This window comes from Stenella coeruleoalba (assembly GCF_951394435.1).
Source record: "Stenella coeruleoalba genome assembly, chromosome: 18".
NCBI classification, from domain to species: domain Eukaryota; kingdom Metazoa; phylum Chordata; class Mammalia; order Artiodactyla; family Delphinidae; genus Stenella; species Stenella coeruleoalba.
The window spans coordinates 72,194,935-72,267,023 of NC_137164.1; the positions used below are offsets into that span (position 1 = coordinate 72,194,935).

General features: G+C 39.7%; 1 long non-coding RNA gene across 1 annotated transcript; it reads right to left on the bottom strand.

Annotated features, from left to right (window-relative positions):
• Window positions 1-1,305: 1,305 nt before the first annotated feature.
• LOC307176707 lies at window positions 1,306-36,282 on the bottom strand. Its single transcript, XR_013824870.1, has 3 exons — window positions 35,963-36,282; window positions 26,187-26,220; window positions 1,306-4,010 (listed from the first exon to the last, which is right to left on the bottom strand). It is a non-coding gene; the product is annotated as an uncharacterized lncRNA (long non-coding RNA).
• Window positions 36,283-72,089: the final 35,807 nt, after the last annotated feature.

Below are 72,089 nucleotides of genomic sequence, written 5' to 3' on the forward strand. Positions count from 1 at the left end.
CTGCCACAAGTATCTGAATCGCCTTTGGCAGCATGAAAGCAGCCATAGAAAATATGGAAATGCATGGGCATAGCTGTAGATATTCCAATACATTCTATTTATTGACGATGAAATTTGCATTTTATATAATTTTCACATTCTGCAAAATACTCTTCTTTTTTTGAGGTTTTTAGATGTAAAGATGTAAGAACCATTCTTAGCGCATCACCCCCATCTCTAAGCATCCCCTTTCGGCAGAGAAACCGTATTCTTTTGCTTGTTCTCTTGGTGAGGTGGTCTTTGAGAACTGTCATCAATCCGTCCCCTTAAATGCAGAAGCATTCAAAGCGAATCTATGAACACTCACGAGCACGTTAATACACCTCTTAAATATGGCAGTGAGAATTGATTACCGTCCTCCCGGTATGGTCCTCTAGGGCTGGTCACTGTGGAATACAATGTTTCATTAACAGCCCAAAATAGTGTTTGCACTACTTATTGAATCATGTTTACAAATGATCAACAAAAAAAGTTTTAAACTTACAAAAAAATTTTTTCTTTCTTATTTTCCTGCTGGTTAGTATTCATGAGCCCCCCCAGAAGAGGAAAGCAAACCCACATACCCCATGTCCATATATATACTGCCCGCCAGGCTCCCAGAGTGCCTTAGCTTTCCCCAGTAGTTACAAGTAATAGATCTCTTGTAAAAGTCACTTTATTTAAGGCTGGCAACAAACCTGGGAGGTAAGGCATATTACCGCCTGGTTACAAGTGAAGAGGCTGGATCCTCTGTTTCCCTTCTTCCACCTTCACCCTGCTGCCAGCAAATTCAAAACCTGGACTCCAGATCATTCCATGACCAGTGGGTTCCTCAATCCCTGCTTTAGTGGTGCTCATTTACGACCCACAAAAAGACAGGAAAACAAATCACTGCTGCATGAAGCCGTACGTGCCCTCAGAGAGGGGGGCAGGAAGAGATGCCAAAGGAAAGGGGAGAATAATAAAGGAGGCAGAAGGAGAATGAGAACTCACGCTTGTCTCTTCTCTTTTCATGCCTACCACTCCTTCATGCCCTAATCAAAAAGGTTTCGGTATTTTTGTGGAAAGGGAGCTCGAAGACAGCCTCAGAAATGAGGGCAGTCAATGAGTCTGTTTCAGGGTTATCAAACCCCGAGGGTTTTTTAAACCAGAAAACCATGCACTGTGCTTAAGAACATGTCAACATAATCTAAGGACATGCCTCCACTGTACTGAGTCTAGAGTGTTTTTTTCCCTCATTTTTAATGACTTTTATTGTTTCCTTTCTAATTTTACATGTTCATTGCCGACACAACTAGACATACGTAAAAGCGTAAAGTAAAAAATAATAATCACCTAAAATCCCCAACCCCCAGAGATAACCACCGTTAGTGTTCTCATGCATTTCCTCCCAGTGCCTTTTTTTTTTTTAATAAAATTATAATTGACCTACTACAATATGTTAATTCCAGGCACACAACAGAGTGATTCAATATTTCTATACATTATTACAGAACGATCAGAAAATTAAATTTTCATGGCTCTAAACACTGGCATTTTAAAATACCATTTTAATTTTATCTGTTCATAGGTAAGAGATATTTCAAATACAAGAGTTTACATTGTAAAACCAGGAAGCTTTGATGGTTAATACCAGTTGATTGCCCTGGTGTATTATCATTTGTGGAAAAGTTAACTGTGATAATGTTACCATCTCTTGCCAGCCTGTCATTAGGAAGGGGGTTAGGAGAAAGATTTTTAGCCAATTATCATTCCAGCTGCTTGTCAATGTCAGTTGTACTAACACAGCTGAGCCTTAGCATTAAACCTAAGCTACAGTCAAATGATTATGTAATCTTTTCCTATTAATCAGACAATTGTTTCCCTCCCACACAATAATATGTGAATTCTGTTCATTGATTGAAAAAACAAAAAGATGGGGGTGTAACTCAACATAACATATGAAGGAGTATTGTTTCTCTCACTGAAATTAATCAGATGTATCAACATTTATATAAATGGCTTGTGTTAATGGAGAGAATGCAGAAAGACTCAAGGATAATCCAAAATGAATTTTCCAAATGAACAATCCAAAAAGGAATTTATATATTGTTTTATGATTTGACTGCAAAATTGCACAAGCTCAGAAGTGGCATTGCTACGCATGGGAAGAATCTTTCAAAGAGCTTTAAATTCACCACGCCCACTTGGTTTAGTTTCATCAGGGCAATTTGGATTTCCAGCAACCACAGTGCTATGTGATGTATAATCACTTTCCTTGCACTTGAACATGAACATCTGAAAATTTGAGAATCCATTTCAAAAATGTTGAAGCCACACTGTGAAGTTCTGACTCACGCTCCCAGTACCAACAAACCAGCCAACCAATGGCTGAAATGCTCAAGTCTCTGACAAAACCTGGGGCCAAAGACAACGTGGATTGAAACAAACTTCTCAGCTCTCAATTTGAGCCCTGAACACCTCTACCTGTATTCCCACCACACTTCTTGCTAAATTGTAGCCTCCTAGGTCCCCAGAGTGGGTGGGGTATATGCATTCCAGGTTGCAGGTATTGGATCCACAGAGTAGGAGAACAAAGTATCAGAGCATCTACTTACGCTTTTTAATCTACAAAAAAAAAATAAGTTTTATCTAAAGTGTATATCAACTCAGGTAGCCTTGCTCTCTTCATGCCTGTGAGTTAGAGTTTTGAGAGATCATATCAGCTAGTATTAATAAATTAACCCTTACAAATTAGACAACGTCTTAACAATAATGCTCCCAGGGCTTCCCTGGTGGCGTAGTGGTTAGGAATCTGCCTGCCAATGCAGGGGACACAGGTTAGAGCCCTAGTCCGGGAAGACCCCACATGCCGTGGAGCAACTAAGCCCGTGCGCCACAACTACTGAGCCTGCACTCTAGAGCCTGTGAGCCACAACTACTGAGCCCACGTGCCTAGAGCCTATGCTCCGCAACAAGAGAAGCCACCGCAATGAGAAGCCCACTCGCCGCAAAGAACAGTAGCCCCCCGCTCACCACAACTAGAGAAAGCCAGCGCACAGCAACAAAGACCCAACACAGCCAAAAATAAATAAATAAAATAAATTTTTTTAAAAATTACAAAAAAAAATAATGCTCCCAAAAAACCGCAAAACAAAACCAAAAAATCTCTGCAACCTCCAGATCTAAAGTAGTACTACTAATCCAAACATACATGAACAATAAGAAAATAGCAAAGCAGAAAGCCAGGCTGACGCTTCTCTTACTTTGACAGAAGCCACAGGCTTCGTCTGCTCCTTAGAAGTACTAGTGACTTTTCAATAATGTTTTCTTTTTAAAAGAAACTTCTTGTGGGGATATACTTTTGAAAATGAGATGTCTGATATATGTTTAGAGATGTAACCAAGTACATGATTATTTTGCTGGAAACAAAGTGTCACTTGTAAAGCTTTCATTTCTGTGTACTTAAAAACATTAAATATAGATTTTGTTTCCCCTCTAACCTGTTAAAAAAATAAATGACAAATTTTGAAATTGTTGAAAGTAAAAAAGTGCAAATCACAATACCTTTTGATGTGTTTGAAGAATAGCTGATCAACACCAGGAAAGATAGCGATTGGCAAGCCTCATTTCAGCAGAAACCTTGACGTTAGGTGAAGCCAACACTGCCTTTCTTCCTCCTAGCTCTCTCTGTGTGAGGTCCACTCAGGTCATCTCTGGTACTTTTTTTTTTTTTTGAACATAGATTAGAGTTTATTATCTTTATCCATTTCTTGCTCATGGCCAGTGAGTTAATTAACTTAATTGTATGCCTGGGGAAAGTTATTTCACTCTTCTACTTTGGTATTTTCTTTTTTTTTTTAGGTATTAATTTTTATTGGAGCATAGTTGCTTTACAAACCTCTCATACCTTTAAAGCCAAGGTGGGAGAAGTGTCAGGTGAGTGAAAAGGATTTACATACCAATCTGTCCATCATGTTCTTGACCAAATCACTCCCGCTGTTCCTAAAATCCTGTAAAGAGATGGATAGCCTATTGTCTGAATTTGAAAGGCATGCTGACAATACAAAGTAAATGGGTGCAGTTGTTATATCATTAGGGTTAAGAGTACAATGAACAGCTACTTGCAATACTAAATGTTGGAGCTGTGAATATAGGGTCATTTCACTCAGGACGGTACTTCCGGGAGACCAGAAGCAAGTATTGTTGGGGCAGGTCCCACCATTGCATCCTGAGCAGGGCAACAGAGATTGACTTCGTATATGCCCCTAAGTATCTGATCTCCTGCACATCTGAAATCATAAGGACAGTTTGTATTCATATACACACCAGAGTAGTGGGTGCTGGAAAATAAGTTTAAGGCAAAAGAACCAAAGAGAATGTATAACTTAAATTCAAAATTGCCATCATAAGAAAATATGCTGAATTTCTAAGCTTATTATAAATTGTCTGCAATTCTTTTAGGGTATTATCAGCAGCTAGCACTGGATGGTATAGGCTGAAATCAAAACTAGTCAGTAAATTCAATCTTTCATGCCACTGTCAGAAATATATTGAAATGTATTTATGTATATTTCAGAGATACATTTTTATATATATGAATAATACATAATAAATATATTGATATTCATTAATTTCAGTACATAGACAAAATGAATGTTAATTGCTTTATAATCAGACATCCTTGCAGGAATGCGAAGGCTGATAAGATAGCAAACATGGAGTGCTCTGTACTTCCCAAATCTCTCATTGACTAAAATGCACAACACCAGTGTATAAAGCACATTACCATCTTGCAGACAGTCATATTAACTCTGCTCATAAATGAAGACTAAAGCCACATACATTAGTCTACAAAAAAGGACAATTGTTTCATCCTGAAATATAAAAAAATATTTTATGCAATTTCTTTTTCAAATATAATTGTTATATAAATGTCTGGTCCTCATTTTCAAAGGATGTATGGTTTGGGGTGTTTCTCAACTGAATTCTAATGAATAATTTTTCTTCAAATGAGTGCTTTAGTGCTTTATATCCATCCTCATTTGAGATGTAGAACTCTCAGCTTTGACTGAGAACAGCAAAAGGAAAGGACGTGATGTACACAATTATTTTCCAAAACCTGCTCCTTCAATCCCATTTGTCATTGTTCGTGCAGCAAATGATTTACAGTTGGTGGAGTTGCCCATGCTAGGGCTACCAGCATCTTTTCCCAGCCACATCTTTCTTGTTCAGTTGCATATCTCTAGCACCCAGCAAGTGCCTGGCATCTTGGAGATGTCACAAAATAAATGTTTGTGAAATAAATGAATGTATAAATTTTAAAAATTGTTAAAAGCATTAACTAGTTCTAGGTAGGTCCTTCAATAGCAGAGACTTCAAGATCATCCTTTATTGAGGATGGGGATGGAGTGAAGGATTTTTGTTCCAACAGGTCTGGGAGCTGGGCAATAACTCAGAAGCAGCTATTGGTTAAAAGGACAGACACCACCAGCTTGACAAGAGAAACCTGGAATGTATGTGTAAACATACAATGATCCACCCACAAAACACAATTTTTCCTCTGTCAACAGCAGAAAGACAAAAGAGATCTTCCTTTAGATACCTTGTATACACATATCCACGTACATGTTACCATTGTACGTGTGTGTGCCGTGTGTGTCAGGGTGGTGCTACTTTCAAGACTGTCTCGGTATTTTTTTTTTTAAGGTTTTTTTTTTTAATGTGGACCATTTTTTAAAAAGTCTTTATTGAGTTTGTTACAATATTGCTTCTGTTTTATGTTTTGGTTTTCTGGCCCGGAGGCATGTGGGATCTTAGCTCTCTGATCAGGGATCGAACCCACAGCCCCTGCAATGGAAAGCGAAGTCTGAACGACTGGACCACCAGGGAAGTCCCAAGACGGTCTTGATATTAATTTTACTTATAAAATTATTAAGGAACCAAAATTAAAAATATAAAATCAAGAGAGCTGATGGATGAAAACAGCAGGGAAAGGGCGGGACATAATGAAATCATAAGCCTCAGTTCCTAATGATTTTCAAGGATATCTTTAAGACAAAAATTTTAGCATCTGGGATTGTCAACAAAGAGAATGCTAGTCTCGAAACCTCATAATACTTCCGGGTTCTCCAGCTACTTGGTGGAACTTGTACAAGTCTATCTCTATTTTCTAGGTTTCTTCGAAAAACAAGGTTGATTTCAGCATATGTAAATTCCAGAGTGTTCTGTTATTCTTGCTTTATTCTCCCCTTGGGCTCTATTATCTCAAGTTATAAGAAAATAGGCAGAGGTGTGTAGAGGGGAGAGATAAAAGTCGACAAAGTCTAGTTATACAGGATGTTATCCACAATAGAAACAGGGAAGGATGAGATTTTCAAACAACTTCCAACTTCTATATTTAGCGTTACTGCCTGAGAGCCAGCTCTAGTTGCAGCCACAAGGAAAAAAACTCAGGAGATCTTTTCCTTTGAACCTGTTTTACTGCATGAAAGGAGGAAATAAAGGAGTCAATGATGGTGAATTATGGCTGACAGAAAGGAGAGGAACTTTAAACCTGATAATAAACAAAAGGTCTCTTTCAAAAATGGATGTGTAAGATCTTCTGTTACAATAAGGAAGAAAAGAAGGCATAGAAAATAGGAGGGAAAAGTTTTCAGTATAAATGTAGAAGCTTTCAATAGAGGGGAAAAAGCGTAACTACCATTTCACCCAGAAGACACAGGCTAATACTGTTAGTTGTAGACAACAGAATACCCAGTTTTCTTACTAGTTCAGGCATAATGGAATTTATTAAAAAAAAATATTTCGATGCCTCGAAAAATCTCTGGGAGGATTAGGAAACTGGACTTGGCTGTAGTCACAGACACTGAGCCTGGACTGACCCTGGACTGCCGAGACGCCACTGTGCTGGGAGCTGCTGGTCGCCTCCTGTGCTGTTTGAGATGGTGCTGCAGAGGAACAGATACCTGATCACAAGCTTGAAGATGAAGCACCCGCCCAACGTGTGCACTGCTTTATAATTCTCACCTCCACACCCCAAACTCATCCAGCAGCATCTAGGTGCAGAAACTAGGTCAAATTCATGTTTTCAACGTTCCCTTCTCAGTCATACATGAAGGCAAGCTGGAGGGGGTTGAGTATATGCTGGGCGAGCCTGTTCTAGGGTCTTGGGATACTGGAGGGAATACGATGGAACACTACTACTTACCACCCATTTGACTGAGATCAGCATTAGGCTTTATAAAGGGTGCTGAGCATAAACTCCTCACTAGGAGACTTGGCTTCTAGGCTTTACTCCATCCTCAACTCCTGTGAAGTCACTTACTTCCTTGTGCTTTAATTTCCCCATCAACAAAATTCACAACTAATAAAATATGCCCAGTTTGGTTGGTCAAAGTACGCACAGGAAATAGAATTCACACAAGATCAGTGAAATGGCGATGTGGATAAGACACTATTTACAAATGTGTGGGCAGATGTAAGGGATGGTAAGAGTATTAACAGAAGGAAGTTGTTACCAACCCTGGGACTGAAAGGTTGAGCCAGGGAAATCCTACAGTGTGGCCCACTGATCCCTGGAGCTGTGGAGAATGGGTGGCGTGGCACCTGGAGCCTGGTTGGGGGGAGCAGCCATGCCCAGAGTGATGCCTAAGCCCCGTCTCTCCCCATCCACCTCAGACATCCTCCTGGGGATACCTGAAGACCAAACCTGGAAAGCCAGCTGCAAGAAAGCCTGGTGTAGGGCTTCCCTGGTGGCGCACTGGTTGAGAGTCCGCCTGCCGATGCAGGGGACACAGGTTCGTGCCCCGGTCTGGGAAGATCCCACATGCCCCGGAGCGGCTGGGCCCGTGAGCCATGGCCGCTGAGCCTGCGCGTCCGGAGCCTGTGCTCCGCAACGGGAGAGGCCGCAGCAGTGAGAGGCCCGCGTACCGCAAAAAAAAAAAAAAAAAAAGAAAGCCTGGTGTAGACTGAGCAGCCAGGAGAAAAACTACCCAGAATGGACTAGGGAGAAGACCAGTGGAAAATAACCAACACACCTAAATATTCTGTAGACATATTACAAGGATTCCGGGAGATGATGTACGCAGCCATGCTTCAGAAAGCATTTGAAGTGATTTTGTTGTTGTTGTTTGTTTTGTTTTGTTTTTTCTCATTTGTTAATTCACTTATATGTGCCTTGTTACTTAACATAGATCATGATTTCCTTTATGCATCATCAAATATGCATCTATGGCATCTTTTTTATTATTAATTTTTACTGGCATATAGTTGCTTTACAATGTTGTGTTAGTTTCTGCTGTACAGCAAAGTGAATCAGCTGTACGTATACATACATTCCCTCTTTTTTGGATTTCCTTCCCATTTAGGTCACCACAGAGCACTGAGTAGAGTTCCCTGTGCTATACAGTAGGTTCTCATTAGTTACCTATTTTATACATAGTAGTGAGTATGTGTGTCAATCCCAGTCTCCCAGTTCATCCCACCCTGCTTCGCCCCTTGGTGCCCATACATTTGCTCTCTACATCTGTGTCTCTATTCCTGCTTTGCAAAGTGTTGTTTTTAAAGTTGGGTAATATTTGTCTTATGGATACTTTCTCTTCTGGACGTGTTATTCTTCATTCTGCTCTTACCAAGGAATTTTTGGTTTTTCTAATTAGTTCATGAGACATGAGAAGTGGCTGGAATAAGTTCAAAGAAAGTAAATGAAGGAATGAGTTTGAGGAGGGTAAATAGTCCTGGCAGTAGCAGCCAGGGACAGGGTCTTAAGGGAAAAATTGTAAAACAAAGATTGTTGAGGCCAATTGGATAGAAGATGAAGGGCTATGGAATTTAGCCATGTGTTAGAAAAGATCATTGCAATAAATTGTCTTGATTCCCACTTTAAAGTAAATATTATTCTCTGGATTTAATGTAAATAATAGAGCAGTAATGGAACAGTAATGACAAGCAATACAATCAGGTCATCAGCTTATGCTCTCCCTATATTTCATATAAGGGCCATATTTCTTCACTGTGAAAAGAATAATATTTTAAATGAATAGCATTTCTTCATGAATTAAAAACAGAGGAAGATCTAGCTTCCTTAGTTTGGTTAATATAAATGTTACCAACTTCAAAAATGAGCTGCAGAAACATTTTTCTAAAGCTACAAAGATCCTGAACAAAATCCTTCAGAGAAGGAAGATCAGCAGATGCGAGTGGTGACAGAAATCACAATGACTGGAATTCTGGCTTAAAGAAGGCACATCTTTTGTTTCCTGAATGATGATACTGTTTTCCGTAATTATATTCTTCTACTGAAGCTGAGTTAAAAATGAAAATGAAGGATTGAAAACCACGTGGAAAGAAAAACCTAAGATCCACCATGTTTGTTCAGACTTTGGCTAGATATCATTTTAGAATCTGTAGTTGGAAATTTTAGACTAGAAATCAGACAGGAATAAGATACCCCATCATGTTTTAGTAGTTTCTATTGGCAGTGGGGTCTGAAACTTAAATAGAATCCTTTGTTACTGTGATACTTCTATGAGAAATAAAAGAGTGAAACTAAGCTTTACAAATCCTCGCTAAGTCTGCCTTTCCAAGACTGTTTCTTTGGGAGGGTGAGATAGCTCAGGGCATTGTCACAGCGGCCCCTTGGCTGTACTCAATGAGCACATAAACCTCAGCAGATAATGACCAAAAACACAGAGAGTGACTGAATGATGTCAAGAAGACACCAACTGGATATTAGCTGCCTCGCTAAATCTCAGTGCAACGAGGTAGATTTACTCAGCAACAGCGAACGAGAGCCACGGAAGAGATCCTGGTTAGCCAAAATGGACACTAAAGGTACAAGCTCTGCCTTCTACAGAAGTCTGAACTAGTCAAGTTAAAAATATGGTTCACTAGTGTACGAGAGCTAAAGTAGGCGTTTCGTTTGGGAGTAACAGATACACACTACTGTATATAAAATAGGTAAACAACACGGACCTACCGTATAGCGCAGGGAACTCAACTCACTATCTTATAATAACCTATAATGGAAAAGAATCTGTAAAAGAATATATGTGTATGTGTGTGTGTGTATATATATATATATATATATATATATATACACACATATATATATATATACACATATATATATATACACACATACACATATATATATAAAACTGGATCACTTTGCTGTCCACTTGAAACCAACACAACATTGTAAATTAACTATACTTCAATAAAAATAAATAAATAAGCATTTAAAAAAAAATTAAATCTTGTATCTATCACGACATATGTTTTCCCAAAACCCACTAGCCCCATATTCTCTTCTGTAGATCTAAAGTCAATTTCCCACCAAGCTGCAGATCTGTTTCAGGTCAGCTTTATGAATGGACGCCTTTTATGCAGAATGAAATATGAATACTCATTGTATTACACTCTGAAGGTAAAAGCTGTGGCTAGATTGACAAAATAATTATGTAAATAGTGGCAGACAACTGAGGAAGACTAATGGCTGAAAAAGCTGAATAACATTAAAAAGTTAATATATTTAATGTTAACCTTTGTAGCTTTCGGTAATAATTCGAGTATAGGAAAATTGTTGTACAAAGCATAGTAATATTAAAGCAAAGAGAAGAACGTCATGATAATAAATGAATCCCTCAGTTTTCCGGGAAACTAGCAGGATATTATTATTCTACTTTAACACTAAAAGCTAAACCCAAGATTTTATTAATATTGAGTGCCATTCTTCTTTGTCATTTTGGACTTACCTGGAAAATGGAGACTGTTTCTTTCTAATTATCTATTTCAATCAAAAACCTAAAACATCTCAACACTAAAGCTTAAAAACAAAAATTGTGGGCTTCCCTGGTGGCGCAGTGGTTGAGAGTCCGCCTGCTGATGGCAGGGCACGCGGGTTCTTGCCCCAGTCCGGGAAGATCCCACATGGGCTAGGACCGTAAGCCATGGCCGCTGAGCCTGCGCGTCCGGAGCCTGTGCTCCGCAACGGGGGAGGCCACAGCAGTGAGAGGCCCACGTACCAAAAAAAAAAAAAAAAAAAATTGCTACCATATAGAAGAGAAATAATATTTTAAAAATCAAAATGCAGGAGGCTTAGCTGGGTTTTTCTATTAACACACAGTTAGTAATGTATTAAAACTTCGCAGGAATGAATATCATATAATTATGAATAAATTATATTTCCTCCCCCCAAAATGTCAGGGACCAATTAGAGCACAGAGACAGAATGAGATGAAAGGGGCTGAGGTTAGATGATGGTCTTTCTTTTAATTTCACAGGTGAAAGATGGTTTGGGGAGAGAGGAACAGATGTAAGGAACTCAGTTAAGGAAAGTAACAAACTCCAGAAAAATTCTGGGTTATTTGAACAACCAGCTCAATGTTGATGTACTATACTTCAATAAAATAAGGGTTTGGTTGGGAACAAGTGTTTGGTTTCTCGTTGGGTTCCTTCAGGGGAGACATGAGATCACCTCACAGTGAAAATAAATTTTTTTGAAAAGGTGTTTAGGGGGGAGCAGTTTGTTTTCATATGGGAAGATATTAAATACTTGGGAGTCTAAGAATGGGCCTCCTGACACTTCTTTCCCTTTTTGCATTTGTCTCATCTACTGACAAAAGTTGATGCAGAAGCACTGCTCACATTCAGACGGGAATGTTGTAGCGTTGTGTTTTTCTATTCCATCAATAAGACAATAAAGACAGCAGTCACTGGACAAACCCACTCATCGCTAAAATTATCTTAAGACAGTAAGATTTTTGGAATTTCCATAAATTGCCAAGCATTTGATTAAAATCAAGCAGTTGCCTGTGACTCAAATAGACTAAAAATGTATATCTCACTTTCCACGGTAAATGATAAAATATTTGTGGGATTAAAGAAATAGATTTGTTTTAGGCTTTGTCTATTAGAGGTTAAAGCAAATGGGAATTCATCTCTATACCAACAAAATACGTGGAATTGAATGGAGTCCATGGGCTTCTGGATTTTTGAGAGACACGTTGTCTCTCTTTAAGAACATCAGAAATAAACAAATAATGGAAAAAAGTAGACATTTGAGAGCATACTTGACTTGCTTACTATGGAGGATTCTGGGCAAGTAAAACACGAATGCCACGCCTCTGTAATGACACTAGGAAACTGGAAACATATGACTTACTGCTACAATCTCTCCATCCAGGAGCCACATTAGAATGCAGGCTCTAGGAGGGGCATATTCCTTTATTATTCCCCAAACACATTATTCTGCTCAGTTCTAGTCTGCTAGTTTGAATGCATATTGCTCCCTGGAAAGAACTTACAATTCCCTTTACAATGCATTTACAGTTGATTAAAGAATGGATTTGCAATTCAGAGTCTATAATTAGAGCAAAGGGTCTCTATAATTTTAGGTACCCTCATTCAGTAATGGTGATGTTATGGAGATTAGCCTCTATTATAAGGACCCATGGCTATTGAAATGATTACTAGAAAGCATGTGTTGAGGTTTAGTAGCTCATTCTTCTACCACAGGAAGCCTATTATATACAGGGTGTTATACAAGGCTACCAGACAGGAAAAATGAGATTAACAATTAACACCTTGCTCAAAGGATTAGTATATCTCTTGTGCTGTGATGATTTGGATTCTAATTAAAATTCTCAGAGATGTGGTGTGTGTGTGTGTATGTGTGTGTGCCCTCACATGTGTACGTGTCCTTTTTCAGGTATCTGCTGCTTGCCTGGAGGGTTTCTTTGTTTGTTTTTTATTTAGTTATTTAGTTTTGGCTACATTGGGTCTTCGTTGCTGTGTGCAGGCTTTCTCTAGTTGCGGCAAGCAGGGGCTACTCTTCCTTGTGGTGCACGGGCTTCTCATTGCGGTGGCTTCTCTTGCGGTGGAGCACAGGCTCTAGGCACATAGGCGTCAGTAGTTGTGGCATGCGGGCTCAGTAGTTGCGGCTGGCGGGCTCTAAAGCGCAGGCTCAGTAGTTGTGGCGCATGGGGCTTAGTTGCTCCGTGGCATGTGGGATCTCCCGGCCCAGGGCTCGAACCCGTGTCCCCTGCATTGGCAGGTGGATTCTTAACCACTGCACCACCAGGGAAGCCCAAGAATTCTCTTTTATTGCTTGGAGTTTTTTAAAAAATGTGTTGGTTAGACTATCACCTAATCCGGTAGGAAACCTTTTTGTTAGAAGGGGTTTCTCATTGATCTTGAACCAGAAACCATATAGTGTCTTCTAAGGAAAATCTCAATATTAATGTACTTAGCTTTCCTATATACCTGTTTGTTTTTTCATGTCTGATGCAATTTTACTGTTGATTGATGCAATCATTTCTATGGGATTCTGCAATTGAGCAGACTTACTAGAATTTTCTGTAGACAGAAAACAGAGTCTACAGTTGTTTCCAAAGGCACAATCTGTCCACTCTGGAATTAGGGTCTGTGAAACCAGCACAGGGGTGTGGTTAAAAAATGCACATTTTCTATTTATATTCTAAAAATTCACTCTTTTCTAATTTCGGTGTATGATTTTTACAGTGCATGTATAATTGATATAGTAGCACATGTTATTATATAATTTATAAATAACTTGCATATATTAAATGTGTGCAGGGTTTCTTTTAACTGAAAGGAGTTTGCAAACAAACATGTGAACTTACTAAGATACTCCAAAGTACTCATGCTCTCATTACTTTGCCTTTTTTGAATTCAAATTGGTGGGAAAATAAGGAAATTGAAAGTCATTTTCTCCTCAAATTCCTAGTAATTCTTGGTTTAACTGACTTAGAATTATTCAGGTGACGGTTAAGCAATTTCTTTGCTGGGGTGATAATAGTAATGAGAAAAAAAATGTTATAAATAGTGTACATTAGATGATTAACTGCAGTGTTTCGGGGGACTGGAGAAAATTATAGGTGGAATGAAGCTTTACTTTAGGCTTCATTAAAACTGCTAATAACAGAATATTTAATATAATCTCAGTTAATGAGAAATGGGTGAGGTCCCCAGCCAGAAGAGACAAGAAAAAATCTTCTTCAACATGGAGAAAAGTCAAACAGCTTCTATCTGAGACAAGGGTTTAGCCATCGTGGTACTTCTTGACTTAGCTCAGTGTCTGGGGCATGGTCTGTGCTCAGAAAGTGTGTGTTGAATAAATGAATGAACAAATTTATGATATCACTGCGAACAATTCAAATATTTAAACACTTATCAGGATTAGTAATAAAACTCAATGATTTTTTTAAGTTGAAGAAGATATAAAAGATGCTGAAGAATAAAACAGGAAGTTCAAGAATCTGAAAAAGACGACTTATATACGTGCGTGTGTGTGTATAAGTGAATCACTGTGCTGTACACCTGAAACTAACATGATATTGTAAATCAACTATACTTCAATTAAAAAAAAAAATCGAAAAACGAGAAGCTCCCAAATATAGAGTAGAAAAAATGTAGACAATGAGTTACATACTGGGCGGGGTAACTTCACAGTTCGGCCAGTCCTGAGCAGGACTGGACAAGCTTCCACATCACTGCATGCTATGTACCCTTTAGCACATACATACTTGAAAGAGCCATCTCTGCCTAGAATTTTAAGAGGTTTTTTTTTTTTATAGCAAAGGTAAATATTTGAATAATGACAAAGAAATAACAGAAATCTGTTATTTTTCACTTCTGTGAATTACCATAGATATTCTGCATGACATTTTGTTTAGGAATTTTACAAAATATATGTTTCAATGGTATTGCAGGTAAACAAATGACTTTTTTTTTTTTTTTTTTTGCAGTACGCGGGCCTCTCACTGCTGTGGCCTCTCCTGCTGCGGAGCACAGGCTCCGGACGCGCAGGCTCAGCGGCCATGGCTCACGGGCCCAGCCGCTCCGCGGCATGTGGGATCCTCCCGGACCGGGGCACGAACCCGTGTTCCCTGCATCGGCAGGCGGACTCTCAACCACTGCGCCACCAGGGAAGCCCACGAATTACTATTTGATGGGGGAAACATGAACAAAAATAATTAAAATGGTTTATTCGTGATAAAACAGATTGCATAATTAGGCAAGAATATGGATAAAGTTAACATCTCTAATGACAGTAAGGTGGGAAAGATCATTTTAAACAATATCTTTAACTGATGGAAGAAAGAGAATTCCAAAGTTATTATTGTTATTGTAGGAAAGAGAAGAACTATAGGTTGATCTCTAGAGGTTTAGAAAAAAGGAAAGAATGAAGATCTTAAGCAGAAGAGTATAAGTTGGTCCCACAGGAATAATAATTAGATATTTTAATTCTAGGTAAAAGAATATTAATAAAAAATAATTAAATAGGATAAAATTATTATGTAAAAAAGGATGTTTACCTTACTAAAGAAATGCTATTTAATACAATATTATATTGAAGATGAAATTACTCCACTTGTTCTATTTTATATTAAAGCTTTCAGTTTTACATAATGTGTAATTAAACCATGAACTAATACAACGGAGGTCATAGGAAAATTTGAACTGATAAAAGTCTAGATGTGTAATTTTAAAAATATTAGAAAACTGGACAAGTTGAGTCTAGAGAGCATAAGTAAAGAAAAGCTGAGGTGACTATCTGAAAAAAGCTTTTACAAACATGATGTGGTAAATAAGTCAGATCGATTATTCCTCTTGAAGGACAAAACCAGTCACAGGATTGAAAGGAAGCAGGAATAATATCCTTTAAATGCACCATCATGTTCCTCTGATACGAACGTGTGAATGAGAATGGATCTCTGGATGGCTTTAAGATGACACTGGCATTCTGAACATTCAAAAATAAGGAGGAATAACTTTTAAAAATGCATTTGATTTTTCCAAGCTTCTATAATATTTTAGATTATGCTGCAGAAAACAAAAGTAGTTTGCCAATTTCATAAGATTAAAAAAAGAGAAAACTTCCATTTTAAAATGATTTTTAATTTTTTTAACATAGATTTTTTTTTATTGAAGTACAGATGATTTACAATATTGTGTTAGTTTCAGGTGTACAGCAAAGTGATTCAGTTATACACACATATATATCTATTTTTTCAGATTGTTTTCCCTTATAGGTTATTACAAGACACTGAATATAGTTCCCTGTGCTATACAGTTAAGTCCTTGTTGGTTATTTTTTTATACAGTAGTGTGTATCTGTTAATCCCAAACTCCTAACTTATCCTTCCACCTTTGGTAACCATGAGTTTGTTTTCTATGTCTTACAAGTTGTTAAATTCGGAAACCATGTTTGCTTTTTAAGGTAATTTTATTATAAAATGAATAAATAACTAAAATAGAAAACTTAGTAAAGAAACAATAGAAAATATTTTTTTAAATATATAAAAACACTTCTAACTTTACCACTAAGAAATCTATGAAATTTTACATCTCCTTTTTGCCCTTTTTCTTTGAAAATATATTATACATAAAAAGAAATGTTTTCTTTTTCTCTTTTTCACTTTAAGCATTGGTTCTCAAACCAAAGCCATTTTGCCCCACTCTGGGCATTTGGCAATGTCTGGAGACTGGTGATGTTACTGGTCTCTAATGGTAGAAACCAGGAATGCTATCAAACACCCTACAATACACAGAACAGTTCCCCACAAAGAGTAATTCTTTGCCCAAAATGTCAATAGTGCTGACATGAGAAGTACTTGAAATAATAATATAAGCATTTTCTTATTATTTAAATTATTTTAAAATATTTCAATAGTTTCAAATGATAGCATCACACGATTTACTGTAAAATTCTTCACTTTCCACATTTGTTAAAAAGAATAATGTTTTAAAATTTTAGTTTTCCCAAATATTTGTCAAATATCAAATTTGATTTTAAAATGCATGAAGAAAACTTGATTAAATTTCTTTCACCTTCTCTTAAGTCTAATGTCTGGGATGAGTTCATGTTGTTATTATTACAATGTAACATGAGGTTTGTTTCCCAAACACTGGAAGAGAATTTCAGAGCATTACAATCCTCTTCACTCTTTATTAACTTCCAAAAATACCCACTTACATCAAGGGCTTGATATTCCTAATACACTCTGCTGACTAAAAAATTAATAGATCCTAATGTTGTTCTTTTTAGTAAGTGAAAAAAAATTACTGATCATATACTCTCAAATCAAGCCAAATTACAGCCATTTGATCAAGACTGAGCTAGTTGCTGCTTTGCTCTTTCTTTTTCGAAGCAATATAACATAAAGTATAAACAACTCAAACTCTAAGTAATTCACTAATTAAGGAAGCAAACCGCATATTGAAGATGATTGAGGATTTATTTCAGATATTCTCACAATATCTAAAACCACTAATTTTCTCCCATACCTATCCATTTTCCTAAATGTACAATTTATCAGTAGGTTTATACCACTGTTTGTACATGCCGTGAATGGTAGAACATCCATAACTTAGAAAAACAATCTTCCTAATTGTGTAAAGGCCAGTGTGAACAGCTCTTTTGTAGGGAATGCAACACAGGTTTCTTTGTGAAGTTTTGGGAGCTTTCTTGGTATTTTCTAATGATGTCACATTGATAACATTTATCAAGCCCTACTCCTTGAGCCTCTTGTTGTCTTTTTGCACAGTAGCTAAAATCAGAAATTTTGATGAGGAAACGTAAAGGAGAAATAAGACTTATTCTCCATCCCCAAGTAATTACCATCCAAGTGGATCCCCCAGTTGAAGTTACCACTGTCTCCGGAATTCTCAGGTGCTCCCAAGAGCTATTCAAAGCCCTGTAAGGACAAGTCGACAGTGCTGGAAAGAAACTCCTTGTCAGTTGCAGGAGGTGGAGGAGAAGAGGCAACAGGTAAGTTCTAAGAAAGATATTATCTCTGGCTAAATGTTCTTATCACCTTCTCTGAGTTCAAAACATTGACTGCAAGGAATGAGTTCACTGCCACCTTTCTTTTTTCCTGTTTCACAGATTTTTATCTATCTGAAGATAAGAGCTGTGCTCAGCCTTCCTCATGTACATGATAAGATAAAATGTTGTTACCACAATGGAATATTATTCTGCCATAAAAAAGAATGAAATAATGCCATTGCAGCAACATGGATGGACTTAGAGATGATCATACTAAGTGAAGTAAGTCAGCCAGGGAAAGACAAATATCACGTGGTATTGTTTATATGTGGAATCTAAAATATGATACAAAAGAATATATTTACAAAACAGAAACAGACCCACAGACATAGAAAACAAACTTATGGTTGCCAAAGGAGAAAAGGGGGAGGGATAAATTAGGAGTTTGGGATTAAAATATACACGCTACTTTCTATAAAATAGGTAACCAACAAGGACCTATTGTATAGCACAGGGAACTACACTCAATACTCTTTAATGGCCTATATGGGAAAATAATCTAAAAAAGGGTGGATATATGTATAACACTTTGGAGTATATATAGCAGAAACTAACACAACATTGTAAATCAACTATACTCCAATAAAAATTTTTAAGAAAAGATAAAATGTTGTAAGAAGCAACTCTGTACCATACCCTCCATAGGTAATAATTTTCTGTTGTTTCTGTGTGTGTCTGTGTGTGTAAAATGTCGGTACATATCCAGCCCTATTAGTGATTTCCTTTTGTTAGTGTTTGCTGCTTCTGTTCATTACTTCTGGACCTCACAGTCTCATTGATATTTTTGAAAACAGCCTATTTCTTTTGGCAGTAGGCCAGCTACAGTCTTCCATTCTCTACGTGTCCATTTAGGTTATGAAGGTATCTTTCTTTTTTCTTAATAATATTTTTTATTGAAGTATAGTTGATTTACAATATCATGTTAGTTTCAGGTATACAGCACAGTGATTCAGTTATACGTATGTGTGTGTGTATATATATATTCTTTTTCAGATTCTTTTCCCATATAGGTTACTACAAAATATCAAATATAGTTCCCTGTACTATACAGTAAGTCCTTGCTGGTTATCTATTTTATGTATTCTAGAGTGTATATATTAGTCCCAATCTCCTAATTTATCCCTCCCTCCCCCGCATTCCCCTTTGGTAACAATAAGTTTGTTTTCTATGTATGTGAGTCTCTTTCTGTTTTGTAAATAATTTCATTTGTATCTTTGTCAGAATGTCCATCCTCAAAAAGTCTACAAATAATAAAATCTGGAGAGGGTGTGGAGAAAAGGAAACCCACCTATGCCGTCGGTGGGAATGTAAATTGGTACATCCACTATGGAGAACAGTATGGAGGTTCCTCAAAAAACTAAAAATAGAATTGTCATATTATCCTGCAATCCCACTCCTGGGCATGTATCCAGAGAAAACTATAATTCAAAAAGATACAGGCACCCCAAAGTTCATAGCAGTACTATTTACAATAGCCAAGACATGGAAGCAACCTAGATGTCCATCAACAGATGAATGGGTAAAGAAGATGTGGTATATATATATATATACAACAGAGTACTACTCAGCCGTAAAAAAGAATGAAATAGTGCCATTTGCAGCAACATGAATGGACCTAGAGATTCTCATACTAAGTGAAGTAAGCGAGACAGAGAAAGCCAAATATCATATGATATCACTTATATGTAGGATGTAAAATATCATATAAATGACTTTAACTACAAAACAGAAACAGGCTCACAGGCATAGAGAACAGACTGGTGGTTGCCAAGGGGTAGGGGGTAGGGAGAGGAATGGAGTGGGAGGTTGGGATTAGCAGATGCAAACTATTATATACAGAATGGATAAACAACAAGGTCCCACTATATAGCAGAGGGAGCTATATTTAATATCCTGTGATAAACCATAAAAGAATGTGTAAAAATGTATATATATCTATGTGTAACTGAATCACTTTGCTGTACACTGGAAACTAACACAACATTGTAAATCAACCATACTTTAATAAAATAATTTTTTTTAATCGTTTTAATACCAAATTGTGGTGTTGACAGTTGGTTTGAGCTTGGATTTATTGAACACAATCTACAAAATACCTACTACCCATTAGTTATTGTCCCAGGAATGGGGTTTCGTTGTCTATGAATGTGTATCCATCTCTCAGCTTTCTGGTGGTCCAGTGGTTAAGACTTTGCCTTCCAATGCAGGGGATGCGGGTTCGATCCCTGGTCGGGGAGCTAAGATCCCACATGCCTCACAGCCAAAAAACCAAAACATAAAGCAGAAGCAATATTGTAACAAATTCAATAAAGACTTCATAAATGGTCCGTATGAGCTTTACCTCTGAAGGTCACTTATTCAGCTAGCTGTTGATTCTTCCCACATTGGGATGCCAGACTTAGAAAGACAAAAACATTGGGTGCCCAGATAAACAATAAGGTCCTACTGTACAGCACCAGGAACTATATTTAATATCCTGTGATAAACTATAATGGAAAAAAAATATATGTATAACTTAATCACTTTGCTGTATAGCAGAAATTAACACATTATAAATCAACTATACTTCAATAAAATTAAAATATTAAAAAAACTGGGTGCTCAGTTAAATTTGATGTTCTGATAGATATCTAATAATGTTCTGGTATAAGTATGTCTCAAATATTGCAAGAGAAATACTTTATTTAAAAAAATTATTCGTTATTCATCAGAATTTCAAATTCGAGTGGGCCATCTTGTATCCGGAAATCCTATGCCATGTGAACTATGTTCCACTAACCCTACGCTAACACACATTATAACCCTTTTGGCAGAGTGGCTTCTCTTAGGGACACCAGACTGAAAATAGATGTTCCCAGCAGGATGAATCGTGAGGCATGATCTTTCCCACGAAATACCATTAAACATGCCACCTGGCTGCAGTGGCTCATTTGTAAAACTTTGAACATTTTCACAACTATTGGTTTTCGCGTGAGCTTTGTTGTAAGGGAGCCATACAGAAGGTACGTGGGCGTCTACACCAAAGACCCCCAGCTCAGCTTGTGGATCCTGAAAGACTTCTTGGGGCAAGTCATGCTGAAACATTGATTTCCATTTCCTTCCTAGTTCCCCTGACTACCACAAAAGGTGGTGTTTCTTAACCTTGTTTTTGTACTGGAGTTATTTGAGGAATTTCACAAATCTCAATATCCAGGTTATATCTCAGCCCAATTATGACATAATCTCTAGGAGTGGGTCTGCAGCACTTTTGAAGCTCCCCGGGTCATTGCCATAGGCAGCCAAGGTTGAGCAATGGCGCTCTACCAACCCAACAAACTGCACTCCATACACTGACAAAACATGAGGGTAGCTCTTGCTTCAACGGCCCCCTCCCCAGTTAGCGATTCACTGTAATTTCTTCCACTCTTTATTTCTTCCCAATCTGCTTCTTCTATAACTTTGTTCTCTTTGGATTCTTGACTTTATTTTTACAATTGGCATTTGAATGTGATTGCTCCAGGTTTTTACTCCCTGGAATCAAAACGATCAAGGGCTTGGCTCAAGTTTACCCCTAAGGCTTTCCCTCTCCGAATACCTTGATGTTTCCTCCTAGTCAACCCATCAAGACCCCTCTGCTAGTAGGTAGCTAGGGTCATGCCACCACATAAGCAGCCTACCCAGGCTCTGTGCACAAAGGGATTTTTTCATTTCTGTCCTACAGGTTGGTAATATCCATTCTGTGATTGCTTCCCGAGCACTGATAAATATTCTTTCTGACTAATCACAGGGAAGATTTAAGCCCTATGCCTCCCTCTAAGGACTGCAGATCCAAGAATCCCTGGTTCGGGGGTACTCAAATTAAGCAATTAAAGCTACAAATGAAGTCAAATTTTTCATATATTATTTCCAGAAGAGAAAATTATGTTGAAAGAGATAAGTTATTGCTGTAAACAGCTTTCAGGTGGATGACAAAAGAAAAAAAAAAGAGAGAGAGAGAACAAAAGAAAGGGTAAAATTTCAGGCGGGTTGTCTTTTTAACACCTGATTTTGGATAACTCAAAAAACACGTCTCTCTTTAATGAATTTCACTGTATGAATGAATTTTACCGAATGAATTTTTTTTAAATGCAGTGACTAATGCTCACATTTCTGAGAATTATTCTTGGCACTGAAGCTATTTAGATACCCCCTTTACGCCAAGAGAAACACTTACTGTCATAGGCCTTCCTAAATACTGTACACAGAAACACTAAAAGGCATATCATGGTTTTGCACATAAATGCTACCTTGTTTTAAAAATCTAAACGGTCGGGCTTCCCTGGTGGCGCAGTGGTTGGGAGTCCGCCTGCCGATGCAGGGGACACGGGTTCGTGCCCCGGTCCAGGAGGATCCCACAGGCCGCGGAGCGGCTGGGCCCGTGAGCCGTGGCCGCTGGGCCTGTGCGTCCGGAGCCTGTGCTCCGCAACAGGAGAGGCCACAGCAGTGAAAGGCCCGCGTACCTCAAAAAACAAACAAAATCTAAAAGATCTCTTATGAATTACATTGAAATTTATTTCTCCATGGCTTTACATCAAAAAAGTTTCCCCATAGTTAAGAAATAATAATCCTTTTCTCCTGTATATCACTGTTTCTCCAAAGAAACTACACAAATTAAAAAAATCCACTGCCAGTCACTTTACACACATGTATGAAAAGAAAGCAGAATGAATACAAGCTAGAAGCATGTCCATATCCTGAAATGCCAGTAATCTAAGAATGGAGTGACTTTTGACTTTATCTTCACCTGTATGGCTAAGAAAACGTAATATTATATGTATGTTTAAACAAAACTTTCTCTATGGTGGATCATACACATATATATATTCAAGGTTTAACTCAAGGTGTTGACATCCTCCTTTACACCACTTGATACTGTCTGGATCGTCGTTTCCTCAGAGATTATTTCAGCAATAACTAGCAAGATAACTTGGCTCGGGGCACTTATCAAGGCATAAGTGTTTTAGATCCGGTTCCAACAAGGGCACTTACGCTTAAGACAAGTTATCAGTTTCCTGATCTTATTTTCTCAAAGGGATGTCCTACCCCAAGTAAAGTATAGAACCTGTCTGCTAGTTTGTGCCCTTAACTGAAGATCCATTCCTTACTGCTTACTGTGCAATATGTCAGAGGTCCACCCGGGACAATGACAGAGGCAAACACGAGTCTGCCCATCCAGCCAAGTCAACAGAATCGACTCTGGAAATAAAGAGACTTCCGACCTTGGCTTATCGGCTGCATGCTCACTCTTTTATCCCACAAGAATTGACTGAACATCTACAGTATGTTAGTACCTGTACCATGGGCTGGGTACACTCCTCTGCCAGTTTAAGGCTTCCAGGTTAGCATCCTGCTGTGTCAATGTCCACTAAGTGATGAATCAAAGGTTGGTTTTTAAAATCTCAGATATCCATGTACTTTGTTTAAAAGAACAAACATAATGTCAGTTACCAAGAAGCTCCCTAATACCTTAGGATATATATACTTAAAAAATTTTTAGAAACATGTAAGTTTAATTAAAGACTGCAGGTATTTAAATGGTCCCTGAAAAAACTGATTCTCTTACAAGAAAAATGAGCATCTACTGGGACTGTAAAATTCACCACACATTCTACACTTTCCCACTGGAGAGGGAAAAAAATTTAACTAATGGACATTCTCAAACAAATATGGCTGGATTGACAGGAAATGGCGGCTTCAGTCAAACCCTACCCCACATAGCAGTGTGACCACTGCTTAGCTGGTCACGAACGATAGAAACCAGCTCTGACTGCAAGGGTCTTCAGTCGAATTCTGGGAATTGGCACATGAAAGAGTCTAGAGTGTTAGGGTGATGGCATTATTTGAGGACAGTGAGAATTTGATCCTTCTTCTGAAAGTGACCTTCAATTTAAGTGGGTTACACCCGATTCCTCTTAAAAGATAAATCTGCATATGTTTGATTAGAATGCATAGAGATGTCAAAATGTCCTGGATTGGGAAGAAGGAATTCTGGATGATGCTTACTCTTCAGACAGGCCTCACACAAGCAGAAACTTTGTAGATAATCAGGGGAATGTCAGCCAGGATTGGCTTTGAGCCCTGGATCATTGTCACTCTGACCAGAAAGGATTTTCCATACTGATGCTGCCATAGTGCCCAGTCTGAGCGAATGCATAAAATCTCTCTCTTAAAATTCAAAGCTAATTTGGATGAGGTAACACTATCTTGGCAAAATGGAAATGGCAAGCAGGACCACCATATTTTTCCTGGAGTAAAAGAAGCAGGTGAACCCAAACAGGGGAGACTGTCGAGAATGGCAGAGCAAATGGAAACTACCAGGGGAGAAGACACAGGAAAGACCAAGATTCCGAAGACAATTCATGCACATCGACAGCTGTGTCTACGGCTGGGGAAGAACTTCACTTGGCATCTTTCTCAGGAATTGAAAGTCATCCCAAGGCGATACGAGGTGTTACCCTGAGTTAAATTGGTTTTTCTTTTCTTGAAAATTAAATTCAGTAAATACTGCCAGTATTGAAAATTAAATTCAGTAAATACCATGCTGTCTCTTTTAATCATTTACTCCATGGCTTGAGCCAAAGACGAGGTCCCACTTAACCATTGTTCGTAACTTTAAAAAGAGCGGCATTTGTTTATAAAACCAAAAGGTCAAGAGCTTAGCGGAGAGTTCTGAGGTGACACTCTCAAGGTGACAAGAAGTACCTCAGGCAAACCCTGGATTTTGCTCCTAGGGGTTCCTTCTTTGTCTGAGTTTCTCACATTGCAGTTACCCTGCTATCACCAGCCATTTTTTTCTCATCGTGAAATGCCTCTGCCCCTTTAAAACTGGTATCTAAAATTGGACCCAGAAATTTCTTAGGACTGCAAGAATGGCTGGCATTTTCAAAACTATCTTTATTAAATAACAAGAGCATAGAAAAAGGAGAAGAAACCTGTGGAAGATTTCCTGAGTACCAACTCTGAATCGTACAGTAATTGTCCTTCATTTCCAAACGGATGATACAGTTTCCCTAGATACATACCATCTTTAGAAGCTTCTGGACCTTGCATCGCCTGCTCTCTCCAGCAGACAAAAGCTATCTTTCTCTCCTTCTTCAAACAACCTGCTCTGGCCTCAAGCAATTCCCAAATTCTTAATATTTGACTGTAAGACACAAGCGTGATCCTATGGGGAATATTACAGGCTATGCAAGTGCCCATGTGAACTTCTGGAATCTACGTGAATGGCTTCCCCAAAAGCTATATTTAAGGAAGCTGAGCATCTAGTGTTCACGAGGGGGAAGGGAGGGGCTGTATTCCTTGGAATCCCTTCAGATAAAGACAGATATTTATACACTGCCCTGGCTTTGCTGCTGAGGTCACAGCCCAAGCAATTTTTCATCTTTTCTGGGTTTCCTGCTGTAGAATAGACAATTAGCACAAAGGGATTGGATCCCTTATGACAATCTGAATCAGTAAAAATAAACAAGCTGGCTATGTTTAGGCTTTGAATTTAAATGAGAATTAAATCCTTTATTACTTCATAATACTATTAATAACTGCTCGATAACTACCTTTTGTTCAGGAAAAAACCCTGATTATAGATGCTTCCATGGCACCTGAAGTGTCTAAAACCAACTCCACCAATTTAACAATAGAAAAAAAAAACATATTTTCATCTACTCCAAAGGCGATTTACTTTGAAAAAAACTTTACAGAAATAGGTTTTTTTTTTTTTTTATAGAAAACTAAAAATGGCTAAAAACAGATTTACAACCATTAGCAAAGGGAATCCCTGTTGGCCGGTGATGTCACACTTCAACACACAACAGTATATACAGTTAAGGAATCACATGCCATCACGTTTCCTGTTTCAGTCGCTAGCGTTACATGAGGATACGGGAACAGTCTGCATTTCCTTTCATTATTTGCTTTATGTTCTGTGAACTTCCCCTCTTATTGTAGTATTTGCAGGGGGAAACAATGGTGTACATGAAAGCTTAGCATATTCTTCTCTTTTACCTTATTCATCGCCTTTACACGGCACAGGCCTTTTGCAGATTAAATTTCAAGAGTTGGTCTCAGTCCAAAGGGAAACTGCCTTGGAGAAGTTGAAGAAAATGTAACAAGATGTATTTGATTTAGACGATTTTTTAAAAACCCCTTGTCGATTTAAAAACAATCGAAACATAAATACTCTGGGACATTAGTAATTTAGAAATGAGTACATGTATTTTCATCAAATTATGAGAATTATAATTTAAATAGTGTCAAGACAAGAAAAAAATGTTTCCAAATTTTGTGATTTTTCAACTGTAAGCAAAACAAAAAGAGTTACCTTTTCCCTAGGCAGCACTCTGTTCTTTCAGAATCTATGAAAGGAAATTAAAGAACAAAATTAATGTTAAGAAGATCTAATAAGGTTTTCTTTTATAAACGGTAGATAAGTCAATATGTATCATATATTTTAATAGTAATGATTTTATCAATCATTGGCTAATTTTAGAAGCAAAGATAAAGAAAATTTTGGAAAAACTATGATAAAATAATACCAAAAAAACTATGATAATACTACGATAAAATAAAACTACGATAAATGTAAAAGAAGTACAGAAGATTGAATGACAAGACAGATTTACAGTTTACACTGACCAATAGTACAACACCCATGCGGGCAGCCAGGTTGGCAGGCACTGACATTATTTAAAAGAATACATTTTCTCTTATTGAATTTAGAAGAGCAAAAATTGAAACTTTTTCCCCCACAAAGTCTGTTTTTCTCCATACTCCTCTTTATTAAAAAAAAAAAAAAAAAAGGCCAGATAGTGCCTGCTCAAAAGAAAACGTGAATGGGAAACTCATATTCTGAATTCTTATTTTAATAAAATGTATATGTGAGACTAGTTGGTTCATGCAAGAGATGTTACTAAGCCTGTCCTTAGACTAATTTGTGCTCCTTTTATAAATGAAGTTGATTATCTGGAAAAGTTGTTTATTTTATATTTGCCCTCTTATTAGAGTGTTTTCTGGAAAACACAGTGGTATACATGAAAGCACATCATATCACACTCTGCTTTTTACACTTATTCATAACATTTCCACAAAAAGCTGTCTTTTAGATTAACTTTCTAGGCTTGATTTCAACCCAAAGCTGAATTATTGCAGAGAAGCAACATTCTTTCCAAGCTCAATTGCTCACTTTAGCAGGTGGATAAGGACAAGAAAGTTTCAGCGCCTATTATACATCTTCCAACCAGCCTCTTGGATTAGATTTAAGCCTCAACGAGATGAGGGCTGAATGCCAACAGCTCCAGGGGACATTATCAGGAGATAGTGGGGTCTCATGGACCAAACAGTCCTGCTCTGAAAAATAAAGTGTAGCACTATGTTGGTAAGAAGACCCATCACCTTATTTCTGTGTAAAGCTCTTGGACATTAACTGATTCTGACAAGTTGGGATAGATTACATTGTGTTGTGATAACAACCCCAAACAACAACCATCCCCAAATAACCCCAAAAGCTTTTTGTGGTTACTGCTTATTGGTTTGACTGGCTCTCGGTCAATAAGGCAAAGAAATATAGCCATCCCCTTAATGAGGTAATAAGTATTTTTAAACAATAATACAGTCTGCCACGTGGATATTGCCGAAATAAACAATGGTGAGAATCTTTCCAATGGTATCAAAGGGAACACAAAGTACCACTCTTAGAAGCCACTCACAAAAGACTAAATATTGTATCATTCCATTTATATGAAAAGTCCAGAGTAAGCACTTATATACAGACAGAAAGTAGATTAGTTGTCACCCAGGGCTGCAGAGGAGAAGGAGAACGGAGAATAGTTGGTATGTGTATAGGGTTTCTTTAAGGGATGATAAAAATACACTAAAATTGGGGCTTCCCTGGTGGCGCAGTGGTTGAGAGTCCGCCTGCCGATGCAGGGGACGTGGGTTCGTGCCCCGGTCTGGGAAGATCCCACATGCCGCAGAGCGGCTGGGCCCGTGAGCCATGGCCGCTGAGCCTGTGCGTCCGGAGCCTGTGCTCCGCAACGGGAGAGGCCACAAAGTGAGAGGCCCGCGTACCGCAAAAAAAAAAAAAAAAAAACCACTAAAATTAATACACACCATTAGTGAATATACTAGAAAACATTGAAGGGTAGGCTTAAAATTGGTGAATTGTACGTAGTGTGAATTACATCTCAATAAGAGAGTTTTACACACACGCATGCACATACATATGCACACACAAAGAACAAAAGCAAATTTACTATTCCAAACTCAGTTAAATACAAGTTCCTTAACTGGGAGTGAAAGTTTTCTCAGATAGGGGCATTTTGTAGATGTGAGTTATTCACTGTGTTACCATCTAGCACAGAAAAATCAGTTGGAAGAAAAACAATGAAGGAAAACACAACAGTGTCAGGAGGCTTGGTTTACATTCGTGTTGAGCTATCAGTTCCACTTGGGCAAGTTGTCTAACATCTCTGGACTCCTACGACCTCACATGTAATATGGGGCGTTCGGACCAGAAAACCTCTGAGGTTCCCTTTCTCCAAAATTCTATGCACTTTTTCATTGAATAGCTGGATTGACACTTTCATTACCAGAATAATATCTCTCTGTTCAGCATGTCTCCTACAATATTTTTCCATTTAATACCAAACTATCTGAAGACTTCTTCCTGAACTGATATAGATGTGGTCTTGCTTCTAAATCAGGACAAACAGTGAGCTGTTATTTGAATGTCCATTGTGGTTATTTGCTACCTGCCAATTTTCTTGAGATGGAGAGTCTAGTGAGAAGGAAAACACTGAGGAGACAAACTGTACAAGAGGGCTTCATTTTACAGCCACAGAGGTGTTAATTTTGAACTTAACTCTGGTTTTGGGAAATCAGTCCCAATGCTGATGACATGTGCACAGATTTTAGAGTGTCAGAATACCAGCTGGCCAATAGCACAGATATTCATTATTCACACTCTTCTTAACACATAATGCATTTCCAAACATAAAATAGCAACTTCCAACCATGCAGAATAAAGTTGTGGTTTCTATGCATTACTAAGAAATTGAATACTGTGTCGGTGGAGAAGAGAATGGACTTCAGATAGAGGATACGTTAAATTGTGCGTAGATGTCCATAATATTGAGTCTGAGGGAGGGACGGAGCAAACTGTTTAAAACCTTTTCACTCCGGCAAAGGTCAGTGCCTCCATAAAGTGGGAGAAGATGTATTTCAAACACTTGATGACTCATAGATGAGTCCATTATGATGTGAGTTATCGATGCTTATGGTGGAAAGTCTGGAAACTGAATTCCTGAGTTTCACATACAACCACAAAAACTTACACTAAACATTCTTGCATATTGGTTTAAAACAAGTTTATTTTAGAATTATGTCTAAACTCTTCACATTTCTTTTCTTTTCCAATTATTGAATAACAACAAGAATAGCTCATAGCATAAGAATCCTTCTTTGCCCAGAGTTTCACAGGGATTATGTTTGTTTGACCTGTGAAGCATGTATTACTTCTGAAGTACAGCTCCTTTCTGAACTATCTGAATCTATGACCTGCAAGGGAGAGGTCAGGCTGTCATAAACCCTTAGAGAGAGAAATACTCTGAAGTTCTCTAGGGGGGGTGACAATAAAGAAGTCCTTTCTAGGGAATGTGTTGTCCTTTGGGAGCCCAGGACACTTGAAGACATCACGCTATGAGTTCTTTCTGACCCATCCTCCACTCTGAATAAGTACACACAAATCTAACCAAGTCACAACATAAGCCCACAGAAGGCTTGGGTGGGGAAATGGCACAAGAGGAACTCTGACGATTTAGGCAAGAAAAATAGGAGGACAGACCCACATTCTTCTTTAGACAATGTTTATGAGCTGATTGCAAAAGGCTTTCCTTCTCCACCAGGCAAAGTGCTTGGCTGAAATTTTCTCTCTCTCTCCCTTCTTTCCTCCCTCCCTCCCTCCATCCCTCCCACCCTGCCTCCATCCATTCCTCCCTCCCTCCCACCCTCCCTCTCTCCGTCTCTCCCTTCATCCCTCCCTCTCTCTCCCCTCCCTCCCTCCCTCCCTCCCTCGACTTCCTTCCTTCCTGCCTTCTTTCCTCTCTCTCATTTCTACCTTTTGTACCAATATGCAGAAAAATCAACCTACTCCTAAAGAACATTACAAATATTTGAAGACAAACATCGTATCTATTATGGATTGAATTGTGTCCCCACAAAATTTATATGTTAAAGTCCTAACACCCAGTGCCTCAGAATGTGACCTTTTTGTAAATAGTGTGGTTCCAGACGTAACTAGTTGAGGTTACACTGAGGTAAGGCGGATTCCTAATCCAACATGCTGGTGTCTTTATAAGAAGAATGCCATGTGATGAGAAAGCTACACGTACTGGGGGAAGGTGATGGGAAAGCACAGGAAGCAAACATCTAGAAGGAATCCCCAAGATGGCCAGCAAACCACCAGAAGAAGGTATGGGAGAGGAGGCATGGGACAGCCTCTCCTTCACAGCCCTCAGAAGGAAGCTATCCTGCTGACACCCTGACCTTGACCTCTGGCCTCCAGAATCATGAGGCACTAAGTTTCTGTTGTGTAAGCCACCCAGTCTGTGGTGGGTGACTTACAATATCCACTGTAAGTTTCTCCACTAAGAACAGTTCTTAGTGGGAATACACCTTGATATGTGACTGCCTCGTGATCTTGGAAGCATTTCAAAACCACTCTCTAAGTCAGTTGAAACTAAACTCTCAAAGGTCATAAACGACAGTTAATTTTCTAAATGTGGTCCTTTCCTCATTCTGCATCTTTTACAGCACTGTGGACCTTCTCTTGATTGTTAAAAATTCAATAAAGTTCAATTTGCTTTTTCACTTCGGGCTTCCTTTTCTTAGTCACTAAAGGATGTTATGCTCATTTTTAAAAGCCCCATTTGTCCTAACTTTAGGACTCGAACATCTTAGTGTGATGGAGTGATTCAAAATGCTTCCCTCTCAAACCCTAAGCCAACCAGCAGATATTTCAGGATCTTCCTCTCAGGGCTGTCGTGATCATCGTCAGCGGTACCGGAGCTTCCCCGAGCTTTTGCTATATGCAACGCGCTACAGGCGCAGCACAGCTCGCTTCTTTTACGTGCACATTATTACCCTGCCGCTGTGAGGGTCTGTTTTGGGCGTCAACCTGACTGCTGTATGGGGTCCCAGACATCTGTCAAACATGATTTTCCATGTGTCTGTGAGAGTATTTCTGGATGAGATGAACATTGGAATCAGTAGACTAAGGCAGATTACCCCCTTCAATGTGAATGGTCCTCAGCCAGTCAGGTGAACACTGAAGAGAAAAAAAGGCGAACCCCCTTCCTGATAAAAGGGAATTTCCTCCTGCCTGACCATCTTGAAATGGGATATTGGTCCTTTCCTGCCTTCAGACTTGAACTGAAACCTTAGCTTTTCTTGGGTCATAAGCTTGATGGCTTTTGGACTGGAACTTACACCATCAGGTTTCCAAGATTTGAGGCCCTTGGATTCAGATTGGAAGTAGACATGTGTGTGAGTGAGTGTGTGTGTGTGTGTGTGTGTGTACACATACATATACAGTAATAGGTCTCCTATAGCGTTATGTTATATACATTATATATATACATCCTTTTGGTTCTATTTCTCTGGAGAACCCTGACTAATACAACCACATAACACTATGGGAGATATACTATTCTATTTACAATCTTCAGGTGAAAACACTGAATTGGTCCAGTAACCTGTCCAAGGATGACTTAGAAACAGGCTAAACCAAGATTCAAGTGCAGGTCTGTGTGACACTATATCTTTACCCTTATATAGCCTTTTTTCCTTTACCTGAACACACCGAAAACGTGATTGCTCTTTCTGTTAGGAGTAGCATGGACTTTCCCCATAAATAGGCTCCGGTCCCTAGAAAGACCTTTATCTCCTCTATCTCTCTAACATAAGTGCATCTTCCAATTCATTCATGTGTCTCCCTTCATTGAAGAGTCTCTGGATTCATCATAGCTGCAAAAAGCAGGCAAATCAGACTGCGTGCTTTATTCCTTTTTATCCTTCCACTGGGGGTTGCCTAAGGAGCACATTGGTTGCATCATTCCACAGCTCAAAGGTCCTAAGGGGACCCCCACTGCCTTACCCAGGGCTGGGGCAGGGCTCATATTCTGATTTGCGCCCCTCTGATGGGTCAGGGCACATCCCTTACCAGTGCTTAAGTATTTTAAGTATCACTGGAGTGCATCAACATCCACCTTCGGGAGCTTTTTCAATCTAAACTTATACTCCAGCTAAAATTCCCATGCAGCAATTGGGCAACTGTCTTCCGAAAATGATTCCCCGGTACATTTTCTCTACTGGAATTTGCTGATCGAGGACATGATTTCAAGATGCTATGTAGTCACCATCTCAGCTCTGGTCTACTCTTCCAACCTTTCTGCTCTCTATTTTGCTACAGAAATTCTCCCCTCCGGTCAGACCAGCCTCCACTCTCTGAGCACACTCTGATTTCCACTCTCTATACATTTCCAGGTGCCAAACACGCAACTGGAGGGGCCTCTGGGGATGTACTTATCGAAATTCAATCCATTCTCAATGTCCAGCTCAAAGCCGACTTCCTCAATGAATCTTACTAGACTATTGGTACCGAATGCTACCCTTCTCCTCAACTCTAATTGTTCCACTGCTCGAGGGGCGGGCCGGCTGTGCCCTGGGGTAGAATTCCACATGGATGAGGCCGAGGTTGAAAGGCAGGTAAATGCCACATAGGAAAGAGACTGGGACAGGATTGGAGATGGCTGGGAAGAGACATCTGCACCAGGATCAAGTGGCTGGTGCAGAGTTTATTTTTATTTTTTATACATTTATTTATTTATTTATTGGCTGCGTTAGGTCTTCGTTGCTGCGCACGGGCTTTCTCTAATTGCTTTGACAGGGGGCTACTCTTCACTGTAGTGCGCAGGCTTCTCATTGCGGTGGCTTCTCTTGCTGCAGAGCACGGGCTCTAGGCGGGTGGGCTTCAGTAGTTGTGGCTCACGGCCTTAGTTGCTCCGCGGCATGTGGGATCTTCCCGGACCGGGGCACGAACCCGTGTCCCCTGTATCGGCAGGCGGACTCTCAACCACTGCGCCACCAGGGAAGCCCCAGGCCATCTATGTGGCTGAGTGAGGGTCACCTTCCCCAATGCTCATAGTACTTATGGTACTTATTGTCTGAACTGGACATGTACACTCTGTTATTTGGAGCTGTGAATCATGTACCTATACCTTTCCTTTCTTTTTTTATTTGAAGTATACTTGATTTATAATGTGTTAGTTTCAGGTGTCCAGCAAAGTGATTCGTTTATACATATCCATACTCTTTTTCAGATTCTTTTCCATTATAGGTTATTACAAGATATTGAATATGTTTCCCTGTGCTATACAGTAGGTCCTTGTTGTTTATCTATTTTATATATAATAGTGTGTACCTGTTAATCCCAATCTCCTAATTTGTCCCTCCCCCCTTCCCCTTTGGTCACCATAAGTTAGTTTTCTATGTCTGTGGCTCTACTTCTGTTTTGTAAATAAGTGCATTTGTATCATTCCTATGTCTTTTCACCTCAACTACCCTGCACACCACCTGGGTAATGCAACACGACCTAGTAACCTTTATGTTTCTCAAGTGACCTTGTATATGGAGATATTCAATACATGTTTATCAATAAAAATGCCGAGGACAGTTATCCAAGTTAAGAAAGCTAGTGCAGCCCGTAAGCTTGCTCAAGGCCTCGAGGTAAGAGGGAGACAGGCCCTTAGTTTGTACATTTGATGCTACTTCAGTATTTTCACAACTATGAGCATCTGTCCCATGCTTCCTCCTCTGCCAGTGGCAGAGGTTCTAGAATCCTCTCTGCATCTAGAAACTACAGAAATGTTTTGCTTTCTTTCCCCATTAAAAAATAAATGACACAAATTTCCCTTTGCAGTTGCATAATATACTTTCCCCAAATCATACAGATCACTTAATCCAATGTCTGAGTTCATCTTGTTTTTCATGAGAAACGTCTCATGAAGTAATTTGACAGTTTATGACTAGGTACAAACATTTAATGTCACTTTTTGCCCGATTCTGAATGCCAAGTTGAAATTTCAAATTTAATGACGGACTTTAATTAGAACAATCTCGGTTTCACATAGTTTAAATTAAAGTGAAGTGGAGGAAGCACACCAGCTAAATTATTTTTGCTATTTCACATAGAAAATATTTTCCTAAAATCATTTTCTTGTGCAGACATTTAGATTGCCTGCCTTTAAAACATTTCAAGGTTGTGTTTCTTGTAACCCAGTTTTCTCGTAACAAATCACCTTTATCACTGGTTTGCAAGGAGTTCAAGGCCTTGAGACTTAGCACTTTTATGCTCAGGAGCTGTTTTTTTCTGGGACTCTCAGCCCTCCAGGGCTTAAGGCAGCACTGACCTGTTCTGACTCATTTTCACTCCTGTCTCTCCTGAATCTCGCTTGCCAACCCCAAGACTGTGCCAAACCTCAGTGAGTCTTGGGCCAAAGCATAAACTTCATCCCTTTTATGCTGAAACCACCATCTTCCCACATATTACCTGCTTAGATGGAAAAAATTAGGGTTCACCTTACAAACCCCGATTGCAGGCTCCAATAACCTGCGATCAGAAATTACAAGATAATTATACCCGGCACCCCTTTGAAAAGTCCCACTGAGGGGAGAACAACTGAGAATGATTTCCCAGTTTTGTTCATGCAGAAGAACCATTTAATGGAGCACCATGGAGCTATATGCCGGTGCTCAAGCTAGCAATGGACCGAAGGAAAACAAATTACTGCCTTAAGCTTGGGTTTGAAAAGCTGTTTAGAAAAGAATTTTCTTGGCCACAGTCTTTTAATTCCGTGACGATGCACAAGTCCAACAGAAAAAGCTAGATTTCCCCCTTAGTATCTTCCTCAGTCTTGGTTGCCTTTCAGGGACCTTCCACCTATAGCTGTGATCATCACTGCAGAGGCGGAGTTTTTTTGTCTCCCGCGTAACCGCTGCACTGTGCTGCCTGAAGCCTGGCGCCCAGAAAATTTTGGCAGATCTTTCAGTGATGTCTTTATAAAATAAATAAGCATTTATTGGAACAGTCTATTCGTGGCAAACATGATATCGCTGGTGTAAAGAGACAATACTGGTTTCCAAATCTTTGATGATCACATATTTTGGGAACTGTTTGTTTTTTGTTTGTCACCAGCATTTAAAAAAATAAAATCCAGAAGCTCTTTCCTCCATGTATCTAGCAATAAACATATTCACAAATGTCTACCACCCAAGACAAAGCCATGGACTCATAAGTCCTCATGAGAGAACTGGAGTAAGTATAAATGGGTAGAAATAACAGTCATGGAATGTAACCTCTTTAAAAGTGGAGAAATGGAGTCCTTTCTGTCCTCAGGAAGGAGCCGTTGACTTAGAATTGTGGATAAATTGCCGTAGGGGAAGATGGCGGAAGAGTAAGACGCGGAGATCAACTTCCTCCCCACAGATACACCAGAAATACATCTACACGTGGAACAACTCCTACAGAACACCTACTGAACGCTGGCAGAAGACCTCAGACCTCCCAACAGGCAAGAAACCGCCCCCCCCCCCCCCCCGTACCTGGGTAGGGCAAAAGAAAACAGAATAAACAGAGACAAAAGGATAGGGACGGTACCTGCACCAGCGGGAGGGAGCCGTGAAGGATGAAAGGTTTCACACACTAGAAGCCCCTTCACGGGCGGAGACTGTGGGTGGCGGAAGTGGGGAAGCTTCAGAGCCGCGGAGGAGAGCACAGCAACAGGGGTGCGGAAGGCAAAGCGGAGAGATTCCCACACAGAGGATCGGTGCCGACCGGCACTCACCAGCCCGAGAGGCTTGTCTGCTCCCCCGCCGGGGCGGGCGGCGCTGGGAGCTGAGCCTCGGGCTTCGGTCGGAGGCAGGGAGAGGACTGGGATTGGCGGCGTGAACACAGCCTGCAGGGCGTTACTGCGCCACGGCTAGCCGGGAGGGAGTCCGGGAAAAAGTCTGGACCTGCCGAAGAGGCAAGAGACTTTTTCTTACCTCTTTGTTTCCTGGTGCGCGAGGAGAGGGGATTGAGAGCGCTGCTTAAAGGAGCTCCAGAGACGGGCGCGAGCCGCGGCTAAAAGCACGGACCCCAGAGACGGGGATGAGACGCTAAGGCTGCTGCTGCTGCCACCAAGAAGCCTGTGTGCGAGCACAGGTCACTATCCACACCCCGCTTCCGGGGAGCCTGTGCAGCCCGCCACTGCCAGGGTCCCGGGATCGAGGGACAACTTCCCCGGGAGAACGCACGGCGCGCCTCAGGCTGGCGCAACGTCACGCCGGCGCGACGTCACGCCGGCCTCTGCCGCCGCAGGCCCGCCCCGCACTCCGTGCCCCTCCCTCCCCGAAGCAGGGGCTCCTTTAACCCCGTCCTGTCCGAGCGAAGAACAGACGCCCTCCTGCGACCTACACGCAGAGGCGGGGTCAAATCCAAAGTTGAGCCCCTAGGAGCTGTGAGAACAAAGAAGAGAAAGGGAAATCTCTCCCAGCAGCCTCAGAAGCAGCGGATTAAAGCTCCACAATCAACTTGATGTACCTGCATCTGTGGAATACCTCAATAGACAACGAATCATTCCCAAATTGAGGAGGTGGACTTGGAGAACAAGATTTATGATTTTTTTCCCCTTTTCCTCTTTTTGTGAGTGTGTATGTGTATGCTTCTGTGTGAGATTTTGTCTGTAAAGCTTTGCTTCCACCATTTGTCCTAGGGTTCTATCCGTCTGTTTTTTGTTTTTTTTATTTTTTTCTTAATAATTATTTTTTAATTTAATAACTTTATTATATTTTATTTTATTTTACTTTATCTTCTTTCTTTTTTGCTTCCTTCCCTCCTTCCTTCCTTCCTTCCTTCCATCGTCACTCCCTCCCTCCCTCCCTCCCTCCTTTCTTTCTTTCTTTCCTTCTTTCCTTCTTTCTTTCTTCCTTCCTTCCTTCCTTTCCTCCTTCCTTCCTTTCTTTCTTTCTTTCTTTCTTTCTTACTTTCTTCCTACTTCTACTAATTCTTTCTCTCTACTTTTTCTCCCTTTTATTCTGAGCCTTGTGGATGAAAGTCTCTTGGTGCTGCAGCCAGGAGTCAGAACTGTGCCTCTGAGGTGGGAGAGCCAAATTCAGGGCACTGGTCAACAAGAGACCTCCCAGCTCCACGTAATATCAAACGGCGAAAATCTCCCAGAGATCTCCATCTCAACACCAGAACCCAGCTTCACTCAACGACCAGCAAAATACAGTGCTGGACAACGTATGCCAAACACCTAGCAAAACAGGAACACAACCCCACCCATTAGCAGAGAGGCTGCCTAAAATCATAATAAGTCCACAGACACCTCAAAACACACCACCAGACATAGACCTGCCCACCAGAAAGACAAGATCCAGCCTGATCCTCCAAAACAGAGGCACCAGTCCCCTCCACCAGGAAGCCTACACAACCCACTGAACCAACCTTAGCCACTGGGGACAGACATCAAAATCAATAGGAACTACGAACCTGCAGCCTGCAAAAAGGAAACCCCAAACACAGTAAGATAAGCAAAATGAGAAGATAGAAAAACACACAGCAGATGAAGGAGCAAGATAAAAATGCACCAGACCTAACAAATAAAGAGGAAACAGGCAGTCTACCTGAAAAAGAATTCAGAATAATGATAGTAAAGATGATCCAAAATCTTGGAAATAGAATAGACAACATGCAAGAAACATTTAACAAGGACCTAGAAGAACTAAAGATGAAACAAACAATGATGAACAACACAATAAATGAAATGAAAAATACTCTAGATGGGATCAATAGCAGAATAACTGAGGCAGAAGAACGGATAAGTGACCTGGAAGATAAAATAGTGGAAATAACTACTGCAGAGCAGAAAAAAGAATGAAAAGAACAGAGGACAGTCTCAGAGACCTCTGGGACAACATTAAACGCACCAACATTCGAATCATAGGGGTTCTAGAAGAAGAAGAGAAAAAGAAAGGGACTGAGAAAATATTTGAAGAGATTATAGTTGAAAAATTCCCTAATATGGGAAAGGAAATAGTTAATCAAGTCCAGGAAGCACAGAGAGTCCCATACAGGATAAATCCAAGGAGAAATACGCCAAGACACATATTAATCAAACTGTCAAAAATTAAATACAAAGAAAGCATATTAAAAGCAGCAAGGGAAAAACAAGAACTAACACACAAGGGAATCCCCATAAGGTTAACAGCTGATCTCTCAGCAGAAACTCTGCAAGCCAGGAGGGACTGGCAGGACATACTGAAAGTGATGAAGGAGAAAAACCTGCAACCAAGATTACTCTACCCAGCAAGGATCTCATTCAGATTTGATGGAGAAATTAAAACCTTTACAGACAAGCAAAAGCTGAGAGAGTTCAGCACTACCAAACCACCTTTACAACAAATGCTAAAGGAACTTCTCTAGGCAAGAAACACAAGAGAAGGAAAAGACCTACAATAATAAACCCAAAACAATTTAGAAAATGGGAATAGAAACATACATATCGATAATTACCTTAAATGTAAATGGACTAAATGCTCCCACCCAAAGACACAGATTGGCTGAATGGATACAAAAACAAGACTCATATATATGCTGTCTACAAGAGACCCACTTCAGACCTAGAGACACATACAGACTGAAAGTAAGAGGATGTAAAAAGATATTCCATGCAAATGGAAACCAAAAGAAAGCTGGAGTAGCAATTCTCATATCAGACAAAATAGACTTTAAAATAAAGTCTATTAGAAGAGACAAAGAAGGACACTACATAGTGATCAAGGGATCAATCCAAAAAGAAGATATACCAATTGTAAATACTTATGCACCCAACATAGGAGCACCTCAATACATAAGGCAAATACTAACAGCCATAAAAGGGAAAATGGACAGTAACACATTCATAGTAGGGGACTTTAACACCCCACTTTCACCAATGGACAAATCATCCAAAATGAAAATAAATAAGGAAACACAAGCTTTAAATGATACATTAAACAAGATGGACTTAATTGATATTATAGGACACTCCATCCGAAAACAACAGAATACACATTTTTCTCAAGTGCTCATGGAACAGTCTCCAGGATAGATCATATCTTGGGTCACAAATCAAGCCTTGGTAAACTTAAGAAAATTGAAATTGTATCAAGTATCTTTTCCGACCACAACTCCATGAGACTAGATATCAATTACAGGAAAAGATCTGTAAAAAATACAAACACATGGAGGCTAAACAATACACTCCTTAATAACAAAGTGATCACTGAAGAAATCAAAAAGGAAATAAAAACATACCTAGAAACAGGAATGTACAGTGGAGAAAGGACAGCCTCTTCAATAAGCGGTGCTGGGAAAACTGGACAGGTACATGTAAAAGTATGAGATTAGATCACTCCCTAACACCATACACAAAAATAAGCTCAAAATGGATTAAAGACCTAAATGTAAGGCCAGACACTATCAAACTCTTAGAGGAAAACACAGGCAGAACACTCTATGACATAAATCACAGCAAGATCCTTTTTGACCCACCTCCTAGAGAAATGGAAATAAAAACAAAAATAAACAAATGAGACCTAATGAAACTTCAAAGCTTTTGCACAGCAAAGGAAACCATAAACAAGACCAAAAGACAACCCTCAGAATGGGGGAAAATTTTGAAAATGAAGCAACTGACAAAGGATTAATCTCCAAAATTTACAAGCAGCCCATTCACTCAATAACAAAAAAACAAACAAACCAATCCAAAAATGGGCAGAAGACCTAAATAAACATTTCTCCAAAAAAGATATACAGACTGCCAACAAACACATGAAAAAATGCTCAACATCATTAATCATTAGGGAAGGGCAAATCAAAACTACGATGAGATATCATCTCACACCAGTCAGAATGGCCATCATCAAAAAATCTAGAAACAATAAATGCTGGAGAGGGTGTGGAGAAAAGGGAACTCTCTTGCACTGCTGGTGGGAATGTGAATTGGTACAGCCACTATGGAGAACAGTATGGAGGTTCCTTAAAGAACTACAAATAGAACTACCATATGACCCAGCAGTCCCACTACCTGGCATATACCCTGAGAATACCATAATTCAAAAAGAGTCATGTACCAAAATGTTCATTGCAGCTCTATTTACAATAGCCCGGAGATGGAAACAACCTAAGTGCCCATCATCGGATGAATGGATAAAGAAGATGTGGCACATTATATACAATGGAATATTACTCAGCCATAAAAAGAAATGAAATTGAGCTATTTGTAATGAGGTGGATAGACCTAGAGTCTGTCATACAAAGTGAAGTAAGTCAGAAAGGGAAAGACAAATACTGTATGCTAACACATATATATGGAATTTAAGAAAAAAGAATGTCATGAAGAACCTAGAGGTAAGACAGGAATAAAGACAGAGACCTACTGGAGAACAGACTTGAGGATATGGGGAGGGGGAAGGGTGAGCTGTGACAAAGCGAGAGAGAGGCATGGATATATATACACTACCAAACTTAAGGTAGATAGCTAGTGGGAAGCAGCGGCATAACACAGGGATATCAGCTCGGTGCTTTGTGACCGCCTGGAGGGGTGGGATAGGGAGGGTGGGAGGGAGGGAGACGCAAAAGGGAAGAGATATGGGAACATATGTATATGTATAACTGATTCACTTTGTTATAAAGCAGAAACTAACACACCATTGTAAATCAATTATATCCCAATAAAGATGTTAAAAAAAAAAGAATTGTGCATAAAACTAACACTACTTGTTTTAAAACTTAAATTTGAGAGCCATTTGAGAGCCCATTTAATTCTCTGGTATGTATTGGAAAAGTCTGGAAATATAATGTCACTGAGACAGCATTAGACAGTAAGTATTAGTCCCAAGGAGAGAAGAAGAGGAGGGAGAGGAAGAGGGAGAGGGAGGGGAGGAAATGAGGAGCGAGAGGGAGGGGAGGAAAAGACAGTCTAAAATTACAGCATCGTCGGCCATTTTGTGTAGGAGCAAAGAGCTTCACCAAGTCATACCAGCACTGGAAGAGTATGATAAAATACTTGATGTTTATAAAGTAACCTTTGTCTATCAAAATATGTATCACAGTAACAAGTCAGTGAAATAAATAATCCACTTAGGAAGATGACCATCAATTTTCTTACATAGGTTTGACACTTCAGGGGAGACCACTTGGCAATAGTATCTTCGAATTAAGAAAATGAAATTGATGATACTGCATAACTGAGATCTCATTTACCATCGTCATGATTCAATAAAACGCTACTATTATTTTCTCACAGATCAAGTCACTCTTTAGAACTCTCATCCTTGCTGCTCCAGTCGAGAGTGGTAACAGAAGACATCTGAAATCTCCACATTTTAACATATATTCATATCGATAATAGAAATATGCATATAATGTATATTTGCCATTGTTCCAAGCACTTTTCTTACATGAACTCATTTAACCTTCAAAATAACCTTATGCATTAGGTCCTATCGTTTGCCTCATTTTAAAATGAGAAAAGAATGCACAGAGAGATTAAATAATTTTTCCAAAGTCACACAGTTGACCCTATAATACAGTGTTTTGAAGTTTCTGATAATTCTCTAGTCTTCAATGGAAATTCAGTACCAGGTTTTTTGCTTTAAACCCTACGCGAATTTAAACCTAAATGTTTATAATGTGTGGCTTAGTTGGCGACTGCCTCTTGAATTGTTTAAATATGCGTTTGTTTCCTCTGAAGACAGAAATTATTCTACTCATCGATTTGTTGTGTCTTTCAAGGGAGAGTGGTAAACAATAAGACCTATCAGAAAAGAACAATCAATTAGGACATAGTAAACAATTTTTGCAAGTGATCGTTGTGCACTGCACAACAGTACTGTGTACTGCACTTGAACTTCTTTTATCGTATCCCCACCTGGTGGTCACCTACCCACTGCGAACTCGCATTGGGTCTACATTCCAACAAAATGCCTGTATCCATCTTGATTTCTAGAAGAGTCCTAATTTACCAAAATTACAAATGCAAATGTCTCTTACTTGAGGAACACTGGTCCTATAGATTTACAAGAAGTGCTAGTGTGCGCTTCCAAGCTCAAGACATCAAACCTACTTAGAAATGGCCAACGTCTTGCTAAATTTCCCTTTATTAACATGTCATCCATGCCCAGTAAGTTTACTTGTCATCGAACAAACGAAAAAATTATTTGTTTCAGGAGCAGTTACCTTCAATAGTTTGCCAAAGCCTGTATCCGAATTTATTATTCCAGCAAATGGTGGGATGAATCTGCGTTCATAAGCGAGAATGGGTATTTCAGAACTTCATGAACTGCTCTCTCCCGTCGTCTAAAATGACTGTTGCCATGTGAGTGGATACTCTCTGGCAGAGCTGTATAGAAAGCAGCCGCAACATCTAGCAATGTGACCAGTGCGCACACACACACACACACACAACATGCACACACGTAATTATCATAGATGTACAGTCTGGAGAGCTTGCCATTGTTTAAAACATGTCTAAAGCCCTTTTTAAATAAGGTTGTCTTCTATGTCTGTGTTATGTTTACCGAAGGGGAGAGAGGGAGGAGGGAAAAATTAGGAGTTTAGGATTAACATATACATGCTACTATATACAAAATAGATAACTAACAAAGGCCTACTGTATAGCACAGGGACCTATATTCAGCATCTTGTAATAACCTATAAGAGTAAATCATTTGAAAAAATAGATATATACGTGTGTATAACTGAATCACTTTGCTGGACACCTGAAACTAACACAACATTGCAAATCAACTATACTCCAATAAAAATAAATAAATAGATAAATAAATAAATAAAAATAAGGTTGTCTATGTAGTGATGAAATTGTATAATTTCTTCAAAACAATGTCTACCTTAAAAATTTGAAAAAACAAAACCAGTTGACATTAAAGAATAAAAATCTTGGGTGTAATAGTTCTGCTTGACAGAAGTTGACTTTGCATCAGACTCCACTGCAAATAATTTCCTTAAGAAATAGCTTAAAATGTTTAAATTAAACTATTTCAGTAAGAATACCTATCACATGAGTTCTATCTCTAGAATTAGAAAACCTAATTTACAGATTAAATGATTTATAGTTCATAATAATCCAATTTATAGTCTATAGATAGAATGGTGCTCCCAGTTTTTAATAGATAGATGTATAAGAGTTTTAAACCAATTTGAAAAATAGGCTTTTGATACTCTATCTTTAAATAACTCTAAAAAAGAGAAAATTACTGCTCTTAGGCCAGGTCCAACTGGGCAGCATGTGAAATGCAATGAACAATTCATAATTATCCTGTGGATTTAAGACGTGGAACTGGGCAGTCAAGGTAATTCAAACCCTAGTCACCTGCATGTTCCTCAACCAACTGGTTAATTAAAAGAGGAACTATGATGGGCAAAAGGAGATAAAACAGTGACTCTCGGTTTCATGAGGGGATGGGAAAGCAGGGGTTAGAAGCATACATACAGTGTTTTTCCTCCTAGATGTGCAAAAACACAAGTCAACCTTCAGCCTGTATCTGTGAGCAACCTCCTGCCTCCAGAAAAAAACAAAAGTAAATATGGGCATGGATAACAAGATATTTCAGGAATACATTGTTCAAACCTGTCTGTTCACCGGCTGTGAGGCCACTGGTTACCTTCTAGATGTGCTTGATAACGCTTATGTCAATAACGCTTTGACCAAGAGAAAAAAAATATCCTACTACTGATTTACGAGAACTGCCTTCACAAAATGATTAGGGCTTCTCAGTTCCTTAGGCTGACCTAATCTTCTAATTGTATTTATAAAGGAAGACAGTGAGATCTGGCCATGAGGGGGTGGGAGATTGGATATCCTCAGGGAAGGAAGGCGATGGGTGACATTTGATGCTGCAGGCGTGTACAACATCTGTCAACCCCCTTGTTTAAGCTCTTATAGTTCATAATACATCTACTGATTTATTCAACTAATACATTTTGATGCCTTCTACAGCTAGGGGACAGATGTGATAAGATACAGTCTCTGCTTGATCAGTTCCAGAATATAGACCCTCAGGACTAGAAAGCACCTTCTTGCCCAATTATCCAGCTAAGATGAAGCTCTTCTACAAAATCTTTGCCAAAGCTTAGATCTTTGCCAAAATCTTTGCCACCCCAGAGTTAGCATTCATAGCTAAGATGTATTTGTTTTTGACAAATACTGCTGCTAAACCACATTTCTTCCTTGTCCTATGTATGCAGTAGATTTTATTTGTTTGTATAAAATTAAGTGCACTCTCTTGCATCTATCCACATTAAGTACCAACTTGAAAAATATCGTTCCATTGCTCTAGCTTATTAAGAACTTTCTGGAGCCAGGGTATTCATTAACTCTCCCAGCATTGGGTTGTTTGCACATATATGACAAGCAGGTCTGCCGTAATTTCATCTACCTTGTCATAAAAATGTTGACCAAAGCAGAGTCATATTCCTGAAACACAAGCCTGCCTGCCAGGGTGAACCTCTGATATCAGCCTCTGGAGTTGAGTGAGCAACTTTCACCACCAGGTTTTTAATCGCATGCTATTTTAGTAATTGATTCATCGCCAATCAAATTGTAAAATAAAAGTCGGTAAGAAGCCCGGCCAATTAAATGATGTTAAATTTTACAGAAAAGAAACTGTTTCGTTCCTCCCAAAATATACACCGGGTCTAAATAGAGATTAATTATACTTGCTGACCTACCAAGGAATCCCAGTTCACACCTGGGACCCTGATCACCCTGGAAGCATCCTGGTACGAACGGTAAACTCTGTGTTCATGGTCCCTGAGTTATGAGCAATGGAACCAAATCTCTACAACCATGCCCTGTCCGTCCACAGCAAAATTCCTTGGTCACCTCTCAAGCTGGTTTAGGAAGGCAGTTTTCTCTCCTTCTTGTAAATAACATCTGCTGAGTCCTTAGGCACCTTTGCCATCACAGAACGATAAATAGGTGAGGGCCAGGATCAGTCATTACTTTATTCCTAGCAGCTCACCGGGTGCCTGAAACTTATAGGCACTCAATACATATTAATCGAGTGAAAACTGAGTTAATATTTTTGTTCGTCAGTGACCTAATCTGTCCAGTGTGGTTCTGTGACTTTATGAACATATTCTTAGGACGGTGAGGACATGTGGATGTAAATGTGAATTCTTGCCTGTCTGGACTTTGTCTCTTGGTACCTCCTATTTTGACGGTTTTATTTGCTCTGCCCTCTCACGCTTTCAGCCTGCCACCTTGGCCTTCTAGGTAACAAACAGCATCTTAGCTCTTAGCACGAGGCCTCTTTAGACTTTGATTAACTGATAGATCGCCTTGCGAAGATCCTGGACATCTGAAACTGATCAGAAATGTGACTTCTGCCCGTCACAGCTGCTCTGCCCACGTGAATGACTAAAGCGCTCAGATTCAGTGACAAGATCTACGGATGAGACTTCAGGTCACAGACCACGGTCCTTTGTTTCTATTCACTCATATTTGGATAACCATTTAGCATCTCATTTTGTTTGTTTCCCATGACATTAATAAAAAATAACCTGTACAAAAAGGGAAAAAAAGTGTAAGTACGACTTATTCTATGAAAAATCCTATATTTGGTCTCTTTAATCATGGTCTGTGTTCAGAGGCAGTACTCAAATGCTCATCTCATGCCTTTCAAGACAGGCATTAATTAAATTAAATTTAATTAATTAATTAAATTAAATTAAATTAAATTTGTTTAATTTAATTAAAAACTCATTATTGATTCCCTACTGTGTGTATCACATATATTTCCCTATACCTTCTGAACCATAGGAAAAGTGAAATACTCAGACGGCACAGCATTTTCTCTGAAAGGGAAAAGCCTTCTGAGATGAAATCTTGGTGCCTTGGCTAGCAGATGCCAGGAATACAACTTATTTTTAGAATAATTTTAGGCTCAGTACAGAAAACAGTTGAGTGCAATTTCATGAAGTCCTCTGGTTTCCATGGCAAATGGGGCCATTATTTCTTCTGAAACGGAAGGCTTTTACTTATACTTTCCAAATGCTTTTCATATTGTGCCAAAAACTCAAATCACTCCAGAAACAAGTACACTAGTGGCTTATTGTTAAAAGCAGTTCTTAAGTAAAAATGTGCAGCAGGTCAAAGTGACCTTCTATTCAGGCCCGTGGAGAACACTGAATATAACACACTCCAGTCAAAAGGCATGCGTGCATGCAGACAGCGGGGCATACGAAGAGTTTTAATGATCCAAAGCCCTTCATTGTGTTGAGATATAAAAACAATAAGTTAGACATTCTCCATGAAAGCTATAATGGTTATGTCTTAAGGTACAAGATGCAGGCTCTAAACATCACTTCTATGCAAATCCCTTTAATACCTAATATGCATTATGCATATTAAAACATAAAAACTGTGTGATTTTGTAAAAGCTCTGCTTAATTTCATGATAGGTGATGATATTTCTTCCTTAGAGGATCCTGGAATTTTTAATATTGAATATTAAATGGAGGTAGGAAACGCAGCTAATTAGACTAATAAATATCAACATGATACATGGCTTACTGGGTGTTTTGCTTGTTAAAAAAAAAATGACATATTGCTCTGGGAAATCAGTTACAAATTAAGACCTCCGGATACAAATTGGAGTTGAATTACCTTTTCCTTTCAGCACAGAATTTAGTCTACAATGTCAATTTTATTTATTTTTTATTTTTTTAAATTACTTTTTATTGGAGTATAGTTGATTTACAATGTGGTGTTAGTTTCTGCTGTGCAGCAAAGTGAATCAGTTATCCATATACATATATCCACTCTTTTTTAGATTCTAGTCCCATATAGGTCATTACAGAGTACTGAGTAGAGTTCCCTGTGCTATACAGTAGGTTCTCATTAGTTATCTATTTTATATATAGTAGTGTGTATATATCAATCCCAATCTCCCAGTTTATCCCTCCCACCCCCCTTCTCCCCTTTGGTAACCTAAGTTTATTTTCTACATCTGTGACTCTATTTCTGTTTTGTAAATAGGTTCATTTGTGCCATATTTTTAGATTCCACATATAAACGATATCATATGATATTTATCTTTCTCTGACATACTTCACTCAGTATGACAATCTTTTGGTCCAACCATGTGGCTGCAGATGGCATTATTTCATTCTTTTTTATGGCTGAGTACTATTCCATTGTGTATATACATATATATATGCCCACACCCATTTTCTTTTCACGAGGCCATGCTAGCTCAGACGGCCACACGTACCAAAAATATTACATGTGTATAGAATTCTATTAACTAAGCTCTTTCACACACAGTAACTCAGGCAGAGTTTGTTGACTCCATGGCAGGCAACTCCACCTTGAACATGATGGACCCACTGTAAGAACAGCTCCTTTGGAATTCTGAATATCTCTCCTCTCACCTCACTTCTTCCTACCCCATCTTCCCCCCACTTTTCTTTTTTTTTTTTTTTTTTTGCGGTACGCGGGCCTCCCACTGTTGTGGCCTCTCCCGTTGCGGAGCACGGGCTACGGACGCGCAGGCTCAGCAGCCATGGCTCACGGGCCCAGCCACTCCGCGGCATGTGGAATCTTCCCGGACAGGGGCACGAACCCGTGTCCCCTGCATCGGCAGGCGGACTCTCAACCACTGCGCCACCAGGGAAGCCCGAGAGCCAACTTTTAATAAACCTTGCTGATGCTGATGTTTACTGCTTTTAGTCCTCATGCTCTTCTTGCAGTTTATCTACTTGGAACAGCTCATTAAACTTGCCAAGTTCTTTGCATTGAGACACCAGGAGAGTCCGCAGAAAACACAAGGTGCTTGCAACACTTCAGAGAGGAGGTACCTCCTATGTGGAGGTATTTTGCCACATCTTGGCAAAAATGATGGACAATTTCATACCACACAGCCCAAGTATCGGGAGTCAATCAGATGGGGGAGAAAAGTAGGAATAAAAGCCCAAAGTATTTAATGACTTGACTTCAATGGAAGAGAAGTATTAAAATCAACCAAGCAATTCACGGGTCGATTCAGGATGTCATTCAGAGAGATGACAAACAAATTACAAAGAACTTGGTCTGCCCTAATCTTATTTCTGCTTGCTGATCTGATCACATGGAGAGTACTACCTCCTAATCAAAGAAGGCAATTAATACAGCTTCCATAGAAAGATAGAAGTATGTTCACAGCTCATGGGGTAATAAGTCACCGATAGATGATAAGTCTATATTTGCCTTCAACATTTTTAAGAAAAACTCTTACTTTAAGATCTTTTGGTTTAGCTGGAAGCAAACAGAGAAATCTTAGCCTAGGTTTCCCTTCCCGTTTCCTGATAGTAGCAGGGAATTTCCTCTAAATATCTTCTTTGCTTTAAAAACCCATATATACATATATATATATATGATATCTGATTTCCTAACAAATTACACTCCTTTATTCCTCATGCAGAGAAGACGTAAGAAGCACACTTGTTTTCCTAACACTCAAAACTTAGAAAAATAATACTGCATATACAACTTTTCATGTGTACAAAATATAAGAAAACTTTTATTTTCATCAGAGAGGAAATTTTGACTAATTCTCAAGACTCATTTGAATCCACAAACCCCAATCGACAGTGAAAGGCAGGCTAGACAGCTATCCCACTGTATTTCACTCTTTCCAAAGAGAGAAAAAATAACCCCTCAAGTCTTAAAAGTATTGAAATAACATTAAACAGGGCATATGTTGATTTTAAATTTAAGAATAAAAAAACTTACAAAGCAAAAAGAAGCCATTTCCAATTTCCAAATTGATCCTTCAGTATGTTACAATACAAACATACTAGCAATCGCATATTAAAGGAAATGTACATGAAAGGGGCATGCATACTTTTGTTAACTATCCTTGATGTTTATACCATCTTCCTCTTAAATTAAAATGGTTTGAATAAATAAGAGACTATTTCCAAAAGAGACAATAGAAGATAGAATTTTAGAATTTTTTAAGAATTTCTGCTCTGTAGCTTACTAACTCTGTGCTCTCCTGCAAATTATTTAACAAACTCTACATTTCACTTTGTTATCAATAAAAGTAAGATAATAATACTTACTGTACAAGGATTTTGTAAGGATTTCCTTAAAAAAATATGTCTGAAAACTGCTTAGCAGAGCTTCTGGTGGCTGATAATTGATGGCTAATTATTATTTTTAGTAAAATAAAAATTGGATTATTAAACGTATATATTCATAGTGCTAGCTGATTTAGCTTTGTTCAGGTTCTTATAGAGCTCAAGTGATAACGTTTGATTTGGAATGTCCTGGAAGAAAGAATACTTTGGATGTTCATTGAGAGCAAAACACATCCAGAAATTAGTACAGACCCTGAATGAAGAGATTTACAAATAGTAAAAAGCATTGGGGCTATTTTTTAGTGCCTCAGATAAATGACGTTCATAAACGAGGACATAAACGAGGATTGCCAACTATAAGTGATCCGTAAGTGGAGTCATTAAGAAAATTGAAGAAAATATTTTTAAGAAGTATTGAAACAAAATGATTAAGGGTATAAGGTTCTTACTATTTGCATATATGAAAAAATATATGTAAACACACATACATATAAACAGATAATTTGATGATTCAAATATATATGATGGTGGATACATGTTGAAAGGAATTTATTTACTATTTCCTTTCTCAGTGTCATAAATAAAAGTACCATCATCTTACCCCATTATTCCCAACATGAGGTTAATTACATTTTTATGTTGCCAGACACAAGATTTATTACTGCTTTTGAAAACTATCAAAGATCTGAAAACTAGATTGTTCAGTATATTGCAAACTGCACAGAATATTTTGAATAAAACAGTTTTCTGCTATATTTTTCATTATTTTATTAATATATTATGATTTGTTGAATATCTATTATCAATAGCATTGAACTTCTTAGAAAACAATTCTGCCTGGACATGTACACAATCGTTATGTAATGAACACTTATTTTCATTTCACTTTTCACTTAAAATTTGACCCATAATTTTATTAAAAAGCACTAAAGTTTCACAGCTTCTATAAGCAGCCAAACTCGCAGATAATGACCTCATTGTTTGTTCTATGTTCTTTTTCTCTCTCCTTCTCTCTTTGGCCTGTGCCTGCACACACACACAGCTACATGTGTAAACACAGACACACCGCTGCGCGACACTCATTGGCCGAAAAGTGAAGGAATGTTGTAACCCATTACCAGTCCTTCCTGGGATTGCCTTAATACGCCTAAAATTAGAGAAAGCCAAACCAAATTCGGAAGAGCCTTCTCAAAGCAACGGTAGTCAATGACCACAGCTGGTGACTTAAGTGGGGGACAAGAAATTCTGAAGCGTCACTGGGCTCCACCGCAGAAGCCAGTCTGAACAGAGGCAGTCTGTGGCCACCCAGGGTCATCGACTTGACAGTCGGCTCCAGTAACTGACATTGGTCAATGTCTTTTATGCATCGCCCTTCCAGGGGCAGAAAAGCCCTGGTTATACACCCCTATCTTTTTTTTTTTTTTCCCCTAGCTTCTCTGAAGTACAAAGACCACAAACTCATTCTCTAGGAATAATTTCATAATTCTTTTAGGGGGGGAATTTTTTATAGGCAAGTATTGCTTACCTCTCTTGCCTCCTGGGGTTCTGATGGACAAATTTACATGCTGTGTGAATGAATTCCCTTGCAGGGCTACATAGAGTGAATTTGGCTCTGAGAACAGCTGAGCACTTCTATTGTCCAAAATATCTAAGCGCTGGAGGATTCTGGAAGGTACCCACTTGGCAATATTGTTTTGAGTCGCAGGTCTCTAGGGTACCTTCCAAATATCTGGATGGAAAAAGTGACACTGTGTTTCCAAATGCCTTTCAGTTGATAAACCCATTTTTCAAAGCTCTACAAATATAAACATAGGTCACTCTTCTTAAGAGATAAACTTTAGCATTGCACATGTCCCAGGAAATTTTTGCAGACCAGTGATAATGGATATAATAGGTTGATGTATTTTTACATTAGTCAAATAATCATGTCATATCAGGAGTAGGCTGTTTCATCTTCACCTGAGTCTCATACCTGTGCTAAACTTTCACAGCCAATTGGTGATGGTTACACACCAGAAGCCATGGAAACTACTAGCTCAGTTGAGGATGACACAGCTCCTGCTACATGGCGTTGAACAGCAAGAGAGAAAGAGGACTCACAGTCCAAAGAACTCTGGGAATCAGAAAATCTGAGTTCTAGAATCTGGGACTTGCTATGTGTAACTTTAAGCCAGTTACATTTCAAGATTTCAGTTCTCCATCTTTTAAATAAGTGTAATCAATCCTGTTCTAGCTACCTTACAGCATTGTTGTAAAAACAAAAGGAGATATTTGATGTGAAACCACACTGAAAATTACAAATAATCACAGAAACACCATTTAGGATAATTCACTCATGCTTGCAAAATGAAGGCATGCATGGATTTGGCAACATTTCATTAGAGAGCCTGCTAGGTCCTGGGCTGCATGTAGACTGTTGGATCTCCAGTTGGATGATGCCAAGTTCAAAGCCTCTTTGAGTGAACCCCAAGTCTGCTCAGAGGCCATTTCTCAGGGCAGAAAACTGTGCCTTTTAAACATTTCCTCAAGCTTGCCACCCAACAGGAAAGCTCCGTGTAATACATTTTTCATATTGTTTCATAACTTTCTTTCTGCTATAGAAAAATTCATATGTGGGATGGATGTTACCCATAAGCTTGTTAGGTCATGAGCGAATAGAATAATGGGTTAGAAAAAGGAATGGAAGGATGAAGATATTCCTAATATTCTTGAGGCACTAAATATTCAAGACACTCTAAATGTGGACGAGACACGACACCCCAATATAAAGGAAGGCTTAAAAATGCAGGACAGGCTACATACACATGAGCACTCAGGATTCCTGAGGTCTCAACTCATTCATCCTTTGGTGACACTCATTCTATCCCCAGAGTCTACTGCCCCAGAAATACCAATAAGTCCCATGGCGGGCTGATTGGCAATCCACAGCCATTGTCCAGGCTTACTTGTCCCTGTGTCTGTCCAAGAGATCATGTGTGTGTCACTGACCCAAGACACCTTGCTCAAACATTCCACCCCCTTATCGGCAGGAAAGTCGGCGGTGGAGCGAGAAACGGAGTGTGTGGACATGGCAGGCCCCAGGATTTAGGCGGCCCGCTCTTTCTGAAATCCTGTTTTGCACTCTGTCCTGGTAAGTGACTCTATCTTTCCCCTTCCTTCTAGCTGTATGTTTGAAACTGATGAATAAGCCGTGGTCCATAAGCATTTTAAGTTCTATGGGTACTTCTGTTCTGTGATCCTTCGGATCGATTTCCTAGGGCTGTACTTAAAGGCTACCGACGCACGGAGGTCATTTCCTACACGACCCCTCTTTTCTAAAGCAGCTGCAGAGTTGGACTCTTCAGAGGAACGCTGATGATCGGATTCCCCCTCATATATCTGTTGTCCGGCTACTGCTGCAGTGTCTCCTTGGTACTGCTTCTTCACTGACAGCATCTCTTAAACCATATCAAATCTTTGCTAACCCGAACACCTGACGTTAATTGAGCTCTATTCCACCCCCTTTGTATCTGTGATTTCATTAAATTCTCATGAAAAGCCTATGAGGTTGATAGTATAATTATGCTCCTCATGTTTCAGATGAGGGAGCTGAGGCTCAGAGAGGTGAAGTCATTTGCCCGAGGTCACACAGCCAGCAGGTGGTGAAACTGAAATCCAGTCCAGGTAGTCTTGCCCCAGATCCTTGCTTTAACCGTCCTGTGGAAAGCTGTCTACAGCCTGCATGCCTGGCCTTTGGGTTTCACTGTCTTTTAACACTCTTTGCCCCCTTGAACTTGTCAGTGGAGCTCACATTTCTGGACTCCCTGCTCCTCGGCATATATTGGTGATAATGTGAAAAATGAGGTTATTCCAAAAGAGAGGGTCGAGGTGACATGCCTGCATCTAGGAGGAATGGGGTGTGGCTTTACATTAAGTTCTGAGTGATGCAGAGCAGCTAAGCCCCAGAGGAAGGTAAGGGTGGATGCAGCGTGTCCTTGGCAAGCCACTCTTTCCTCTGCCATCCTTCACAATCTGGGGAAGCCTCAGAGTGGTTCAAATGGAAACTAAACTGTAATAGGCAAAGGACTCAGAGGCTTCAGGAGACATTGCTAACCCTTTTCTGCTCTTTCTAATACGGCTCCACGAGGCTCTTCCTGGCACTTGGCACACACATGATCACGTTTAATCCGCGCCCTATCCTGCAAAGAAGCAATGGCTCTATTTTAGAGATTGGGAAATGGAGGCTGAGGAACACACTGTCACAGCCGCGGATCGCAAAGCTCATAAATCGTAAAAGTTGATCATGGACTTGGGTCTTGATGACAGCAGAACACATGTTCGTCTCGTTATGTTTCATTGCTGGGAAGCCTACGCTGATATGAAATGCAAAGGGCCGCCTTGCACACTGCCCTTTCACCCCATTTGCTGAGATACTCCCTGACAATGATTCATTCCTGCCTCAGCCCTGTTTCTGGAGGGCGGGGCTGGATCAGGCTGAGACCTGAGAGGTGCAGAGGCAGGCAGAATAAGGCACAGGCACAGCTTAAGGCTCGAATGTACCTTTTCTCCGAGCCTGGTCAATTTCTGCACATTGTAAGTGTTCTCTGCGCCATCTCCAACAGCACCCACAGTCCCTGACTTTTTGGAGCAGCAGTCAGCTTTCAAAAACATCTCCTGGGCCACATGTGGCCCGCATTTTCAGACATTCCGGAAATGTACTGTTTGATGCGTACATCCCCACACCTAACAGATCACTCCGGCAGTGTTGACCTGCAGAGCAACTGCCCTGCGTGCCCTCTACCATCTGTGCTTACCTTTGTGCAAGAGACAAGAACATTCACCGGAGAGCAGGGGATTTCTTCCTGATTTATAGACCCCTCACCATTAGGGGGGACAAGGGGCACCAATGTGCTCTTAACACAGGGACAAATTATGCCTGTTTGTAATTTTAATTGATCAAAGTCATTATCACATTCTAATTCTAGTTATCAACGAATGGGTCAGAGTTGTTTCTGTGGATTACAAAACAAGAGAACTGTCTATAAAATGAGTAAACATTTCGTAAGACTAAAATCGTACAATTCTTGTAGCTTGTAAATTTCTTTCACAAATCCCTTGATGGGAACTTTCTAAGTAAAATCTAGATCGGTGGACCCTAAAGTTTAGGAGAGCAACCCCAGGGGACTTAGAAGTTATTGCCAAGAGGTCCAAGAATCCCTATAAATTAAAAAAAATAAGCTTTGCACATATATGTACTACACTTTTCAAGTTTATGCTTATCAAAACGCAAATTTTCACTGAACAAAATGCAGATCCACATCTAATTGATACTGAATTCGTAGAAGTTCTAATTCTTAACCATTTATTTAACTGATAGATTCTAAAAGTGCACTTCCTGTTATAGGGAAAATTCCAGGAGAAAAGGCACTACAAAGGCGTCCTTGCATCCTAAGCGTCTGGGAACCACAGATCCAGCAGGATTATCTTCTTGTGACATCGCACCCCCTCGAGTCATCAACAGCGAACCTTTGACATAAATGGTCGAGATTTCTTTGTAGACACAAGTGATCTACATCTAACTCGGCCTCGGAGTTCTTTGCTTTTTTTCCTATTCTTTTAATTTTATCAACATGACTCAACCTTGTAAACACTTTTCCAGTAGGTTCCAGTGGAAGCCTGGAGCAAAGGTCGCTTCCTCTTTGGAGCCTCTCTGACCCTGCAGGCAAAGTTGCCCTCTGTTCTCTGCCCCAATGCCCTGCCTCATAATCTCTCTGTGATACCACTTATCATAAAGCACTTTTACCATCTGCTTTCATATCTACAAAAGAGAGGAAGAGGCTGAGATCCTACACCTTGGAGAAAGGTAGCTATTGATCCAGGTGTCTTAGTGTAGAAGTGTCGTAGTGTTGCATTTACTCAGTCATAGGTGATAATAATAATCAATAATAATTAACTCTCCTCATCATGGTCCCCGTAACATGACTGAGAGAAATAAGTTAATTAAATAAGTCAGCAAATTGAGAGCATAATGACGTGAAGCATAGAAACAGTGACCCAGGGGAAGGCCACGGGGTAGAGCTGCTGCCATTAGGAGCAGAACAAAAGGAAGGGGGTATAGGGTTAAAAAAAATGGTGAGGCAAATAGGGTGAGGAGACAGGAGGTAAGTTAGAAGTGTGGTCATACTGGCTGTCATTAACTGCTTCTAATATCCCTATACTGGTGTTAATGGTAATGCCAGCACCAACTTACTTACTTCTCTGAAAAACCCAGTGGGATATATATTATTATTGGCCCCTTATTGTAGACAAGTGAACTTAAACACAGAGGCGTTAACTAACTTGTCCCAAATCACGCTGACAGTCAGTCAGTGGCAGAAAGGGATCCGTGTCCAATGAGCCTGGCTTTTGAAATGTACCATGAGCCATTACAAGGGAGGACATGGATTTCTCTAACCTCCTCCATCACCCCCAACTCCTTAGATACACCATAAGTCTGGGATGAAAGACAGAGTTGAGAGGGACAGAAAATTATTCAGGGAGCACTTGTTCTGGGACAAGTCATTACGTAGTTTTACATCCTTGTGACAAATCTATTGGGAAGGTGTTATTATTATCCCCTATTTAAAAATAAAGGAACGGAGACACAGAGGAATGTATTAATTTGCCCAGCATCACACGGAAAAGAAATGATGGGGCTACTTCTGAGCAAGGACTACCTCATTTATCTTTATTACATAGCACGACGCTTGGCTTAAGAGAAGTGTTCAGTAAAGCATCTTGTAAATTGATCAGGTAATTAATTTCAAGGGCAGATGTGTCCTCTAATTATAGGCAAGACAATCAGGACAGAGAAAAAAGAGACAGAAGGTACGGATTTCTCTCTCCCCTCTCTCCCTCTTTCTTCTCTCCTCCTTTCCTTTCTTTGAAAAGTATATGTTGAGCATGCACTATGTTTCAAAAAACTCTAACAAAAAGGCTAATTAAGTGGGGCTTCTTAAGGCCCCATAAGTTTATAGTAAAATGGAGACAGAAATGTACAATCACACAATTAAAATGCAGAAATGCCATACAAGCCACCCAATTCTCCTTGCTTGGCACTGCAATAAATCTTTCTCTGCTCAAAAAAACAAACAAAAAAACAAAAAACAAAAAAAACAAAAAAAAACAAAAAAAACAAAAAAAACAAAAAAACAAAACAAACAAACAAACAAACCAACAAAAATCCTGACTGATGAGTAGAAATTAGAAGGACAAAGAAGGGGGGGGGCAACATTTCATGTTGAGAGGACAACACAGGTATGAGGGATGAACTTGTGTGACACAGCAAAACCAAAGTTCTCCAGTATGGCCAGAAGTGAATGAGGAATGTGATAGATTTGTGGGACCATTAGGCCAGGAAGATCCTCGTGCACTAAGCTAGGGAGTCAGAGCACATGTCGAGAACTACTGAGAGCCTTTCGTGCCTTTAATCAGAAGAATGTAATAATAAGCAGATATGCATTTACAAAAAAAATCTCCCTGGCAGAAACACGGAAAAGAATTATGGGAGCAGAGAGTTGGGCCAGGAAGTGGATGTGGAGGGAGAGGGGGTGGGGACGGTCTGGAACAGCTGGGAGAAAGCCAGCTAAGTGGGTGCTCATAGGTATAAACGTGGTTTCTTCCAAAAGGCTGCGCTGAAACAGTCATGCAAAACTCACGAAGTCATATCTTGGTATTATTTTTCCAATTTCTTTTGCATATACTTTTTTTTTTTCCTTTTAAAGCAGAGGAGGAATCATCTGGGCACTGTTTTTCTTTAGCACTCCTTGGGGAATGCCAATCCACTCCTGGAACTGGTGTTGAGTCTTAACCAGAGAACACATCAGACAGATGACTTCTTGTTTAATCTTTCCAGACACGATTTCTCAAAAGTAGGAACCAGAAGTAATTCTGTCCCTATCTCCAGAATAATAAGGCAGGAGAAAATCTCATTCCTAAATTTGCCATTATTATTTAATGCTGCCTAAGCGTGTGGTCACTCTTCCTGAACAATTTTCCTTTATTATCACTAGATTCAGCATCGTTTGAAAGGTGTCAGGAGGATGACCCACGATGAACGCTGTTCCCCATTTTCCACACCCCATGGTCATTGAGCCCATTGGTCACTGTCAGCGTTTGGATGGAGACCCTGTTTATGCCTAGAAGCCCTGCGTTTAATCCACTATGTTCTGTTGCCCTAAAAATTGGCAGGTTCAATAGTGAAAAAGACATCAACTAGACAATCCAAAATATTTGTTCGTCTCTGACAGAAATCCCCCCAAACTTTTTAATCACTGTTGTTGCTGTGATATAGAATGATTCTTCCAAAAATGGAAGTAACACAAGGAGCAGGCAAGGAGATGCTCTCACTGTCCCGACATGGACTTGGCATAAGCTGGTAGAACCCATTAAGCTTCATCGTAATGGAGACTGAAGGTCTAGCCTCCCTGGCCTTGTGCCACGGAGGGAAGAGTTCATCTCGGCTGCCTCTAACATCCTCTTCTAATACCATTTTTCACTACAGCGTTAGAATCGCTTGAAATTATAATTACTGATATTTCTCCTCTCCAATAAAATCTCTCCCTTTTCCTTTCTTTCTCATTTAGAGGGAAAACTGCAAATTGCTACAGTTGAGAGAAACTGTGAGTTCCAACCCTCAGTATACCTCTTTCAGGTTTTCTTAGTAAGTCATTGCAAACTTTCCATCTAATGGGTTTGTTGTACCATCTAAGGCATAAAGTTACAAGTTAGCTTCCCCATCTCCATCCTTCTCACTGCCAGACACACACGCCCGCGTGCGTGGACACGTGCCTGCAGGGCCCTCATACACCAGATAGAAAGCAAAATTCTTTATTTGTGCATTTGTTTGGCACAACCACAAAAGCACGCTTCGTGAGCCATTACTGGAGATCACTTAGTCTTTACTAGGTTGTAGAGGTTTTAGGGGTACTTATGTAATTTGGCTCTATTCTCTGCTTTGTAAAATAGGTGTAATCTCATTTTCTACGTCTGGAGGTTTTACTGTGCAATGACTATTACATGGTTAAGAAAATTGATATGACACGTTCAGTAGTTGAGTGATGAGGTCTTGGAAGAGGATTCAGTGTGTCTTGTGTTCCTGTTCTATCATGCATGGCAGACTTTTGTGATGCCTTTCTAAGTAACTCTGACACATCTTTGGGGATCTTCCCTAGCTTTTCTCCTTGCTCCTTGAGCCCCTTTCTTAATCTCCTTACACAGCCAGTCTTGTTCTTTGTAGATCACTTTTCATCAGGGAAATGTTCTTTATTTCCTCTTTTCCATGGCTTTCTCATGTAGCACACTCTCAGTGCCTATACTTTTCTCTTCTTCCTTTTAATTTAAAAAGGCACCTGAATTTCTGTGTTGAGCATAATGTCAAATCCTGAAAAAAGCAAAAATTATCAGGCACTGTTCTTATATTCCTCTACGGAATAAGTGATAACTCACTTTCTTGTATTTGGTTCACCTGAACTTGTAAAGTGAATTTCATTTTCTCATAAGCAATGATTGTATTCTTTCTTTTTTTTTTAAGATTTTATTTTGATGTGGACCATTTTTTAAGTTTTTATTGAATTTGTTACAATATTGCTTCTGTTTTATGTTTTGGTTTTTTGGCCCCAAGGCATGTGGGACCTTAACTCCCCGACCAGGGATTGAACCCGCATCCCCTGCATTGGAAGGCAAAGTCTTAACCACTGGACCACCAGGGAAGTCTCTGTATTATTTCAATGTTTTAAGTGGGACAGCCCAGGACTGATACTCTCTCTTACAAGGCCTGTTTTTGTGGGGGGAGGGGTTTCCCCCTGAATGCACTTTTTTACTGAATTATTTTTGAGTTGCTCAGTGCAGTTTTCTCATCAGCATGTAACACTACCTAGACTAAATGTGTCTAAGATTGATATGCCAATGCTTGCTTTAAATCAGCTTCAGACTCATAACTTGGCGTGAAACACTCACATGCAAACCCTCTTTTCGGGGATACCAATTACTAATGCCTTTCTCTACTTCGCTCCACGCTGGTTTCTCTCAAAAAAACAGAGAGATTTAACACAAAGACCCCCTGAGGCAGAGAAGATGCCAGCTCTCAACTTCTAGTAATCTTGTCTACCTCGCAGTATTGGTTTGCTAGGAAAATCCCTTTCGGGTGATGCTTTCGGCAGAACGGTGACACAATAATTTGTAGCAAACAACATCCCACGTAAGAAGGGGGAACCTGCCTGAGAAACAAGTAACAAGATTAAGTAAGAACGCAGGAGTCCTTTAAAACCAAATATCTAAATGTCACCTAGAAGCGTCAGATGGAATTCAGGGAGCACAGAATTACAAGGATTTTTATGCCAGAGAGCAGCTTTCGTATTTAAACAGCTCGAGGATTAATAAGATCTGGAACAAGTTGTGACTCTATTCGTATAGTTTTGTACTGACAGTTCTCTCAGGCAGAGAGAGAAAGTTCTGGAAAAGGAGCCCTGAGCAGATACAACTAAATCTTAAGGCAAATGACTCCATACATTGTGATGCTTTTGGCCAATTGAAATGAAATTTTTGTTTCGGCTACAGCTTTGAGTTTTTTCACGTTTAGAAAGAATGGTGGCAGGGTCCTAATTATTTAAATGCAACATTTTTTCTTATTCAGTGCAATGGTTCTCAACCCAGGGTGATTTTGCACCCCTTTCCCAGGGGACATAGGGCAAATATTTGGAGATGCTTCTGGTTGTCACAACTGGGATCGACTGGGTAGAGACCAGAGATGCTTCTCAACGTCCTGCAATGCACAGCACAGCCCCACAACAAAGAATTATTCAGGTCAAAATGTCAGTAGCGCTAAGGTTCAGAACCCTCCTTTAGATCGACAGAATATGTTATTTTTAACCTTATGATAGACAAAGATGAAAACATAAGTTAATAATCAAAAACATACTCTGAAGTTTCAGATTCTGCTTCTATAAAGGTCATGAGCACTGTTTTCTATTTCTGTAACTCTTTAGCTAATGCTTACTTCAACCAGTTTGAGAAAGAAAATAGCATTTGGTGTGACACAGAGAAATTTTACAATTAGGCAGGGTTTTCATCCATCAATCAATTCTAAAGCAAAACTAATTTTTGAGATAAGTTTTATTTCCTTATGGATTTTTAAATAACTTATAGGTTCATCAGAATCAAAAACTTAACAATGTATATAACTGTTGGTTTATTTCTAAAAGATAATGACACACCAGTTATTCATTTGCTTTGCTCAGTCTGTAGCTCCGTGATTTAGGGAGAGTACAAAAGGGACAGGTGTATGTTCCTAATGGGAACTTCGAAAATAAGGCCTGAGGCATTGAAAAGAATGATTCCCAACTACCCCGTCTTCATATTTGAAAGCACTTTCTTATCTCAGGAATCAGTAGTGCCCATAAATGTTTGGTGATGAAAATGTCTGTTCTCTTTTTAGTTGTTAAAATCTCTAAATTGGTTACTTGCTAACTATGGTTTTCATGTCTTCAGCTCTTAAATGGACGAAACAATGTGGGTATTGATGTTTCTAAATTATACTGTATCTGGTTTCGGAAAGGGTAACATTGCATGTCAGAAAAGGGTATTGTGTCCTGTTCAAATCAGTCACAATATGATGCCATGGTATCATAAATCTTCTGAAAGGCTAGGGGCCATGTGGACTTGGTCTTGGCCTCGACCCCTCCACAGTGGGGTGTTGGATGCTCAGGAAATGCCTGCTGGGGCCCAGGGTGATCTCAGAGAAATACTCGATGGGTGTGGGTCCACGTGGGCAAGGAGCGTGCTTCTATCTTATTTCGTTTTTAACATCTCGCTTTCCCAAGGCAACTTCTTCAGTTTTCTGTGTGTGTGAGGTGGGGGAATTATGTAGAGCTTCTTAAAACCTCCTTCCCTCATATAATTTCCTGTCTAAGATACTTTTACAAAAGCAGACATCTGCTTAGTCCAGGGCTCCAATGAAAGCCATGTTACAGAATTCTCTGGAACGAATCCTGAGCACATGACAATGGGACAATGGAAGCAAGTGTTTTCTACTCCGTTGCTCTCTGGAAAGGCAAGCTCGCTTTGGGCGGCTGTAGTCAAGGATGCTTTTCAACTCACAGGGAAGCCGAAGTTTCCCTTAACCCCCATCAGTGGTAACTCGTGCAGTCCTGTTACACTTTTTCCTTCCCCTTCATGTGCTAATTTCCTCTGCTTCCCTCTCTACATCAAATTCCTTGCTTTTATATTAGTCAAAACCATTTATAAAAAGGGATTGACATGTACACACTATTATATATAAAAGAAATAACTAATAACGACCTACTGTATAGCACAGGAAACTCTACTCAATACTCTGTAATGACCTATAGGGAAAAGAATCTAAAAAAGAGTGGATATATGTGTAAGTAAATCACTTGGCTGTACACCTGGAACTAATACAACATTGCAAATCAACTATACCCCAATAAAAATTTAATAAAAAAGAATTAAAAAAAAAAAAAGGCCAAGTTCCCAAAGAGTGCTCCCTGAAAGTCACTGCGGGGGTGGACATCTCCTCAAAATGGCCTGAAAGGAGCACAATGGAAGTGAGCACCAGGCCTTCTCCAGGGTCACCTGTCTCCATCCCTCTCACCACTGACACTGGCCACTGGCAGGTCCAGGATCACCCCACACCACGCTCGCCTTGGAAGGAGGAGCTTGTGTTGTGCCCACCGGCACCTCCACTGGTGGCCTGGCTCACTCCCTTCCGCAGGACCCAGTGTTGACCTGGGATCCCCCCGGCTTTTGCCGATGCTCCCCACTGACCAGGTGCCCCCCGGTGAGCTTCTCCCTCTGTCGCCTGGGCTTCCAGAGAAGATGCAGGCTCTGTACAGCCATGTTTCCCTGGGCCTAGCCCAGGAGACAATGCACCATCACTGAATGAAGAAAATAATGTCTGAACAAATAAACAGGTCCCTGTCAAAGCCTCAACCTCTAGAGGAAGTTAAAAATCAACCAGGGAAAGCTAACTATGAAGCAGGAAAGAGGTAATGATGTTATGGACTAAAGTGTATCCCCCTCAAATTCATATGGTGGAGCCTTAACCTCCAGTGTGACTGTATTTGGAGGTGGGGCCTTTAAGGGGGTCATTAGATTAAATGAGGTCATAAGGGTGGAGCCTTGATCCAATAGGACTGGTGTCCTTGTAAGAAAAGGAAGAGATACCCGGAATATGCACACACACAGAGGAAAAGGCATGAGAAGACACACTGAGGACATGATGGTCCGTAAACCAAGACAGGAGAAAGCAGCCCCGCCTGCCAACACCTTGGTCTCAGACTTCAATCCTCCAGACTCTGAGAACATAAATTAAAATGAATTTCTTTTGTTTAAGAAACTACAGCTCGTGCAGTCTGTGGTCTTCCCTTACAGCAGCCTGAGTAGGCTAATCCAAGTGAGAGCAGAAGCGGTAGTTGAACACCTACTGTGTACCAACATGGCATGAGACTCTTAACATCCAGTCACCTTCTAATATCCACAGTGTCTTTAGATGATTTGTTACCAAAATAAATCATTGAAACAATTTTGTGTGGAATCCTTTACTAAGCTCATTTTCTTCTTGTGATTTGGATCTGTTTAAAAGAAAAGAGGTTCTGGTTTCTACAACATAAAGTCATTGATACACTAGACTAATGCTCAGACTTCGTTGGGCAACAAATGTTCATTGAATTCAAACATAAATGCCTCCAATGGGATAGAATAAAATCCTTAGCATTGACCGTTAGAAATCTACGTCTAGTCCTTTTCTGTGCCAAAAGTGTGTGTTTGAGTCATCAATAAACTAATACCTTAGATGTATCATCCTTCTTTGTCAGGCTTGTGGTATTTTGACAGAATCTTTATATGGACTCTATGAGGTGCTTGTGAGAGAACTTTCATCACCCACACTTCACACCCTATTATTAATTGTTGTTCATCTTCTGCCTTGCCCACTAGACTACATATTTTGAGAAGGTAGGGACTGTATGGTTCAGCTTCCTCATCTCTAACATGGAGGTGCTACAAACCTTACAGGCTTAGATGAGGTCGTGGATGTATGCAAGGCACTTAACACCACTCCTGGCATGCCGTGAGGACTAGACAATGTTAGGTGCTATCTGCTCTGTTCTCATTATTATTACATCACCCCTCACTTTTTACAACTTCGCCTAACACTGTGCCTGGGCCACGATCACACCTGTTTGTGGGCTGAATGAATGAAAATCATTCAAATATAGATAAGGGATGTCAGTTCTCCCTGGATCCTAGACTCTCTGAGCACAAGGAATATTTTTGTGTATTTCTGATCTTGTTATTCACTAGACTAGCCCAGTGTTTGGCGTTTACTGAAAGCTCAAGCAACAATGCTCAGAATTCGTTGAAAGGCTGGGTGGTACATGTAGGTGGAGGAAAAACCTCTACAGAACACTCAGGGGTGGGGAAATTTTCCTGAGCCAATTCCCCCCCAAATTAAGGGGAATACCTTTACTTATTCCTCTATGCAGCTTTCTAAATAAGCTACTTCTGGTTTCCTGGGAGGTTTCTGTTATAGCAATCTCAGTTCAATTTGTCTAGCTTTTTACTCTGTTGACCAAAGAATAGGTACAAAGCAAACGTTAATTGGAATCTCTGTCTTCTTATATTTACTGATTTTAGTATGTTTCAAGAGTTATACCGATCTGAATTCAACGGATGTATGTTGATCTATTAAAGGTTTATTCTTGAACCTTTAACAGAGTGATCTTTTAAACACCTTTAGTAATTAAAAAATAATAATTTTGCAGCTTTGATATACTGTGTGACCAAAGACACAGTATTGACTTTAAAAATAGGTCAGCAAATTATTCAATATTATGTTACATTTATTTACGTACTATCTAATAATATTTATATTCATATTTAAGGACAAATTTCATCTTTTTCCGTCTAACAATGGTACACATGCTTCCATTTACTGTTAAATAATTCTATTAAAAAATAATGTTTTTGTTCAACAAGTCAATACCAAAATTGCATATTGTATCATTTTTGGTTTGGGTACTGAATGTACGCACCTGCGTGCATTTTAAATAGACTGAAATTTAACTATAATTATAACATCAAATGTGTTTTCGAAAACTGATGCTCATAATCCTTTTTCTGAAAAAATGGGTACGTCTTTACAGTTTTGGGGTGCTGTTTTTAAATTAGGGGATGGGAGTTTTCAGGCTGCTCTTTGCAAGCTCTTTTCTAAAAATAATACACAAGACGCGGAAAGTCTTTATTCTCAACAAATGAAAAGACAATTTGGATATATCATCACAACATTTCCCCTTTTCAACATTTGTTTTTGAAGGGCCTGGGGACACCCTGAGATGACTTAAAAGAATTTGGATTAGATGAATGCAAATTATCGACCCATTGATCAATTCACCCTGAGGCAAAACTGCAGAATTAGTGTCATTTGTGTCCACTGCAATGCTTACTGTATTCGCCTATCAATGTTCAACAATAAAATATGCAGAGTAAAGATTATACTAGTACATATCAGCAGCATTCAGCTGTGTGCTCCATTCACGGTGATACTCATCAGGTTGCCACCGTACACCACCCGGGCAACAGCGGTTCTCAAATAACCCACTTTAAATGAAAAAAAAAAAACTCCAAATTATTCTTTCATTCACTTTTTTACAAAGCAGACTTTGAGACTGATAGTATTACTATCTTTGATAAAGGGAAACTCTTGGGAGTTTGTGACTCATCAATCGGGAAAACCTTCGAGACCATTCTTCCTTCATCAGTCCTATGTTACAAGGACTCACAGAAGCTGACCACCATTTAAAGCGGATACAAGGAAGACGGTGAGCTGTCCTGATTCCATTTTCAAAAGGAAGAGACATAGAGATAGAGGATTATAGAGAATAAATACAGTAGTAATTTTCATTCTAGAAGTTAGTCTCTTGTTTATTCCATCTTGTTTCCCAGGTGCTGTAACCACCTTACAACCAAGGTGAAGATAAATTGTTAATGATCTTTAGAAATACTACTTGCATGCTTTGCGTGTGTGTGGAGGAAAGGGGTCAGCATCATAAGATCACATACTTCATTTTTAAAGCTACATGTTCTTGAGACTGAGATGCTAGGCTGTCTTGTAGAATCCACACGAAACAAGGACCTGAAATCAAATTCAACCCCATCTTCCACGAGACTGCTATTGGACTCTACCTTGAAACCCACATACTTTACGATACTCTGGCCAACTCCACTGGGTGCCCTACACCTTTGAAATTCTATTAACATAATTTCCCTCTTTGCTGAACACAGTTCTTCAAGGTCATTCACTGGTCCCTTCGACTAATCGAAATTTCTGACTTTTCTCTTGAATACCATTTCACTGTTTCTCCCATTCAGTCCCAAGTACATACTTCTCACCATACATTTCCTCCTGGTCTTAGTTCAGTCTGTTAGGTAAGAAGGACTTTCCTTGTAGTTAATCTCACCAGCCCAAATTCTGGGTTTTTGTAGAAGTTGAAACCCACATAAATTTTTGAAGCACCATATTTCTAATCCTTATAACTGACTATAAAGTTCAGCTCCTAAAATAGTTTTTGCTTTATGCAATATGCGATGATTCAGAGGTACCCATTTATCAAAGCATATTCTTATCAGATTAATCTTCTAGTTTAGAATGCTTTCATTTTATCATGACTCTGCTCACAACAAAAGTCTCTGAATTTCAAAGTCCTCCAGCTATCAGTTCAACAAATTCAGTTAAGTTCCTTCCCCAGTAATAAGGCGGGGGTGGAGTTCTAAAAAATTACAGCAATTTAAGGATTCTGTAATTTAGCAGGGAGGCACACAGAGGTATACCATAAGAGCGCTAGTTGTTTAATTATAAATTAAGACCTAAGAATGTATATTACTTATCTAAAGTTAATGAAGAGTTAGGACTGAGCCCGCTAGAGCCCAGTAAACATGCCATATTCATCCCTACTCTTCTGGACTTTATCTGTTATATTTTTAAAAAATAAATTTTTGATTGATTTCATATCTATGAGCACGTGCGTGCACACACACACACATGCCCCTACCTATTCAAATCCCTCATATCCTGATGAATGAGATCAATATCTGGACCACAATAAAGGCTTCATTGGGAATAAAAACTGCCCTAGACCGGGAATCAGAGGAGGAATTGTGATTCTGTTCTTACTCTTTGCTCAGTTGCCACCTGGTCATGTAAAACTAAGCTAATGACATAACCATTCTTGAACTTCAGTTGAACTTCAGCTTCCTCGACTACTGTCAAAAATCTCCCTGTGAGGCTCAGGCTGTACCCTCCTTTGTAGCAAGCATGACCCTCTTCAGCAGCTTGATAAGCATATATGGTTAGAGCTTCCCCCCTCAATTAATTACTTACTGTCTCAACGCCTCATTAACAAGAAGTATAATAGCTCCTTCTTTTTTTTTCAATTTATTTATTCATTTACTTTTATTGAAGTATGGTTAATTTACAATGTTGTATTAGTTTCAAGTGGACAGCACAGTGATTCAGTTACAGATGTATATTCCTTTTCAGATTATTTTCCACTATAAGTTATTACAAGATATTGAGTATTGTTCCCTGTGCTATACAGTAAGTCCTTGTTTAGTTTGTATATAGTAGTGTGTATATGTTAATCCCCAAGTCCTAATTTATCTCCCCCCGACCCCCACCAACCCCTTTGGTAACCATAAGCTTGTTTTCTATGTCAGTGAGTCTGTTTCTGTTTTGTAAATAAGTTCATTTGTATCATTTGTTAGAATCCACATATAAGTGATATCATATGATATTTGTCTTTCTCTGTTTAGCTTACTTAGTGTGATAATCTCTAGATCCATCCATGTTGCTATAAATGGCATTATTTCATGCTTTTGTATGGCTGAGTAATATTCCATGGTATACCTATCACGTCTTCTTTATCCATCCATCTGTCAGTGGACATTTAGGTTGCTTCCATGTCTTGGCCATTGTAAATAGTACAATAGCTCCTTCTTGGTATTTCCCTTCAAACCCAAGTACTCCAGAGAGTTACTAAGTTCAGAGGTGGTCAATATTACTTCCAAACACAAGACAAAGAGAGAGAGCTGGAAAGTCAGGCCAGTCCACTACATTGTGCATGGGATTGCTTCCACTTGATGCTGCTGTTGAACCATCACTACAGGCCTCTGGCCCCTGGTGTCCTGATTCGAGATGCCCCTGCTGGCCTAGAACTCACTAAAAGTGTGAAGAGTGGACCTTCACACTTGGAGCCATGGACATGACACAGAAAGCAAGTACTATGTGGAATAAAAAATGTGATTAAGGTTTAAAAGACTCCCAGATTTTAATGACCTTGGATCTCTGTGTTTCCCAAATTGCACTGAAAACCAGGCAGCATGTTTTGTGATTATGATGGAAGCTGTGAAGTTTAGATTCCTCTGCTATAATTATTCGACTGAGAGAATTCTGGAGTAGGTTGTGAAGTGTGGTTTTAGAAAGTTGGTGCTTATTTGAATTGAAGCTCATGTTATTAGAAAAAAAATTATACAGACAAATGTGTATATAAATACCTAATTCTTCAGAGGGCTACTCTGAAGGTAAATGAATAATGAGAATCAAGGGACATTAACCAACACTCCTAAGGAAACCACATTTGTCACTGAAAATACAGTTAAGTTATTTCTTAACAACCTCGACAAGGCTCCAATAGAGGAAAGTAAATATGACTTCCTTTTTTTTTTTTTTTTTTTTTTTTTTGCGGTATGCAGGCCTCTCACTGCTGTGGCCTCTCCAGTTGCGGAGCACAGGCTCCGGACGTGCAGGCTCAGTGGCCATGGCTCACAGGCCCAGCTACACCGCGGCATTTGGGATCTTCCTGGACTGGGGCATGAACCCGTGTCCCCTGCATCGGCAGGTGGACTCTTAACCACTGCGCCACCAGGGAAGCCCAAATATGACTTTCAAGTGCATTGTCCTCTTGGTCCACACTGGCAGGCCCAGCCTCTGTTTCCCAATGTTCACAGTAGCAGTATTTACAAAAGCCAAGACATGGAAACAACCCAAGTGTCCACTGACAGATGAATGGATAAAAATTATATATATATATAATGGAATACTACTCAGCCCTAAAAAAGAATGAAATAATGCCATTTACAGCAATGTGGATGGACCTAGAGAATACTATGCTTATGAAAAAAGTCAGACAGAGAAAGACAAATACTGTATACTATCACTTACATATGGAATCTAAAAAATCATACAAATGAATGTATATGTGAAACAGAAACAGACTCACAGATGCAGAAAACAAACTTGTGGTTACCAAAGGGGAGAAGGAAGGTAGGAGAAGGAGATAAGGGGTGTGGGATTAAGAGATACACACTACTATGTATAAAACAATTAAGCAACAAGGATATACGGTACAGCGCAGGGGATTATAGCCGTTATCTTGTAACTTATAATGGAGTATAACCCACAAATACACTAAATCACTATGCTGTACACCTGAAACTAATAAAATATTGTAAATCGACTATACCCCAGTAAAAATAAAATATAAATGAATACATGAATACATTCATTAATTAATTTTAAAAGGCCTTATCTATATTTTCAGATACATGGATGATTCCTAGATAGCCGTTTAGTAAATTTTATTGACGCTCATGTTCTGTTTCTCCCACGGCAGCCAAATGAAAAATTAGGTCTCAGCATGTTGGTGTGCAGGTGGGCACTTCAGATGACATGATCCCAATTGAAATAAACACCCAGTGTAGAAAAGCACACTTCACAGCCTACTTACTCCCCATCCCACCCTCAATGAAATACCCCAATCGGACCACCTGAACAGCACGCTGCCCTGGTGAAGACCCAGCCCACTGCCCCTGTGCAGCGTGCAAACTCAGAGCCCAGAGCAGAGGAATCCCGAGTCTTTTAAGCTCCAGCTGCAGTTTCTATTCCTTGTAATCCTCACTTTCTGTGTCATTTCTGCATTCAACAATCTCTTTCTGTACCACCGCAAATTAGAAAATAAGCTTACAGCTCCAACAAAATCATATCAGAAACACATTGCAGGCTTTCCTTGCATATGGTAGCTTATTGTTACATTTTCTAGGTAAGAGCTTCGTTTATCACAGGGACGTCCAGCTGACTCAGCATGAAAGTGTCCAGATCCTTTGCCTCTGCCTTGAAGTGGAAATGCTCAGATGGGCATGAGTCGTGTTTGTGGGGAATTACATGAAGGTGAAGCCGGGAGGGAGGGATGTTCTCCTGTTTTTCATTTCAACTCAAAGGCCACATTTTCACTTATTTAGCAGGAAGCATGCAGTTTACCCTTGGCAGTGAACCAACTCTGGCAGCCCCAAGCCCCCATGGGATTCCTGCAGATAACATCAAACAGGACAAAGTAGAGGAAAAAACTAGGGTGAAATTGAATGTATCTTGGGGAGGAAAAACCCTAACCAGGATCAGAAGTTTTATGAACATTTTAAATAATGTAAACATGGCTTGTTTGGGGGAGTTTGATAAAATCTGTACAAACTTGAGATAGATTAAAAAAAAATCAGGCTAAGCTTAGCCAATAAAACTCACTTTTTGGTCTCCCAAACAGGCAGCTTGTTATTATTATTTTAAAATAAAAGATGGGGAGGCAAAAACAAGTGTATGAGAAAGTGAAGACAGAGTTAGTCAGAGTCAACAGCAGGTAGAGGGAGAAAGGGGAGGGGGGCAGCGTCTTTTGAAAGCAAAGCTACGTCGGGAAGCCAACACAGAAGTGAGGAGATAAGGACCAGATCAGGGGAGCAGTAAGGGCAACGAGGTCTTCAGTTACAGTCACTGAGAAGGCCAGACCTGTCCGGGGCAGCTGCTGCACCTACAAGGTGATTTCTGAACCCAAGCAACCTGCTCCAATGAACCAGCCTCAAACTCTTCACCTTCAAACCTTCATGGCCCGTTGACGGATGCTGAAAATCCCTCTAACAGAATTTAGTCTGAAATTACCCGGTAGTAATAAGATCGAAAATGCCTCAAGGGTAACACTGTACAAGTTCATATTCAAACACAATTAAGTATATCAAATTGAAGGTTTTCGTATGATGCAGAAACCCGGAACGCGAAAGTAAGTAAAAGATGGGAAGAAGGGGTGAAGGCCTTCATAGGCAGGAAGTTCAAAGTTATGGGAGTTTGCCTATGTGGGGGAATTTACCTAACTTGGTCTGCCAAAAATAAGAGCAAGGGTTCTCATTTTATCATTAAGGGCCCATTTAGTGAGCACCTACTATGTGCTGGGTCTCCTGCTAAAGCCTTGGGCATGCACTGAAGGATAGGAAGCGTGCATTCCCCTGTCTGGGGAGAGGGACACCTCAGCACACAGCCCTGTAACCATTCAAGGCTCCAGAGTCCCATAGGTGACGCACCCTGAGTGCATACAGGATGGGACTTCTCCAGGGAGAAGTTTTCCATCTCTGTCTCCATCTTTTCTTTCTCCTCAAACTGCTATCATCCGGTTCCCACCACCACCACTTCGTAGTCCAATAAAAATGAATAGAGTCACCAAATACACACAAGTTGGTCAAAAGGTGCTCAACACTCATCCTTCTTATTCTTCAAGATCCTGGTCCAAGGCTACTTCCTAGGAGAAACCTCCCTCAGCTTCCCCTCAAGAAGCGAAGTGTGGTACCCAAGGGCTGAGCTTGGGCTTCTCCAGGTATCAGAGGTGTTTTCAGGAAAGGGCCTCAGTACAGAGAAGATGCTCAGCTGGGCACAAAGACTGTGCTAACCAGAGCTGGAACAGCTGAGTTGACAGCTAGTTTAGTCTTTATTTCATTCTACTATTTGCCCCTCACTGTCATTCCTCAGTAATATTCTGTGCCATTCTTCATAGCGTTGTCACTGTTTTATTACTTACGTCTATCTTTTCTTTTCTGGATATGAGGAAACATCCAGTGGTATTATCCCCCTTCTCCAAGATACCGTCAATAGTCTTATTGGCGATTGTCCACCCAACAACCATCAAACGAACATTCATGATGCATCAGCAGCAAGGGTTCCCCATCTCTCCTCAGGAAGTATTGCCCAATTTAACCCTCCATGAAGACCCCAAAAGTTCCTACCATTAGCACCTTTTTCTACCATCATTTTTCTCCTACTCACCTCTTATCTACCTGAGAAGCAAGCAGACAGAGACAGAAATAATGAGAAGCTTAGGGAATAATTTTCACACAGAGACCAGATGCTTTATGAACTGAGGTTTATAGATCTTATTAACTCATCGACTCAGGAGTAGCAGTACCATTCCCGGACACATGCTTTCATCCTTAACAGAGAAGTAGGATGTAATCAGTGTGAATAAGAGTGTTCTGAGCATCTCAAAACTTGTCGATGTTGAAAGAGAAAATCCAGTTGTCCTCCCCCCATCTCCACTGGCCCCGGTTCTCCACACAAAGCAACACTCCATTCCCCGCGTTCTTGAGCTGAGGCTTCTTCACAGAGAAAGAAACACCAAATACAGTAAGAAGGAATTCTCCCAGCATACCTTGAATGATTTTTCAGTCTATATACATATGATTCCAAAAAGCAATAAATATAGTCATGACTCTGTACTCCCGGGATCTTCCAAAATGCCCTGGACGTAGAAAATGTTCATTCTATGATTGTTGATTGGATGAACACCGATAAGATTACTGATAGTATCTTGGAGAAAGGGAAAAATACTGCTGGCTGTTTCCTCATATCCATAGTCTCAGAAAATAAAGAAGTAAGTAGTAAAAGAGGGACAACGCTATGATGAATGGTACAGAATATAACGAAGGAATGAGGTGTGGAGGAAACAGGAGAAGGAAGTAAGGACTGAACTAGTTGTCACCTCAGCTCTTCTGCTTTTCATTAACTCGGTCAAGTTCACTAACACATCTGGCCTCAGTTTCCTCAACTGTTTTAAAGGCACTGCCATTATTGGGGTTCTGCAGTGTCTGTGGTCCCTTAAATCC